The sequence below is a fragment of the Oreochromis aureus genome, unplaced genomic scaffold (assembly GCF_013358895.1).
Source record: "Oreochromis aureus strain Israel breed Guangdong unplaced genomic scaffold, ZZ_aureus HiC_scaffold_79, whole genome shotgun sequence".
Lineage (NCBI taxonomy): Eukaryota > Metazoa > Chordata > Actinopteri > Cichliformes > Cichlidae > Oreochromis > Oreochromis aureus.
Genome location: NW_024108977.1, coordinates 1,250 through 73,338, shown reverse-complemented (window position 1 = coordinate 73,338; position 72,089 = coordinate 1,250). Strand labels below are relative to the sequence as shown.

The following is a 72,089-nucleotide window of genomic DNA, read 5'->3' as shown; positions in this document are numbered from 1 at the left end:
GGCTCTAGCACTCTGAATAGTGGTTATAACACCCTGGGGGAGTCTAAAATTTAACCTCTCACGGGCCAAGCCCACAGGGTGAGGCACTGGGGGTGAGAGTGAAAAATCTCCTCCCTGGCTTGGGAGACTAGGTCTCGTCTGATAGGGAGAGGCCAAAGTTCGCTCCACAAAAGGGGCGTAATCTCCGCTAACCAATGGGACCTCATCCACCTTGGGGCAATCAATATCATTGTTAGCCCTCTCTCTCTCACTCTGGTTAGAGTGGGAGAAATTAAAGCCAGTGGAGGGAACGCATAAAGCAGAGCATGTGGCCATTGGCGAGCTAATGCATCTAGCCCTAGCGGAGCCTCCTAGTCCCTCAGGGAGAAATATGGAGGACACTGAGCGTTCTTCCTCAAGGCAAACAGGTCGACCTGTGGCTGGCCAAAGCTGGTCCAGATTTGGGTCACCACCCCTGGGTGCAGGGTCCAGTCCCGTGCTGCAGGTTCCCCTGGACATTAAATCTGCTCCCAAGTTCAGAGCTCCTGGAATGTGAGTAGCTCTCAGTGACAACAGATTGATGCTGCTCCACATGAACAGTTTGCGAGCCAGCATGTGAAAAGGACCTGTCTGTTGATGTACGCCACAACAGTGGTGTTGTCTGTGCTAATCAGAACGTGGTGGTTTCTTAACAGGGGAACAAAGTGTCTCAGTGCTAGAAATGCTGCTAGCAATTCTAGCCAGTTTATGTGAGCACCCTGTGTCATGAGTCCCAGTTGCTGCTCACTGCTCTGCCCTTGTGAGTGGCACCCCCGCCTGTGAGACTCGCATCTGTGGTCACCACCTTCCTGGCTGTGACAGCCCTCAGTGACAACCCCTGAGTGAGAAACGTGGGTTTTCTCCAACAGTGGAGTGCCGCAGTGCAGTCTGCTGTCAATGCTGTCACTTTGATATGGGGTGGTGGCGGTTTCGACTGAGTCTTAGTAATGCAACCCATCGCTTAAACTCCCTCATATGCAGTCTGCCTAGTGGGATGATTGCCAGTGAAGACGCCATTAATCTCAGCATCTGCAGGCATCTTCTGAATGGGAGATATCTTCCCACCTGAAAAATGTAGGCATGTGATAGCATTTTTTTTACTCTGTCCACAGAGAGACACGCTCTGTACGAGGTGGAGTTTAGAGCTGTTCCTATGAAAGAGATGGCCTGAGCTGGCTGCAGGACACTCTTTTCTTTCTCTGTTCGAAAGCCCCAACAAGTTCAGCCATCTTGCCCTCTCCTGCAGGACGAGGATGCTGAAAGCTCTGCCCGCCGCTTGTACTGCTGCTGTAGTGAGGTGGAGACAGTGGTCCGTGACAGCGCCCAGCTCTTGCCAGAGCTTGGTAGCATCGTTGTCCTGGAGCTCTGCCAAGTAGGCTACCAGGAGCGATGAGGTGTTCAATGCCCTCACAGTTTATACGCCTTGTCAGCCAGGGAGGACTGCAGGCGTTCGAGCTTGGAGGGCAGGGATGAACCAGATGACATGGAAAGCTTCTGGTTTGGGTGGAGATCAGAAGCCACCAGATTTTCCACTGTAGGAATTTGGTAGATGTACTTCTCCTTCATTTTAGTGCAGTCAAACGCGCCACTCCCTGTACGGGGTTGGGTAACGAAAATGGCTTTGCCCAGGAGCGTGTGACCTCAACAATGCATTCTGGGAAAAGCGGGACTGTGTGCCGGGATTATCACAATCAGGCCCCTTGTGTCGCAGAATTCCGACCAGAGGGGGCAAAGAAAACGTCGTCATCCTCGTTCTCCAAAACGAGATGTTAAGACACTCCCTCAGAGGATTCGCTGAGTAGCTCGTCCATAGCCTCGAGGGAATCAAACAACATAGCTTTGCAGCTGACCTTGGCATCATCCACCAGCGGGAGGACGATATCCATCTCGTTGTCCCAGCTGGTGTCTGGTGTGGTTGGCTCAGTGTGCTCCATCGGTGCGCCGACTGGAGACAGCATTGGGTCCTTCTTTGACAGGCTAGCCTGGCAGGCATGACAAGTGTCATGTGTATCTGAACCTTTCTTTTTTTTAAAAAATCAGTTGGGTAGCTATGGTGAGCTAGTATGACCCCTGGCTAGTGTTGTGGCTAGCACTTGTGCTACTTGGCTTGGTGATCGTGTGTAGCAAAAACAATTAGCTTGGTCAGCTAGCTGTTGTGCTAGGTGTGTGGTGGCAGCTAACACACTCTCCAACCTGGCTCTGTGCCATGCTAGCGCCCTGTGACCAAGGTGTTAGCTTGCTCACGTAGACCATTAAGCTAGAACTTATGTTAAGAGTCAGGAGAGATGAGAAGAAGAAATTGAATGACAGTTGACGCTGTGTCACACATGGTGGGAGGATAGTGGTCCTTCCCTGACGCAAGTGTCACGAATGCCCGTCAATGCTGGCTGGAGTAATGATATAGAGGCTTCTGAGGACAATGCTGAGAGAGCATTCCCCATAGTGTGACACCGAAACAAATGTTTGAAAGAGAACCTTTATTTTATTTTTTCAGATATTCAGGGATGGGCATGTTGCATGTGTTTAGGATCACTATCCTGCTGAATAATCTTCATGTGTTTGATCTTCAAGGCATGAACTGATGGCGGGATATTCTCCTTGAGGGTTTTCTCGTGCAGAATTCATGGTTCCATCAAGTCTTCAAGGTCCCTAAGCAGCAAAACAGCCCCAGACCATCACACTACCACCACTATATTAAACTGTTGGTATGGTATTCTTTTTTATGAAAAATTGTATTAGTTTTATGCCAAATGTAACGGGACACACAGCTTCCAATCAGTTCAGCTTTTGTCTTGTCAGTCAAGAGAATATTTTCCCAAAAATCTTAGGAATTATTAACATTTTTTTTTTTGGCAAATGTGAGATGAGCCTTTGTGTTCTTTTTGGTCAGTAGTGGTTTTCTCCTTAGAACTCTCCCCCATTAAAGACATTTTTGCCCAGTCTCTTTCTAATTTTTGAATCATAAACACTAATGAAAACTGAAACAAGTGAAGCCTGCAGTTCTTTAGATGTTGTTTTGAGGTCTTTTGTGACCTCCTGGATGAGTTGTTGATGCACTTTTGGAGTAAATTTGGTAGGCCAACAATTACTGGGAAGGGTCACCATTGTTCCAAGTTTTCTTAAAATTGTGGATTGTGGATGCTGGAGTCCCAAAGCCTTGTAAAAATGGCTTTGTAACCATTTCCAGTCCAACAGATAACTGATTTTGTTTCTTATATTCTTGAGGGTTTTTTTTTTAGGTGTTGCTTGCTGAACTCTTTTAGCTTACTTCACTTTTGTCAGTGTTTAGTGTTTAAATTAAAAACAAACAAAAACATCTTAACAACTAGAGCTCTTTTTTGATGTGAGGCTGTTTATTAGGTTCTATTTTTCTGTATTATTTCTTTTAGATAAAAATGTTTTGGAAATTTATGTTTTCTGAAAAAAAAAAAACTCTTATTGTCATTCAATGAATACCTTGGTATTTTCCCAGTTCTTCAGTCCAAATGCTCTCAGTCCCATAGCTTCTCTCATCATGGATAAATACCACTTCTGTAGCTCGAGCATCATCTGCATTTTGAATCAGCTCCTGATTGACAAATAAAACAACTATTAACAGAAAATAACCAATGCAAGCTAGTACTTATATAATTATATAAAACTGACACACTTTTTCTCAGCTATTTTGACTTATTGTAGCAGGAAAGGTGATGTGAATGATGGCTTTGTTCCAAGAAGTGCCCCATCTCTCCTGTGAACCAGCATACCAAACACTGAAAGTGGCTCATCTAAATGGGATCTAGCCCTGTTTTAATTAGCCATTTAGGTTTCCTGCTTTAACATAAAACTATCAACAGTGAGAAGATCAGTTTCAGTTTCCACTGTTAACATTCCTGTTGTGTCCTACACATTAACTTCACATTATTTGTTAATCCATTCCAATCCAATCCAACTTTATTTATAAAGCACTTTAACATACCCAGTACAGGACCAAAGTGCTGTACAGTAAATAAGTTAAGAACAATAGAATAGAATAAAACAGCAAAAAATAAAACACATAATACAAAAAAAAAATTCAATTAAAACAGCATAGAATCAACTAACACAACTAAAATAAAAATAAACTAAAACCAACATCTCACAAGGTGTCAAAGTCCAGGGTGAAGAGATGGATTTTCAGAAGTGATTTAAAAACAGGCAAAGAAGAGGCCTGTCTAATCTCTAAAGAGAGATCGTTCCACAGTTTGGGAGCTATTACAGCAAAAGCACGATCTCCTCTAAGTTTATGCTCAGTTCAGGGTACATTCAGGAACTGTGGATCAGCTGACCTGAGAGAGCGGGTGGGTGTATAAGCTGAGAAAGATAAGATGGGGCTAGGCCATGGAGGGCTTTAAAAGCAAATAAAAGAATTTTAAAATGATTCCTAAAAGAAATGGGCAGCCAGTGAAGTGAAGCTAAAATAGGGGAAATGTGCTCAAACTTTCGAGTGCCAGTTATTGGAACACCTTGTGTCTTCCTTTTATATTTTATTTTCCCTTGCTGTAAGAGCTCTGTAACACCGAAGTTTCTCATCCGTGGGATAATAAAGGTTTATTCTATCCTGTTTGACTCTCAGGTCTCAGTGGAGCTACCAAATACCACCACCTCAGCCTTTTTGTCATTGAATTTTAAAGTTAAGAGACATCCAAGCCTGAATGTCATCAAGAACCTGAAGAATGGCTGTATGGAATATGTGCCTTTTTTTTTCTTTAGAGGGACATAGATCTGACAGTTGTCAGCATAAAAGTGGAGCAGATACAAAGTGTGTGTGTGTGGGGGTAGACCTGAGCCCTGAGCCCTGTGGGACACCACACAAGAGAGGAGCGGAGGATGACACATGGTCACAGAGACTGACACAAAAAGTTTGCCCCGCCAAGTAACACCTGAACCACTTCAGTGCTGTGCTCCTAATGTTCACCCACTGCTCCAAACGAGAGAGTAAAATGGCATGATCCACTGTATCAAACACAGCTGTCAAATCTAAAAGCAAGAACAACCCAGCGTCAGTAGCTAAAAATATGTCATTAAAAACTTTTCAAAGGGCTGATTCAGTGCTATGTAAGGGTTTAAAACCACTTAAAAAACCTCTAAAACATTTTTTTTTCCAGGAATGTCATTAATTGGCTGTGAGCTATCTTTTCAAGAATTTTGGAAAGAAAAGGTAGTTTGGACATAGGCCTGTAATTTTCAAGAATTGTAGGATCAAAAGTAGGTTTTTAATCAGGGTATGACTACGGCATGTTTAAAATCTTTTGGGACTACACCTGATTTCAAACTGTGGTTTACCAGGTCAAGAACCAAAGGTCCAACTGTTGGTAAATCTCTTTAAGAGTCGAGGAGGGACAGCATCATTTGGAGACCCTGCAGGCTTAAAACGACCAACAGTGTCCTTTAAAGCAGACAGAGTCACCGGCTCAAACCTGTCAAAGACAGAAGTGCAGGAAGCAGAGACTGAGGGGTCATGAGCAAAAGGAGAGATCTGAGCCCTGGTGGAGGAGATCTCAATAAAAAAGCGTAAAAAATTTTCACAGGCTGCAGACGAGGGCTGATAGTATGTGGCACACTAAGAACAGAGATAATGGTTTTAAATAAAACACGTGGGTTGTGAGAGTTTGACAGAATAATGCCAGATAAGTGGGTGTTTTTTGGCATCTTTTACAGTTTTTTGATATTGACGCCAACAGTGCTTTAGCATCTGGAATGACACTTGTAGTGGTTATGTCGTTCAGCCAGGGCTCAGATTTAATTTTAGGCTGCCTGGTTTTTAATGGAGCCACAGTGTCCAAAGCATTCCGGAAGGTGGAATAAAACCATGAGCTCCTCAGTCTGGCTGCATGCAGGACGCATCTCCCTTCTAGAAATTTTGTGAAAGAGAAATAAGTGTTAAATGGTCTACTGAGCAGTGTTTTGTCCTCCATCGGATGCCTCTGAGGAATCAAAAGAACTCCGTGAAGTGCTGATATTTAACAGTGTCCACGTTCATGTGTGGGACTGGTCACACATTGCACCAGATTAAAAGAATCAATAGGTTTAAAAAGCCCTTTGCCATGGGCATATCAGGACAAAACACATGAATATTAAAATCCCCAACAATAAGAACACGATCATATTGCATGTATGTATTCAGCCAAGAAGTCAGCAAAGTCATTCACTAAGTCCTTATTGTATTTTGGAGGCTGATAAACACTGTTGTTGTGTTGTGTGCATTGGTTGTGTGCAGCCAGTTCAAAGCTGGTGAATTACAGTGTTGATAGCTGCTTACATTTAAAATGACTTTAAAAAATAGTAGCTATTCCTCCTCCTCGGCCCAACATCCGTGGGGAATTAAAATAGCAGCAGGTCAGGGCCAAGGGCTGGTTTCCTACAGATTTCTAAAGGACTGGAAATCTTTTTGCAACCCCATGAAGTACTTTATGAAGTAATTTATATAATGAGTTTTTGGCAGAGCATTACACCAACCTTCAGAATTTGTCCACCATCTGGATATCGACGTAGAATATCTTTCAGGTAGTCAATGAAGGGCGGGGCTGTGGCCCCGAAAGAAGTCCTGAACAAAGCAGCAGCAACAGTAAGAAATTAAGTCATTAAGTAAGAAATGAAAGAAACTCAAAAAAAAAACCCTCAAAACAAAGTGAATCCTCATGATACAATGATAATAGGAAAGAGCTATTGTTAGACAAGATTGTGTATTTGACTATTTGAAGCTGTAAGTTTTATTAAATTTAAAAGGGACACTTACTTGATGTAAATTGGAAGAACATGGCACTATGAATATGAATGAATATGAATTTTATATCTTATACTATTAGTTAGTATAAAATTTAGGGATCTGGTGACAAATGATTGAACTCATTCAATGAGACAACTAAAGATGTGCACTCAAAGACTATCATAACAAATCCTAAATCTCTGTGCTTATAATTTCCTTTTATCAGTTTTTTTCTGACACTTTTAAATCACCAAACAATTGTGTCAAAGTCATGGTAGTGCAGCCACACCGAGTTCACACTAAGTGGTGATAAAACATTTGGAATGTTGCAAAAGCATTAGGCCCTATTTTTTTTAAACAATGAAAACTAGTCAGTTGTCAGTAAGGGAATTAATACATAATTTGAAGCAAGCAAACTCAAAAATGGTATTAGTGCCAAAATCATTTTAATATCAATCAGTATTTTCTACAGTACTTCCTACAGAAGTCCAGAACAGCATATTCTATTGTTCTGTATACAGTAGGAAGTACTGTATACAGAACATTAAAGTAAAAACAAATCAGCTCACCGAGCTTTCTTCTTTGCTTTTACACTCATCATTCCAGGGTCGTTTTCTGTAAGAAATTCAGGGTATTGTGACACATTATACAAACTATATTTGCTCATAATAAACTAAAACTGAAAAAGGTTGCTGACATTAACTGTCATTTAGCATAAAACAAGCAAAACCCTTTAAACAGATGACTGTTTCTATAAAATGCAAAGAAAAACATAAAGCCCAAGAAACTTAACCGAACCTGAAGGGAAATTAAAACACGGATCCTATCACCTGTACAGATAAGGGAGTGTTGAGTGTATCATAAATTACCTGGTTTCTGCTAACAAACAATAAAAAATAGGTCCACATTTAAGCATATTTTTATTTATATGGAAATAGCTCAAAAAAATCACCTCATTTCCTTTCCTATTTTTCATAGGAACCAGTTTTTCCACTGTATGGGATGGATTCAGGCAAACATATCTGCACTATCCCTGATTAGCAGCCAACTTTCTGAAGCACACAAAAACAATAAATTATCAACCACTGTTTACACATTACTAAACCAACCCATTTGTGGTTAAATATTAGCCAGCATCTGACTAGGACAATTAAATATATGACTCATTATGTTAAAGAACAAGGTAAGGAACAAGGACAAAGGTTTTTTGTCCACACAGTGTCATGAAAGCCACACATTCAAGAGTTACCTATATGGTGAAATATATCGTTTTAGGATTACACAGAGTAAGTAACTGCAATACTTTACTGATGTCATTAAAATATTGTTTCCAATACTAGTAAAAATATAAAACAAAACAAAACTAATACACAAAAGTACATCTACTCCTCATTTAAGCCTTTTTCCATCAAGCAAGATACTTGGGCAAGATACTAACCCCAAGTTGCCCTCCGATGCGTTCATTCGCGTGTGAATGTAGATTAGTTTGCACTTGTGTTTAAAAGTGCTTCTGTGAATAAGGCATGTTGTATAGAGCTCTTTGGGTCTCTTAATTATCAGCCTTCCTCTGTACTTTAGAGTTTTGATTTGTGCATAAAGATGGTTTAAACTGATTATTTTCCTTAGAGTAGAAGTTTACAGGTGCGCCTAGCACGATCGTGTCTGTCATTAACATGGAATTACAGTTAACAATGTTTTCCTTTTCAGTGCCTTTCCCTTGATTTGAATTGTCATAACTGCGTGGACTGAATATAAATTAGCTGTCTCACCTGAGGCAGCTTATTTATAGGCAACTACAGTTTATTCTTACACAGAGTAGGTAACTGCAATACTTTACTGGTGAAATTAAGAGATTAAAATCATATTACCTCGGTCATCGCAGTGAAAGGTAGAGATGTTCCAAATAAATAGCGATACTGTATCCGTCAGCTTTATATAAAGGCTGCTGGTGGCCAGTGTCGCCCGTCGGTTCTAGTCAAGTTTCGTTTAGAAACGAAACTTAAAAGAAAGAAGAAGAAAAAAAGCGTCCATTTACACGTTGGCTCTCAGGTGTGTAAGGTTAACTCACTACTTCCCATTGAGGACATGTCCTGTCGCTCGCTAGATGATGCTGCAGCCCGTTTGCATCGCCTTCTTGAAGGAAAACGATTAAATGTTACTGTTATTTAGCTCTGGTTAATAGATTGTTTTTACCGCATTCGCACGAAAAGTACTTGTATTCAAGCACATTTCTTAGGAAGGGTATGGGAAAATCGTTGTTTGTATGCTGCGTACGTCCTCCGCATTGTTTAAAACGAAGCACGGCTTACTATAGTTGATAGGCTAGTGTACGCATCTTCCCACAGACAAACACTAGCTCATAACACAACTGACACGACAAGTGTGGTAAAGCTTAAATACTATGGGATGCATACAACATGCTGATTTAAAAAGGGGTTTCTATTCCCAGCAAACATGCCTGTGGAGGCCCGCAGTGCAAAGCTTTGACCCTTTTGATATAAAATGGCATCGCTTCATTTTACTCAGTTGTATCAATTTGTGTATACAGAGTAGTTTAATTAGTCTCGAGTTAAAACCAGAGCACTATAAAAGTCGGACAAAACAACCGTGACATCACTTATTGAAGTCGTTATGTACATGTATGATGGGGCCCTACATTTCAAACAGATGCTGAGGCCTACAGTGGGCTGTCCACTATGAGCTGTGTGGATCTGCCCGCAGTGCTCCCACATGGGGGCCAAGGGGTCATGTTTGCTATGTTTGCTGGGTAAACAGAAAACAATATAATATTCACATAAAACCATTTTCCAAATTGTTTACAACCTCCATTTATATGTACACACTCCCAAATACCACTCAATACCAGTAAATACGAAAAAATAAATGTAAATAGTAAAACCAAACACCCTTAAGAATCAGTTTACATACATACATGTGAATACCATACTGTAAACTGCAGTTGCAAACACGTACACAAAAGTTGTGCTAGATCTGACTTTCTATTAGTTACTTTTTGCTCTAACCCAAAACATGTTGGAAAAGAGTTTTTTTTTATAATCAGAGATTAGAGAACTCAGACACCTATTTAAAACCAGATATATTATATGTAGCAAATCAGCTTTCCACTGTAAAAAGTCAAGCAAAACTCAAACTGTATACAGAGTACCTTTTTAGGCTGAAAAGCAATTCTTAACATGGTTAATTTGTTTAGCGTTCAATTACATACTTTAAGAAGGCTGTAGTACTGATGTACTGAACTGCATTTAGAAGTGTTTTCTTATATTCTGCCTACCTTATATGCTGCTCCGAAAATTAAAGGAACAGATTTTAATCAGAGTATAGGATCAAGTCAGTTAAACGTCTGGGATATTGACCAAGTTAGTTAAGTAGCAGGGGGGGTTGTTAATCAGTTTTAGCTGCTGTAGTGTTGATAAAATAAACAACATGTGCACTAGAAAAAATGAGACGACCACCAAAACAGGAATGGTTTTAAGGGTGGAGGCCCCCAGGATTGTTTACCCTCATCTTATCTGACTTTTCGCAAGTTTTGTATTTTGCCAAGGTCAGTGTCAGTACTGGTAACATGAGGCAATACCTGGATGCTACAGAGGTTGTACAGGTAATCCAACTCCTCTAGCATGGCACTTCAACATATGCCTCCCAGCAAAGCCTGAAGAGCATGGAGGAGATTCCAGGAGACGGGCAGTTGTGCTGCCGAACTGTACAGGCCGTACAAGGTCCTTAACCCATCAACAGGACCAGTATCTGCTCCTTTGTGCAAGGAGGAACAAGATTAGCACTGGCTGAGCCCTACAAAATGACCTCCAGCAGCAGGCTACTGGTGTGAATGTTTTTGTGCACTCCTCCAGCTTTAATTGAATGGGGTATAAGTATTGCGTTAACTGTTTAGAAAATGGATATCGGTGTGTGTGTGTGTGTGTGTATATGAAAATGAACGTTAGAAATCTTATTATGTTAAGTTAAGTTAAGTTTTACAGCTTTTTGGCAATGATAAAAATGCTTGAACCTTAAAACCACCAGAAGCTAGGTGAGGCTAGATTCTGAGTAGGTAGGACTGGGGGGAGGGTTGGTAGAATTTTAGTTAATGGTTGACTTGACACAACACATTTTATTTTGCCTGTTTCTAGTTGTGCAGTGAAGGTGTTGTGTATTGGTTGCTGTCGGTGTCCCTTGAGTGGTTAGCTTGTGTGTTGCGGGCCGTTTTGTTTGCTGCTAGCTTCATGGCCACTTTTGATATTGCTGGGTTTACGGCAAAGCCATCGCTTGCCCTGCTGGATGTTTGTAGGAAGAGGGATCTGCATGAGGTGGCAACATTTTACGGTATCAGTGTCTCCACTGGTCTGCGTAAAGTGGAGCTGAAGGCCGCTCTGGTGTCTGGGCTGTTGGAGAAGGGGGTGGTTGAGATGCAAGAACCCCCGAGCACACCCGGTCCGGCTGGACCAAGTGTAGCGCCTCATGTTCCAAGCCAGGTCGTAGAACCGCCAGTGTCTTCACCTGTGGGCCAGGAGCTGCCCGAGGGCGGGCCAATGACGCTGCCCCATTTTGATCCGCTCTCCACCGAGTCATCGGAGGGTTCTAAGCAGGATGCTAGGCTCAGAGTCCATCTCCAGCTGGAAAAGAAGGAGCGTGAGAGAGAGTTCCAGCTGAAAAAGGAGTTAGAGCTTAGGCGTTTGGAGGCGGAGCTGGTAAGGGCTAGGGAGGTCGAGCTGAAGAAAGTGGAAGTGGAGGCGGAGACGAAGGTCAAGCTGCAACAGCTGGAACTCCAGCAAGCCTCCTTCCCTCCCGTGGCGGCCTCGCTGTCACAGACAGAGGTACAGTTTGATGTAGGCAAAAATAGGGTTGAAAAAGGTGCAGGGTCAATCCTTCCTGGAAAAGAGGGAAAAGAGTGTCCTCTTTGACCGATGGTGTATGGCCTGTAAAGCTGCAGACCTAGTTTCAGTACGGGAGTTAATGCTGATTGAGGAATTTAAAAACTGCATCTCTGAGTGAATGGCAGTATATCTGAATGAACAAAAAGTCTCCACGTTGCAGCAGACCGCGACACTGGCTGACGAGTTCGCACTCGTCCATAAAGCTAGTATCGTTAAGTATCGTTGAGCAACGCGACACCCTAGCAAAGGCTAGCGGTGCTACTGTTGAGCAAGACACAAGGGAGAGGTACTTGTGCCTCGTCCCAGGTCAGACCGGAAATGTTTTTACTGTTTTAAATCTGGCCATTTAATAGCAGACTGTGAGGCCTACAGGCGAAGACAGCCAGCCTCAACACCACATAAGCCAAAAGGCAGTAGCGGTTTTTGATACGGGCGACACGGGCGGTTGCCCGCGGCGGCATCGTGGTGGGGGGCGGCATCACGAGTATCGGCAAAAAATAAAAAATAAAAAATTGCTCGTACTCATGCTGCCCCGACGTCATGCCAGCGCATACTGGGAATGTCGTAGGCACCGATCGGTTTTCTATTGCCCGTTTGCTGGGAGTAAGGGCGCCCTCCATTTGAAGGGTGCGCCTGCTGCTTGCTGCACAGGGAGAAGAGGGCGGGGTGGCTGGGGATTCTCTGGCTGGCTGGAGCAACATCTAATAACCAACTCGCAAAATAAAACAAAATTAAAACAAACCAAGAAACACGAAAACACCAGACATTATGATACAGACTTATAATTTGCACCGATGTTTTTTCGAAATTCTATACGCGAAAAGTGAGCGCGAGAGCCCTCAGTGAGCCAGCTCGCTGCTGAAGTCAAAGTAACCTTTATTGTCATCTCTCCTACTTACAGTCCAGTATATAGAGAGACGAGACGGCGAGGCTCCAGTTACAGCAGTGCAAGTAAACAAACAATAAATATAAGGAGAGTAAGAAAATAAATATACACTTTAGGACTAGAGGTACAGTAAATGGATCAATAACAATTTAAAATTTATAATTTACAGTTTGATGATTTAAAGTCTCACACACAACCCGTCGAAAGGGGAGGGGGCCGGCTGCTTCCAAATAGAGCACATTTCATTCATAATGTTGTAAATCCAAGCTCATTATGGATTCATGATTTGAATCCTGGGTTGTGCGAAATCCCAGAAATAAACCCTAGACAAAGCGAATCTGTGAACTAAGGTGTAGGTCTATTGGGATATTTTGTGGTTATCCTCGGGTTGGGGGGTGGGTGTTCATACTGGAGTGCAAAATTAAAAGCAATGGAAGATGGACAAGGAAAGTTCAAAGCCATCAGGTGCTCAGTTTCGAAAAAAGAGAAAAGAAGAGGAGGAGAAACGAGCAAAAGATACAGGTAAGCAGATGTGTCATTGGATAATGGCAGGTCATCCTGAAACAATCAGAATCAGAATACTTTATTAATCCCTAAGGAAATTATGTGGGTTGCAGCAGTTTGTAGCCGTTTGCATGCTATGCATACTCTCTCTCTTCATATGTGTGTGTGTGTGTGTGTGTGTGTTTCTCTGGTGAAATTCAGTATGGTTCCGAAAACAGTTTTATGTTAACCCTTTAAGACCTACCACAGAACCAAGTCCGCCAGAGCTTACTTTATATTTTTACATGCTGTACTGCCATTTTTGGGAGCATTTGAAGTTGTTATACATCAACACAACTGTTATAGCCCAAATTTTAATAATATGTATGCATTAAGTCCATAGTAACTACATAAATTTCAAAAAAGTGCAATAAACTACAAAAAAAATCGTTTTTGTTTTGTTTTTTTTAACATATATTTCTACTTAGAGAAATTTAAGAGGTTTTTCCCTCAGAACTTTAAATACAAAAAAGTTGCAAAAAATAGTTTACAACAACAGGAAATTTATTTTGAGTGTCTTCATAGTTTTATTTTTGAGATACACCAATTTTTATATACTGCAAAAAAACAAAAAACAATCATATAATGCAAATTTGCAAAGAAAACAGCATGTGCATCAAAATTTAAAGCAGTGCAATTTGAGTTCTAAGCATCCCAGAAACTATTCAGAAAAGCATAACGTCAAACACCACTACAAGTAAAAAGGCCTACAAGTAAAAAACTACATTTTCCGCGAAAATGACAACACTTCCGGTTTCAGGCAGGTAATGGCGGACATGCGATCGTTCGCACTGACGTGTATTTCAATGTAGGAAGTGTTATGAACAGCTGATCGGATCGGCAAAGTGTGTTTCTAGAATATTATGTTTTTGTTCCTGCAGGTGCTTTTTATGCAATTTTTGCAAAGCTATATGTGGAAGGAAACCGTGACTTAGGACAAGCTGATGGCATAAGATGTAAGTACAACTCCTCTGGTTTCATATGCAAAAAAATGAGAGGGAGTGTTCGCCCAGGGCGCCAAACAGGGATGGGGCTGATTAAAATTGCTTCCCCTGTTAACAGACCCCTTAGCACTGAGACTCCTGATGAATGTTTTAAACGCTTCATTTTTAAAGGAGCTCTGTGAGAGGCATTGGAATGACTTATGTGCCTGCCCCCCTCCATCGAATTTGGATGCGGAGTGACCTAGTAAGTGGTATTTTTCCTGTGGCTGTGTGTCCTTGCTTCCCGATTGATGGCGTGGATTTCATAATAGGCAATGACATAGCAGGCGGGAAGGTTTATCCTACCCCAGAGGTCACAAAACTCCTGACCTAAGGCCTTTGTCAGATGCTTTAAGCCAGCAGCACCCGGATGTATTTCCTGTAGGTGTTCTTACCCGGTCACACGCCCATCGGCAGGGAGAAGTCGTTGACTTGTCAGAGTCAGTGGTTGGCTCTATTTTGGAAAAGGATGTGATGCCCTGCGAGGAGGAGGGAGCGGGTCCTCATGCCAAGGAACTGGCTCAAGAGGTAGCTGAGCCTGCTCCTGAACCCGCAGCCCCCCCTCTCCTCCTGCGGGAGGCCCTTATGATTGCTTAGAAAGGGGACCCATCATTAGCGAAATGTTTTGCCGCCATGGATGAGAGTGATGGTCTGACAGGAGACAGGAAGCAGACATTTTTTGTTTGTGATGGATTGTTAATGCGCAGGTGGACCGCAAAGCCTGGAGAGGACTGGAGTCTAGTCCAACAGATAGTGGTCCCGGCTAGTTTGCGTCAGCATGTGCTACAATTAGCCCATGATCATTCATGGTCAGGACATCTGGGGATAACTAAAACATATGACCATATTCTGCAGCACTTCTTCTGGCCGGCAATGAAGGCGGATGTGGTGCGGTATTACCTGTCACACGTGTCAGCTGGTGGGCAAACCAAACCAAAAAGTGCCCCCTGCCCCACTATGTCCGATACCTGCCGTTGGTGAGCCATTTGAACACGTTTTGGTGGATTGTGTTGGTCCGTTGCCAAGAACGCGGGAAGGTAATCAGTTTTTATTGACCATAATGTGCTTATCCACGAGGTTCCTCAAAGCAATTCCTCTGCGGAGGATCACCACGGCAAACATTACTAATGCGCTAATCAAATTTATTACCACCTTTGGTCTCCCAAAAACAGTGCAAACAGATCAGGGAACTAACTTCTTATCCCGAGCGTTTAAACTGACTTTAATCTCCTTCAGCCTGGTGACAAAGTCCTAGTGTTGCTACCGGTGCCCGGTTCTGCCCTTTCGACTCGTTTTGCAGGACCGTATGTTATAGTGAGGAAGGTGTCCGAGACAAATTATGTCCTCAGTACCCCGGAACGCAGGAGGAAAACTCGCCTGTGGCACATTAACATGTTGAAACCCTACCATGATAGGGAAACCCATGAGATTGTTGCCAGCACAGCAACCCCCAGTTCTGTCTCTGCCGCCGTGCTGAGCAGAGAGGCCAGTGCTGATGACGACCTGCGTGTACTCTCTGAGGGACAACAGTGTGGGCGGTTGGCGAATTTGGCTTATTTAGCAGAGGCAACGGCCCATTTGTCTCATCTGTCCCCTTCACAGTGCGGAGATGTGCTTGGGCTACTGCACTCTTACCCTTCTCTCTTTGGTGATGTGCCCTCGCGTACTAGTGTCTCCGAACATGATATCAATGTTGGTGATGCAACCCCAATTAAACAGCATGCGTACCGCTGCCCCATGGGAAAGCGCGAGGTGATGAAGAAGGAAGTCAGTTATTTAGTAGAGAACGGTTGGGCACAACCCAGCCACAGCCCTTGGAGCTCCCCGTGTTTGCTTATGCCCAAGTCTGATGGCACCCCCCGTTTCTGCACCGACTACCGAAAGGTAAATGCAGTGACAGTCTCTGATTCTTTTCCACTTCCTCGTATGGAGGATTGCATTGACAATATAGGTCCTGCCAAATACATTTCCAAACTGGACCTTCTTAAAGGGTATTGGCAGGTGCCTTTCACCCCCAGAGCCTCTGACGGTTCCGCATTTGTTACACCCAACCATTTCATGCAGTACACAGTGATGGTGTTTGGCATGAAAAACGCACTGGCCACATTCCAGCGTTTAATGCAGCTGGTCTTGGGGGATGTGCCTCGGTGTAATGTGTACTTGGATGATGTAGTGATATACACAGACATGTGGGAAGAGCATGTGGCTATCCCTCAATCAGTGTTTCAGCGACTGGCCGAAGCCTCATTAACTCTAAATCTCGCTAAGTGCGAGTTCGCCAAAGCGACAGTCACGTACCTGGGAAAGCAGGTGGGTTTCGGGCAGGTTTGCCCGGTGGAGGTGAAAGTCGAGGCTGTCCTCAGCTACCCGGCCCCAACCACTAGGCGGGAGCTAAAGCGGTTCCTGGGCATGACCGGATACTATCGCTGTTTTTGCAAGAACTTTGCGGTAGTTGTGGAAGCTATGTAGCCCCAAAATCCCGTTTGAGTGGTCAGGGGAATGCCAGCATGCATTTGAGTCTGCAAAATCCCTCCTTTCCAGCGCCCCGGTCTTGGCAGCTCCCAACTTCTCTCAGCCTTTCAAACTGGAAGTTGACGCCAGTGCTACCGGAGCTGTTGTGGTGCTGTTACAAGACGATGCAGAGGGTGTGTGTCACCTAGTCTGCTACTATTCTGTAAAGTTCAAGAGCCATCAGCTAAATTATTCCACCATAGAGAAAGAAGCTCTAGCACTGCTGATGGCCTTGCAGCATTTCACCGTGTATGTGGGCTCTAGCTCCTTTCCAGTAACAGTGTTTACAGATCACAATCCTCTTACGTTTCTCCAACGTATGTACAACCACAACCACGCTGGGCATTGCTGGTGGAAGATTATGATCTGGTTATCCAACACAAGAAAGGGACTGAGAATCTGGTGGCTGATGCACTCTCACGCAGCGCATAGTGATGCGTTTGTTCTGTGTTTTGTATAGTGTGAATGTAAGGGGGGGGGGGGGATGTCACATCCTCTGAGTGTGTGGGCGTGGTGCTGTCCTCTTCCTCTCCTCCTCCTTCTTTCTTGCCCCTCCCCTTGTCTCTCTCTGCCCCTGCCTTCTCCTTTAGGACACACCTACTGCTCATCTGCCCTCGTTTACCACCAATTACCCTCCAGAGGTGATATAAGCTGGAGGAGAGCAGTGCAGGTGTGGCAGAGGCTTCTAGTGGATTTCCTCTGTGCTGATCAGTGTGTGATTCTGGTCTAGGCGTGGAAAAGGCCTGCTGTGAGTGTGACCAGCCCCACCGTGCGTGGCTCTTTGTGAGTAACTCTCAACTGAGCAGTTGTTTTTCTTAAGTGACGGCGGCCTCTATTTCTTGGTTTTGCCTGTCTGGTTTATTGCTTATAGCTAGTGATAGGCAGATGAAGCTTCATGAAGCACTGAAGCTTTTCATCCAATTAGTTCACCCCAGCGCAAAGCGTCTTGAAGATTCATTTGCTCTAGTAGGACATCTACTGGACGTAAAAATATTAGTTGGCATGAATTTAAAGAGTGTGGCATTTTGCACACAGCCTGTAAATGTCAACAACAAAAGGAGTGTGTAAAACATGTATATTGTAGTGATGGCAGTATACTGTGTATATTTATACTGGCAGTATGGAAAATGATTATTTTGAAATGCTTAAAATGGAAACGATCATTTACTGTGAGGTGAGGTGTGGTTGGGGTATGGACAGTGGTTGTGCTTTTGTAACGTTGAGATATGGACAGCAACACACTGAGGCTTTGAGCCTAAGTCCTGCCTGTTCACATTTTATTCTGTAAAAACTAAATTTTCACTGCTTTTATGACCTTTTTAGTGGGGAGAACATGGCTAGGATTTAATGATTTAACAAATCTTTTAAATCCTTTGTCCTCCACAGTGCTAAATGGCTGGGAGTCCTCAATCACCATGCTAACCAGGTCTTCATGTATTTGAGATTGTTCTCCTGAGGAAAGACAATAAAAACAAAGCACAAATATAAATATCACACACGTAACTTATTACAGTTGTATAATATTGTTATATCATTTAGTAACATTACTGCATGCTATATTATCATGGCATTTGATGGCTCACCTGGTCTTGCTCCACAATCGGTGTTCCCCTTATTCGCATGCAAAGCTCTGTAGTGCCTAAGCATGGATGAGGTGTTGTTGTTATATCCCAGCTCCCCGGCACATAGCAAACACTTCACCTTGTACAAAAGTAAAGACAGCTTAACATAAATTGTATTGCACCATCAGTATTATGAAAATACATCTTCTGTAGAAATTTACATACCTTGTTGGGAGGAATAAGATCAAAATGTTCCCACACAGGGGAGGACATCCTCCTCTTCTTAGCTGGCTCCATTCTCTCCTGACTTTCTCTCCTCACTCTCCTAAACCTCCAAACTCTCTCCAAACTGTCTCCAAACTCTCACTAACCGCAACTCTGCATCAAACACCCACATTTTGAATGAAGTCTGATGGGTTTATATCGCTGTCATAGCTCGCGGCAAAGTTCGAACCACTTCTTGAACCAGTCACGTGGTACAGCCGGGCAGCGAGGCTTCAGACGTCATCATTTTCAGCTCCTCCCATAAATGAAGCAAGCCTCGTTACGCGTGTCATGGAAACGCCCCCTCCATTACTCGACACAAGCTTTGAAGCCTCGATACAGAACGTCACATCACTACTTATAGCAGCGTTGCTGTCTTTTTTTGTTGAATCCTTATAATTGTTTTCAGAGTTGAAGCGGCCACCATTTCTTTGGGTTGGCCTTTGATTTATTGTCGGAGCAGCGTTGCTGCCTCTTTGTGTTGATACTGTTTGTATGGTTATTGGTTCATTGGTTATAATACAGACTTATTTTGTGTTAAACACCTCTGCCTGGCGTCCTTTTCATTCCAACCCGGATCCAACTGTTACTGTCCCCCACCCTCTTCGCCTAGCTTTCATGTGGGGACGTAACACACATATTCACTTATTCCATAAATATTTTGATGTCTGTCACTATTGTCAGCTGTGTTTAATGCATGTTTTATAGCAAAAGATGGGAAGAAATAGGTATGTTGTTATACAATATCACAGACTCATTTTAAATACAGTGAGTTTGAATGACAGTTGAAAAACTTTGGGTTACATGTGTCATGAAGGAAAATGTCTAACTTGGATGACCCCACTTCGTAGTACATTGACTTAGTAAAAATTATTGCTCATATGCTTTTTGTGTTTACATTTAGACCTACCTGTGCTAGTCTCGGCTCAGATCCCTGCTTTTGTGGCTGCTTTAAAAGGAAATGCCCTCTCACTAATATACTTAGACCTCTGGGCCACAATTGACAGTGCCTCCTTTTCAGTTATTTTTCTGAAAATAACATCAAAATAAAAATAACAGTGACAAGTTAAAAGATAAAATAAACAAGTCTTTGGTGTAAAATGAAGTGAAATAACATCACACACAGAGACACTCTCAGTATTAAGTAGGAATTATTTATTTTGAAAAAGTCTTGCTTCATAATAGATAAAAAGGAGATTTCAAAAATAACTATAAAAAAGCTGGAAATCATTTATGAAAGTGTTTAAAAATATGACACAGATTGCTATTTTACCATTTCATTTACCACTTAAGTAAATAAAAAATTCAATAAAATCTTAACCATTACTTAGGTGTGAGAAGGCTCAACCAAATTATTTACCATATGTATTTTCTAACAAAACTTTACATTAAATATATTTTTATATCAAAGCTAAAAACTTTTTGCAAAACAAAAAAAAACCCCTTTTATAACAAATTCATATATTATTGTTTTGGTTCCTATGTCTGATAAACGATTAAAATGTAAAAATATATACTTGGGTCTCAGTAGAACTTGTTTAAACATGGGAAAATATCTAAACATACATTAGTTAAATTTTGCTTTGGCAAGTGGTCACAACTGTTTAAAACATCAAAATCTGAACATTTGCATTTCATTACAATAAGTATGTGGCTCTCAAGCAGGTGAGCCATGTGAGTCTGTATGTCAACAAATGTAGTAATAAAAAAAAAAACAACAACAATACTTGAGGAAATAAAAGAATATTTGATCTTTACATTTTCATAACAAAACGGTACACAGAATATTTCGTCAGTAAGTATTTGGAAATGTATGTAACAATAAACAAAACACTGATATTTCAATCTTTGTTAAAAGTTGGTTAGTCTTTAGTACTGAGACAATTTTTTTTAAAAACCATTAAATTTTGGTTGTGATGATAAATAATATTTCAGTTTTAGATTGTAGATATCATCCTTAGATATCCACTAGTGAGTAAATAGCATTGACACAAATAAAAAACATTTTTCATTTAATGTTTTCTGTGATTATTACTGTGAAAAATTAGACAACTTGAAATGATTTTGGTTGTGATGCTAAATAATATTTCAGCTTTAGATTGTTGATATCATCCGTTTAACATGTCAAAACACAGTCACACTAATTGATAGTCCATCTGTCTTGAGTCCTTAATTCACATATGCTTCTATTTTATTAAGGAGCTCAGATGCCTTGTTCAGTGCCAGCATTTCATTCTCTGATCTGAATTGTCCGTTCGGTATGTGGGGATATGGATGGCAGTTGGGATATTGAGTCCTTTTGGGATCCACCCCGAGTGTCTGCAGGTTTTTCACAATCTCAGGCAGATCTCTCAGTTGGGGGCTGTAGCGGGAAACTTGTGCAGCAGTGGTTGAAATTGAGCTGCTGTTGGGGTGTTGTCCATTTCTTTTATAGCATGCTGCTATGAGAGACTTTTCCACTGCTTGATGGACCTTAAACAGACACCACTCTGTGCTCCCTCCACCAGTGTCTTTGTGAGCTGCATTGAGATCACAGCGAGCCTGTCTACACCAGCGTCTGGCCTCTTCTCTGTCTGGCCTTGGGACATTTTCATTGTGGGTCCAGAAGTTGTAGGAATGGAAACCTCTATAACCTCTAGAGAACCTCTCTCGACTATTTCTGTGATACCTGGCCTCCTGATTCCACTGTTGATAAAAGCCTCTGAAATTTGTATTTCTGCTTGAAAAGGTCAAGCCTGCAGCTTTGGCTTTGCTGAGCTCATCAATTCGATTCTGTAGATATTTGAATGCCTCATTGGCGAGAGACTCACAATCCAGATTTTTGTCAGGGTGCCACCTGAGGTACAGTCTCTTGATGGCTTTGTGCCTCTCCTCCTCAGGAAGCTTCCAGATCTCTGCCAAACATTTATCAATTTCCCTTTTAGCTTCCTCAACAGATGCCGGTAAGGAACTTGTTGATGATTCAGAAGAATGCGGCACAGCTCCTGTCAGTGGTTCCAGCTCCATGCAAGTGTTTTCTTCTGGTTTTAGCATCTTCTTCTGTGGTTCTGGCTCCATGCATTTCCTCCTTTCTGTTTTTACCTTCTTTTCTCGTTTAAACTGAAACAGATCAACACAGCTGACTTCAATGGGCTCATCTTCTCCAATATCTACTTTGTATCTCCATGAATATCGTCCATTGTGACCAGGCAGTTCTTCAACAATAACTGCATAAATGTACTTGTCATCAATGCTGTAGCCAACATATTCCCCCTCTTCAATGTTGTTGAGGACATTCATGTCCAAACAATCATGCCATTCTCCTGGAATCTCTGTCCCAGGGGCTGCTGGACTAAAAGAGGAATTTTCAGTTTCAGCACTGTCACGGATCTGATTTTTAGCCAGAGTTTTCCGAACATCTTGCAGATCGTCACACATGAGGAGTTGTCCCAGCACTGGAAGGTGAACCGATGCAATTCTGTTTCCTAAAAGAGCATTAATCTCCTTTGTCAGTGTCATGATGACTTCATTTATTACCTTGAGAGCCATGTCATCATTGTGCTTTAAGTAAAAGGTGCATCCTTGTTGCCCTCGTTCCACAGATACATCAGTTTCTTCATCAGTTTTGGGAAGTGGCTGTTTATCGAGCCAGAGAGCTGTTTCCAAAGTTTTGCAGCACAAAATTTGTATACTACCAACAGTCTTCTCACACATTTTAGTGGCATCTTCTTGTGTTATTTTGCCTTGAGAATTCTCTCTAATAAGACAAATTAATCCATATTTAAAGGCTCCTGAGGAGAGATGTTTATCAAACCATCCACTAAATTCACAGCCAGTCCCAAGTTCACAAGGCTGCATCTTTGATTCCACAACTCTTTCCTCTGTGAACTCAGACAGCATCTTTGGCTGAAATTTCTGAGGCAGCAGTTGCAACAGCTGATGATGGTCATACTTGTCGTTGCCCAAATGACATTCACTGAGTTTCTCAAGAAGCAGGAACTTGTTCTCCAGTGCTTCTTCCAACCTTTTGGTCTCAAACACTGTGTCGTTGTAGCAGAGTGTGGATGATGGGTATAATTTACCATCTACTGCTGGAAGATACAGAGTCTCAACATTTTCAAGAAGCGTCTGGTTTCTGTGAGTTTTGATTAACTTAAACAACTGCTCAACAGCTCGTTTCACAGTTCTCAGCTGGTTCAAATGTAGGTTTTGTTTATCACAGGAATCAGCGTAAACTGCTGCCAAAACATTACAATACTGCTCTGCAGTAGCTTTTTTCTTCACACCAACTTTCTGAAAGAACGGTGCATACATTGCATCTTCTGGTGTAATCTTGTACAGATATGGTCTGAAGTCCAGATCATAGGAGAGCGACAGACACACGTCATCAGGCCTCATAAGTTTTGTGTCTTTTTCAACCAACACAACAGGAAGACCAGACAGCTGGTTTCCTTCAAATCTTTTTGTTTGCAGGTAAGCGTATGAACTTCTGAACACTTCAGCTCGTGTTTTGATCAGCTGGTCAGTTTCACATGGTGACTGACAGATGTTTCTTATGTTACTGGCTACACAGTTTGGAGGTGGTTCTTCATGAGCTCCTGCATTTTTTATCATTTTCTGAAGACTTTGTGACATAAATGGCAGGTCTATAATTGGCATGGAGGTCCAAATCAAATCTTGATGCTCAGGATTTTTGTCAATCAACGAGCCTCTAATTTTCACAGCAGTTCCTTCAGCAGCAAATGGTTGGTGGTAGTTGGACAGTTCTTTTCGAATCAATACTGGAAAAATGAATTCGATGTCAGCAATGCTTTCCAGCAACCTTTCCTTGTTGTCTTTGGAATCACATGCATTATTCAAGGCTTCACTGAAAAGTAATGATGATTTCAGTTTAAGGTCTTCAATTCTTCCTTTTCCTTTTGCTTCTGATTCCAGCTGGTACGCAAAATGTATTATCTCATCGTTTGACACAACATGCTTCATTCCAAATTCTCTGACCAGCTGCTTTGCTTTTTCTGTTGTGTAGTCATCTCCTTCACAAAGCTCAGTCCAAAATATCTCAGGAACAAATCTCTCCTGGGGCAACATGCGTTTGTACAGCTCCACACTTTCATCAAAGTAATATGATGCAGGCTCCAGTCTACCTTGAGAACTACGAATCAGTTTCACCATGTTCAGTGAGGAGATTATAGTTTTCTTGTCCTCTGAAGAGTAATGTAGTGACAGCAACAGCTTGAGGCTGTGAAGAATCTGTGTCTCTGTGAGTTGGTGTACAGCAGGCAGAATGAACTTCATGAAATACTCCAAATCATCCAGGACCTGAATGTTGAGCGTTTCTGACAGTGTGTAGTTCTCAGAGTTGAACTTGAGAAAAATACTGTTGCTTGTAGGTAGGTTGAACAAATCTGGAAATATGAATGTATATTTGATGTTAAGGATGAAAACCTTCTTAGGTCCATCAATCCTCACTCGTTCACCATGTGTTGTTTTAAATATTGGTAAGGATTTAAGTTTCCTCACATACTCTTGATTGTCTTTGGACTTGGATAATCCTGATTGCAGGAACATCTGAAACTCCTTCATATCATCATTTGAAAGGTGGGAAAACTCTGAGCAATTAATGTTGTACACTTGATCCAACACTGAGCTCTGATCATCTACATTAAGAAGTTCATGATGTAGACATGAATGTACCTGTCGGCCCATCTCAGAGAAGAAAACATGATCAGACGTCATAAAACCAAGTTTAAAGAGGATGCCTGATATGGCTTTGTGTTTCTGTGAGGCAAACACAACACTTGACATGTGTTTCATTGTTTGCAGCAAGTGCTTGTTCTTCAACCTTGGACACACAACAGGTAAAATGTAGCAGTCGCTGAAGGTTTTCCTCACATCACTTAGTGTCAGACTGGACTCGTCATCTCTAGATGTTGGTGCTTTAATTTCACTCATTATGAACCTCCAAAGTGATTTCAGCCACTTCAACATTTTCTCATTTGAGACATGAAGACCACTGTGTGGATCAACATAGCAGTTCTCAAGAAGAAGCTGAATTAATGGTTTCAGATATTTCTCTGAGCAGGGCAATGTCATTTTTTGGATGAGTTTTAAATTTTGAAGAAGTTCAATGTGGTCTTTGTTTGTCTGATAGTCTGCAAATTTGTTCTCGTAGTGAAAGAAGAGATCTTCATATCCTGATATCCACTTGGGTGACTGGGAGTTGAAAACTGTCAATACTTTATCTCTTGTGAGAAGAAGTGGAAGCCCATCAAGTAAATTTGAATTGTCCTGGGTGACCTTTTCTGAGGTGAAATCTTTTAAACAAAAACTCAAGAGCTCCGAACATCTTTTCTCATCTTTGATCAAAGTGGCACTTACAGGTAAAGGCAAATCCTCATCTGTTTGGGTTGGATCATTGAGAGGTTTTGCTCGTAGAAAAGTCTGCACAGTGGAGGGACTGACCTCTTTCACTTCAACCCCAGCATCTGTGAAACTTTTCCAAATCCTCTGCATGTATGTGGAATAAGGAATCAGCTTCATTTCAAGATCTTCCAAAATGTTGTTCAGATTGAAATTTCCCAAGGTTGTCAGATAAGGTGACTTAATAGAGTCTGTTTCGCTGACATTACACCAGTAAATTGAGTATTCTTTAATTTTTTTATCTGCAATTTTCCATGTATAGCTCTTCATCACAGGGATTACATCAAGGCCTTTTTCTTTCAATGATCTGTATACTCCATGTATCATTTCATGCCAGTCTGAGCAAACATCTTTGGACACAGTTGGCCAAAAACACAAGTATTCTGTACTGAAACATGAGTCAGTACTTGCAACTGAAACTTTCTTAACTGCAATGCTGCACCTAATATAATGCAGGAGATCTGCATACAGTGGTGCAATGACATTCTGTTTCAAAATCTCATTCCAGTTTGATTTCTTACTCTTCCCATCTTCTTTCCAAAGGCTTCTCCTGGCAGAATCAACCTCAAAGTTTACATTTACATGTACTGGCAGTCCAGTTTTCCCTGGCAAAGGAAGTGAACAAAAGGCTTCTCCTTTAAAATCCATGACACTGGATCCTTTTGTGTTCACACGTGCAGCTAATGATGCTTGGGGAAGTTTGTCTGATAGTTTTAATTCAAAGCTGTCTTTGAAGGAGCCAAACTGTTCTGCAACAATCCACTTACTTTGTCTTTTATCTGAGGTGGAAATCACAGTTTCATAGAAAGTCTTGTGTGGTGGTGTTTTGTCTGATTTCAGTGCATTTTGTAGATGTTTTACAAAAGCATCTTTCTCGTCCCGACTTCTTTGTGGCAGATTTTTTTCAACCTCAAAGATGGTTTTAAGTTCTTGTGAATCTTTATTGATTTCATGGACTTTGATTTTGCAGATGTTTTTCAGAAAGAGAATTAGTCCTTCAGGATCTTCAGACAGGGCAGAGCACAGTTCTTTCATGTCGCGGTCAGTGACTCCTTGCTGTGATATTTTGGAGGTGTTTGCATTTGTACCCATCCTCAGAGGTAATCTGAACATGGTGCCCTCTTTAAGAGAGAATTTGTCTGGAAGAAAGGATTTGTAGACATCTACGTACATTTCTTTGAAAGTGTCAGCGAGTTTATAGCCAATGCCATATCGTTGGTTATTTGAATGATTTTCAATGTATTTTTGATTGGGGTCAGAAATGCAAAGTACTTCATCTCCTGTAAGGATCGAAGGACAGTCAGTCAGATGGTAAACAGAGTTGAATCCAACTCCGTACTTCCCTATCGTCCCTGGGGTGTTGTGCTTTCCTCCCTCTCCCAGCTGTTGAATTCCCTTAATGTCAGCATCTGAAAACACTTTGTTGTTGAACACACAAAGTGCTGGACCCTGGAGATTGTTCCATTTCTCCCCAAATGTTTTTTCTTGTCCATGTTGTCTTTTGTCCCAGATGAAGTGAATTTCTGTTGCTTCTGCATCATCAGCATTTTGGATGAGCTCTTTAAGGATATCCTTCTTTGATGGATAGGCTGAAATTATGTTTTTAATACGAACAGTCAGGTGTTCCTGCTGTTCAAAGTCAAAAGCTAATGGTGACATGTCATCAAATGTGTGGGTTTCCAGAGAATGATGCCTTGTTGTTTTGATTCCAAGGTGGCGAGCCATAGCTCGTGGGATATTCTCGTGACATAATGTGACACCTGAAGTGAGTGGCATCCATGGGCTGTCATTGTAAAATAGCTCACTAGCAAACTGCAAAACTCCATGCTCATTGGGTATCAGACAGTCATGCATGATTTTGACTTTGGCCTCAAAAATCCCTTTGTTTAAAATTGTGAAGACAACTGAGAGATCACTCTTTGGTAGGGGCTGGTTTCCATGTTGAGCTTTTAATTCCTGCAACACAGTTAGAAACTGAGTGATCGTGAATTGATTTTCAACACCTATACATGTCCAGAGGTTCCTGAAGCTTGTGAAGGCAGCTGGAAGTACGTGGAGATAGGGCTTTGCTTCAGATTGCCCATTCTCAGCTACACGATCAACATTCACAAATGTATCGCCAATGAGGATGAATGGAAATGAACTTGCTTGTTGTGAAATGTAAGAGGTATTTCCAGAGTCACGGATCCACTTATCCAGAAACTTATAGCACTCGAATGCTATTTTGTAAAGCATGGATCTGTCAATGGAGTGTGCTTGTTTGCTTCCTTCATGCAGCTGCTGGAGCACCACCTCTGGCTTCGGAGTGCTGTTCACGCCCAAGATCTGTAGGACTGGATCACTGTGGTGTATTTTCAAATTACTATTATCCAGCACTGGTTGTGTCATGTTAACGAGAAGGGAGCATTTGTCACTAAAAACATCAGTGGGCCTTTTAAGTGTTACATTTCCTTCCATTTTTGCATCACCAGGTAAATATGCTGGAAGAAATGCAGTTGTCCTCAGTGTTTTCCAGTGGTGAGAGTCTTCATCATAAATGTGATTCTTCATCAGTTCAAAAAGGCACTTCAAGTCGACAAATGCTTTATTTTTGTCAATGCTCCAGGTTTTATTAATTGTGCCTGCTTTCTCTGTGATGTCTTCCAATGGGAGATGGTCATTTGCCATACCGAGTTCCAACAAACGCTGAATCCTTTTTGGAGATCTGAAGTCATTTTCGGATCCACCAATCAAGCGTCCCTCTTTTGGTTCAAACAGACAGGCCACTTTCCCTGATGGATTCACAAGTTTCCTGACCTGTTGGAGCTGTCCACCCTTTGTGGGTATGCATGCATAGCAGAGCAGCAGACTGTCAATTTCTTTGATATGAAGGTCAATAGCATGCAGCACAAGGATATCTCTACTCTTCGAGTCCATTGTAGTTAGGTTACTGAACACTGCTTCTCTGTAGAACTTCTCCCAGTTCCAGGTCCTGTTTTGTAAAACCTTTTCTAGGCCAGCCTGTTTGAAGCTATTTCTCAGCCACAGTGGAAGAGGAACAACATGGTTGGGTCCTTTGGCATATTCCTTGCAAACTTGAACTGCAAGGTCACCAATCTTTTCATCATTTTCAATGCTCTCATGTAGAAATATGGCATTGTTCATTGAGAACCATTGTTCTCCATCACTAAAGAGCTCTGGACCGACAGAGTCATCAACAATGGTTGAGTAAAGTGCATCCACTAAAGGCTTGAAAGTTTCAGTCACTTTCTCTCTCTCAGGCCAAAAGGTGTGATAACAGTAACTCACCAGCTGCTTATCTTCTGACATTTTCTTTAGTGCCTTGAGTACAGTAACATATGCTGTCACTAATGGATCCTGAAGGAGAGCTTTGTTCCAGTCATTTTCACTCCAGTTTCCCACAGACCTTTTCGGTTGCTTGTCACCGCAAATGTGCCATTACATTGACAGGAAGACCTGTGTGAATGGGAAGAGGAAGGAAGCAAAGGCCTGTCCAACAAGATCTGTTTGTAATGTGGTGAATTTTCCAGTTTCCGGATCATTTTGCAAAGGCACAGCAATCCCTCCAATGGGCAAAGAGAAACTGGCTTGCTTGTTTTTGTGAAGGGCCATTTTCAAGGACTCATCTGTCCCAAAGCAGTTGTACAGGAGCCAGAACTGAAGTTTAGTTTCATTAGACTGCTGACTGGATATTTGGATAATTCTGACTGTGCAAGATTCAATTAGTCCTTTGCATTTACCATCAAGTTTCATCAGTGATTTCTCAGCATGACGTTGCTTGGACACACCGGTGTCATCAGGAATCTCCATTGCACTCACAGTGGTTTTGGACACAGAGAAGATGGTCTCTATTTCATTTTCTCTTGGTGGAGTTGATCCATTGTGTGGGATATTTTGGAGGGATAATGTAATGATGTTCTTTAAAAAAAGCAGATGGGTTTGTGAATTCTTAGAAAAGAGATGTTGAAAATCAAGGATATTGTGTTTTTGATACACTTTTGGGTTTATTTCTGATTTGGCAGCCTCTTCTTCACTTCGGAAAGGTAGTTTGATCAGAGTTCCTGGATAGGGTTCAGGAGGACTTTTTTGGGTAAAATTACAGTCAAAAATGTTTTCATATGATCCAAACTGACCAGGAAAACAATGAAAGAGTCGCTGTTGAGAGAGATCGAGCTTCATTCCAGGGTTTGTTTTCTGTTTGATGTGCTTTGTGAGATGAGTAACATTTGGATCAAGTATGAGAAGACTGTTGCCACTAAGGATGGAGGGGACATCTGTCACATGATACACAGTGTTGAATCCAAGTCCAAACTTTCCAATTTTTTCTGCTTTGTTTTCCTTCGAGGCTGAGCCAACTCTGACAATATTTTTCCAATCCTCTGCTGTAAACTGCTCATTATTGAAAGCCCAAAGACAAGGTCCCTGACAAAGAGCCATGTCAGGGTCAATCAGGCTTTCAGGGGCATCTCTGTGTACTCTGAAATCCACCAAGAACTTGCAAACATCTGCCCCAGCATCCTCTGCATTCTGGATGAGCTCTTTGAAGATGTCACTGTCTTCATCATACTCTTTAAGAATGTTTTTTATCCTCATTGTTATTGGTTCAGATTGTCCACACTGCTCTATTCCTATCTCCTCTGGATCAAGGATGTGGGTACTGAGAAAACGAATTTCCAGCCATTCAGCGGCTGCTTTTGGGATTTCCTCATGTATGACAAAAATTTCCTCTTCTCTGCAGTTTAGTTCTTTTAGTCCATTTTGCTTACATCACAGAAAAGAGCTGTTGATCGTGGTTTAAGGGTAAATTTTCCTCCCTCAGCAATAACTGGCACTGGGATGTCATCCTGAACTGTTTTCTTCTCTTTCCAGAGCCAGTTGAGAATTTCTATTGACACTTTGACCTCTGAGGAACTTGCAAATGGCACTTGTCTTGCTTCAGTTGTTTCCTGGATGGAGTACAGAATGCCCAAAATGTCTTCATTTGAAAGTACTGTTCTCAGGCCAAACCTCTGGAATAATGTTCTGTATGGCAAAAATTCACTTGGCACCTTCCCAATGTAAGAACTCAGATCTAGATTATTTGGGTATTCAAGAACCAGATCCTGGGGTGCAACAAACTTGTTATGGGCCCATAACCAGCATGTCTCCTTGCTCATCATTGTAACAAATACAGAGACATTGTCTTGCATGTGTTTGTAAATGCTGTGCAGCTGTCTTTTGAAGTCTACATCTGTGTCAGGATTAACCATTTCCAGTGCTTTTGATTTCAAGACTGACAGATTCTCAATCACTTTTTCAGGTGGTGGTAGGTCTTTGAGACCAAGTCTGTTGCTAACTCTGTCACTGAGCTTCCCTGTTAGTGGCATTACATGTCCAACAATGTCCTTATACACAGAATGTCTTATTTCTTTTGGGCAAAACAAACAATACTTCTGAGATTTATCAGTGAATTGTTTCTCACTTCCAGGTTGTTCACATGGGATCCATTTAAGCATTTTGAGGCAATGAATTTGTTTGTGAGAAAACTTTGACAGTAGATCATTACTTTCCAACATTTCCAACAGAACCTGAGCTCTTCTTAGAGCCTCAGTTTGTGAGTTCACACATAGTTTGTCAGTCAGGGTGACAGCATGCACCAAATGTTCAGGTGAGACATCCATCTCTTTATTCAGTAATCCGATTTCTGTTAAGCTTTCCAGCATCTGCAGTGAATGAGTGTATGAAGGCGGTGGAAAGAAGTCTGACTCAAAGATGACTTTAAAAGTCTGAATTCTTGGATCAAAAAAGTCAGATGCCTTTTTCAGCTGTCCATTCATTTCAATGAAGCTCAAGTCCTTACAGCTACATTTCAGGGATTCGTTTTGTGAGAAAAGCACCTTACCATGCTGTAAAACCCAAGTCATTGTTTTTTTAGTTTCGTCATTGCTACAAGCGCCTTTCCTTATGCTGTCAACAAGAACATTGGCTGCTTCGGCAGTGTCCAAGAGATGAACTTTGAGCAGCTGTAACAGTCTGCGGTCAGTCTCAGTAGAACACTGGATTATGGAATCAGGCATAGGGAGCTCTGTTGGTACTGTTAGGCCTGAGATCAGAAGCACAGCTTGTTTTGATTGAGCTGCAACACTGAATCCTTTCATGGTTTGAAACAAAGGCAACTTCAAGAGAAAATCTTTCTCTGTTTTTGAGAGAGAATCCAGATAAGAAAGATAATCTTTTAGTTCATTGCGTGCTGTGTGAGAGGCAGATGTGAGTTCTGTGATAAGATGCTGGAAATCTAAATTCATCAGGACCTTCAAAACACTCCTTGGAGATGGGCACAGCACATACGAGTCAAGGTCTTCATGCTTGAGCCACTCATTTCCTCTCACCACTGTGCCACCAACTTTGTTCACCAACTGAGCTATTCGGTCTGGCAAATTCAGCTGTTTACTTTTCTGAAAGATCAGAGTTGTGCTCTGCTGTAGTTTTGCTACTGATGCAGTCTGACTGCCAGACAGAGGACTAACTGGTATTAGAGGTATGCCAGTGAAAGGACTTAACTCGTTAAAATGACTGTTGAGAAACCTCCAGAATTCTTGGAACCAGTCTGAAGGTGGATGCTGACTGTTGTTGTTGTCCCATGTAACAAGGTTCTTCCCTGTCTGCTTCCAGTCTGGTGGCAAATATCGTCTTGCATATTCAGCCAAATGGGATGCATCAATGTTGGTGATCTTGAAGAAATCTGAAGAGCAGATCAAAAAGATTTGTTTTTAAAAGATAAGAATAAATGTGTGTGCTAAAATGTGTAGCTGTGTACAAATGACTCTGCATTCTTTAAAATGACTTTGACTTACTTCTTCTGGCCAGTTCTTTCAGATGGGCACTGCAGGCTGGAGTCAGATCATGTGGGATGAAGAAGGGTTTACAGAATGGCAGCAAGACTCTATAAAAAAGTGTAATGGCTTATGTGGATCAAACTGTTAAGAGTTCATTCAGTATAGAAATATTCCTGAACCTTCCAAATATTCAGTTACAATCAATATGTGAATAACACATAAAAATGGCAACTTTAGTCATAATGAATATAACATTTATTTTAAATTTTGATAGATGTATGGAAACCCTACCTTGGAAATTCATGGCTGTCAATCAAAGCAGTGTCTTCCTCTTTGTATGTGAAAGATCTGAAAGAGCCATCACTGAGTGGAAGGAGGTGAAGATCCTCAAGTTCTTTGTATTGTTCATCCCCAAATGTACTCCAAAAGACTGAGTTTGTCATCTTTGGTGATGTTATCCACACCGGTCCTGTGGAGAATGGCCCTGAGGAATGCTGGAGTCACATGTTTTAGGGTAGAAGGGTTTGGGTAGAGCCTCATTTATAGCCTTTGCAACACTAGCTGGTAAAGTGACAAGATTTTCTCCACATGACACTAAAGTCCTTTTAATGGCAGACAATATGTTGGTGCTTGTTGGGCCATTGCAGGGGAAAACAGCTTCTGATGGAGAGATAAACTGTCTTTCATCTTTAGCAAGAGAGAGGATGGCCACGTTCTGTCTGAATAAGTGATGAAAAACATCCAGAGTGAGAGCATGCCATTTGTCTTTGTGTTGTATCTGAGTGAGATCTGGCCACAGATTGTACACAGAGGAAACAGGGAGGATAGAGTTTTGGGCAAGTTTAATGGCATCTTGAATGATCTTGATGTATGCTTGTGGAAACACCTTCTTCATCAGCATTTCATTCCACAATGCATGTTCATCATGTCTCTGGTCTTCCTCTTGCCATTTGATGTGTCTTCTATTGTCTGTGAGGCCAAAGCATGCATTGACATAAACTGGGAGTCCTGTCTTATTGGATTCATTGTTTGGAAGGGGAGAAAGCAGCTCAGTCTGCTCTGGCTACAGTCTCTCTTCTCACCACAGGGGAATGCCAGGTCAACTTGAGGTAAAAGCTCAACTTCTTTGTAAGCAAATCAAGATCTTCTGCAACGCCCTCTTTCATGGTACATGTTGTCAGAAGCCACTTTGTCTCTTTTGGTCTTCTGAACTCACAGTTATAACTTTGAACCTTGTTAGACCCTCAGTGACTGACTCCTCTTCTGGCTCCAAAACACCATCTGTGGGGACTGAGGATTTCACTTCAAGTCTGGTGTTAACAGCTCCATCTTCACTAATATGTAACAAGGACACGGAGGTGACATTTTTCAAGAAGAGGAGGCTCAAATCTGCATCTGCAATGAAGCTATCAAAAAGCTCAACCACTTTATCTGAGTCATACAGATTATCAGAAATCTCTGATGCTTCATTGCGTAAAGGAAATCTAAAAATTGTCCCATTGAAGTGCTGATCCTCCATGACAACTTTTGACCATCCATGTTCACATACATGTGAGACTATATCTCTAAATGGTTGGAACTGATCATGCATATTCAACAGAACTTCTTGGTCTTCAGCATCATCCAAAGACCACCGAAACCCTCCACTTCTCTCTCCAAATACTTTTTCTTGGGGGTCCATCATGCCAAGGTGGCCTGAACTGAATATACTTGGCACATCTATGAACAAAGTAAAGATATGCTACTTTCAATTGTTTATTTAAAAAAAAACTCTTATCAAGTGTGATAATTATACATAGTTTCACCTGTTATGTGGTAAACAGAGTTGAAGCCGATTCCAAACCTCCCGACTTTGTTTGGGTCGTCACGCTTCACACTCCTTCCAGCCATCTGAATTCCTCCCCAGTCGTCCTCAGTGAATGCGGCATTGTTGTAGGCATAGAGAGCAGGACCTTCGTAAAAATAAAACATTGTCATGGCTTGGTGATAATACATAAAAAAAGAAAAAGAAAGGCTGAAAAAAGACCCCCTCCCCCCCAACAATCTATTTTCCTTATTGTCTATTTTTTTTCTTTTTAACAGTTTTTTCATGTAAAAAGTAAAAGAAACGTTAGAAATATATGGTTTTGAAAAAAGGTTGTTTATTTATTGTTATTCAATAAATACCTTGATATTTTCCCAGTTCTTCAGTCCAAAGGCTCTCAGTCCCATAGCTTCGCTCATCATGGATGAAAACCACTTTTGTGGCTTGAGCATCATCTGCATTTTGAATCAGTTCCTGGTTGACCAACAAAAACAACCATTAACAGAAGACAGCCAATGGAAGCTAGTAGGGCTGCAAAAATTCATCAAGTAATTTAATTCTAAAAAACATTCTCGAAACAAATTCTTCTATGCTGTGTTTAACGCACAGCTCTGTAGCGCGCTCATTTGTCAAACAACGTAAATGCTAGCTTTTCAAAAACACTGATAACACAATAGCAGCAGTGATGCTGATGCTGGCACAGTTTAATGTGGAGCCAGAGTCTGTTTACACAGAGCAAAGAGTCAGAGCCGTGAGTGAGAACGGTGAGGTCAGGATGAGTGAAAGAAAACGCTTTTCTAGCGTCCAAAACAGCAGGGCTGTTCCTGTAATTAACATTAAAACCTTTACTGGAAAAAAGCTCCTGGGAGTTTAGTCTGACACCAGACTGGTAAAATCATCATTTAATTTCATAAAAGCGATACCTTCAGCAAACAGGGTGAGGCTAAAGGGGAGATGGGTGTGTACCTGACCTGAGGGTTTTTAAACTTACCTTTTAATAATGTCAGAAAATCTTCCAACAAGACAGAGTAAAGGTACATTTTTATTCCTTAGTTTAGTTTGTGATTGAGATTTTTATATATCTTTTGCATTTAAGAAACTGTTTTCTTTAAAAGCTAAAATTTCAATATAGATTTTATTTTATTTATTTTTTTACAGATCTTGTATGCAGTTAAACTTTAAAACATTGCAGTATGTAAAATGGAAACCAATGCACTGCTGGTTCTTTCTCTTTTGATTATTTATTGTCAAGAGAATATTGTATATATGTGATCAGCTGCATGAAATGTAACCTTTCATTATTTGTCATTAAGCAGATTTCTACATGACTTTTTACCTAATAACTTTTGACATGAACTCTTCTGTGATAAACAACTTACAGCTTCCTCTTTCTCTTCTGGACCAACAGACTTAGAAAAGGGGAACCTCAGCTCTGAGTTCTGAGAATAACTTTGTTATCTTTACAGACACACACACACACACACACACACACACACATACAGACACAGAAAAGTATAAATAAAAAACGCAGACAGAGATGAGACGCAGATCCTGCGTTTCATGGCTGCCCTCGTGAGTTAAAGAAAATCTGCAGTGTTTGTGTGTTTTCTAACTCAGGTGTCTCAGCTGAACAAAGAACGGCAGGGTGATTTAAAGAAATCCCCTGTCATTTATTATTGCTCATTAATAAGACAAAAGTATTTCCTATCAATTACTCGAATAATCAATTGAATAATCAATAGATTACTTGATCCCTAAAATAATTGATAGCCGCACCCCTACAAGCAATTTTGCCTTACTTTAGCAGGAAAGGTGATGTGAACAATGGTTTTGTTCCAAGAAGTGTCCCATCTCTCCTGTGAACCAGCATACCAAACCCTGAAAGCGACTCGTTTAAATGGGATCTAGCCCTGCTTTAATTAGCCATTTGGGTTTCCTACTGTAACATCAAAATGTGTACAGTGAAAAGATCCGTCTCAGTTTCTACTGTTAACATTTATTTGCTTCATCCATTTGCACATTGTTAATCAACTTTTTAATTATAATTCTTTGCTCGCCAACATACAATGAAAAACAAAAATCTTTTAAGCTTTATGACATAATTATTATTTGTGTCAGTTTAACTCAGCGGAAATACTGAAAACTAAACAGTTGTGGTTGAAAGTTTACATACTCTCATCATGGTCGTGAATGCCATGGTAATTTGGGACTTTCCTGATTTCTTTGAACTGTTCTTTTTCCTCGGTGGAATAATTGTACAGCATATACTTTGAATTATTTAAAAAACAAGAATTGGATGCACAAGGTTGAATTTATTTTAGATTTTCTCTAATCCACAGAAGGCCAAAATATAATATAATGTAATATAATATATATATATATATATATATATATATTTTATACATACAGTCACTTAAATCTTTTAAGTGCTACTGAAGGTTCTACAGTGTCTTTTACAATGCCAAGGCCTATTAAATTCTTATCATCATTATTAAATCATGACTGACTACAACTGAAAGTTTACAGGATTTACATTTATTTCTTACAGACCTTGGTCTGTAAGAAGACCCAAAGACCCATTTTTGCCTCGCCCTGAACTTAGAGGGTGCCAACCAAGAAAAAAGCCCCTGCTCCAAAATTGGCACCTTCTGCTCAACTAAAATTTGCAGCTTCCCACAAGGACAAGCCAAATACATTCAGGAGAAAAGTTTTATTGTCAGACAAAACAAAGATTCTGGTATCTGGCCACAATGAAAAGCAGTGAAGGTGAGTCTTTCAAACCTAAGAACAGTGTGCCAGTTTGTCAACCATGATGGTGAGAGCATCATGCTTTGGGGCTGTTGTGCTGTGGTACTGGTACATTACACAAAGGGGATGGAATATTGAAAATTGACTACTTTAAAAATTCTTCAACTTTATGTCCAATCAACAGTCAGACAGTTGAAATTTAAACACAATTGAGTGTTCTAACATGACAATGATCCTAAACGCACATCAAAACCGGTTTTGAGATGGATAAAGAAGGCTAACTTAATGTATATCTCTGACCCTGTGGTGGATTAGGGAAAATCCAAATTAAATCCAAACCTGTGCATACAATTCTTAGTTTTCCAAAAATCACTGAAAGTCCAAAGTTATCATGACATTCATGCCCCTGTGTATGTAAACTTCTGAACACAACTGTATACTATTAGTGTTGAATTGTACTGTATTATATTTTCACATTTTCTTCCAACATTAAAGCACACAAAAAAGGCAACTCAGTACGGTCAAATGCAGAAGAACACTAATGTACATGGTGCTTATGTGGTGCAAGTGGTGCAAAACCTCAGAAAAAAACAGAATTATAGTAATGCTTGCAGTCAACTTGCAGTTTACATCCATGTTCCCAATAATCCACTAATTTGATCCCTATCCAAGTCAAGTATCTGGGATAGAGAATGTTGTTTATGGTACAGATCTTGAAGCTCAAAAACATGTTACATGTGCTCATGTTCGACTTGTAAAGTTGATTCCACACACAGGTTTATAGCTATGATAGCCAAAAGAGTTTTAAATATATTTGTTACTACAAAGAAACTGCATCCAAGCAGCAAAAAAGATCAAATAGTCACACAATTTTCACAAGGTACACATCTAGGATTAGTGTTGCAGTATTAAACAATGGCCAGAAGAGTGTTTTTTTAAATATCATGTTACTGTAAACCAGAAATTTGACCCTTTGGATATAAAATATCATCATTTCCTAAAACGTATCCATTTGTGTGAAATTTGGTCAAAATTAGTTTATGAGTTCTTCACACTATGAAAGTTGGACAGAACCACGGTGATATTAGTCACTGAAGTCTGTTATGAGGCCACAATCTTCGTGTTTTTTTGCTGTCATTATCTTGTTATTTTTTTGGGAAACTGGGTGTACAATGGTGTATCTTACTGTGAAAACAGTGTTTTTTAATAACAAGGAGTTAGCCCGTTAGCACAGACTAGATAACCCTCCTTTGTGACAGTTTAAATGATCAGATTATGATTTATTTAAAAATGATTTACAAAATGGACTTAATGGTTTTTTATCAGCAAGGTACAAAATGCCAAAATGAGTAACTGAGACCATTTATTCATTAGGAAAGCATTTACTGATCAGAGCCAAGGGACAGTTTCGAAACCGGATTTCTAAAGGACTGAAAATCCTTTTGCAACCCCATGAAGTACTTTAAGAAGTAACTGATAAAATGGGCTTTTGGCAAAACATTACACCAACCTTCAAAATTTGTCCGCCATCTGGATATCGACGTAGAATATCTTTCAAGTAGTCAATGAAGGGCGGTGCTGTGGCCCCGAAAGAAGTCCTATAAAAAAGCAACAGTATCAGCAGAGAAATTAAAAAGCACTGAGTTTGAATTTAAATTAAACCAAAGTGAGTCCTCCTGATACACTGATTATAGGAAAGAGCTAATATTAAACAAGCTTGTGTATTTTACTCGTATTCTTAGCCATAAAGTTCTCAACTTTCAATCAGATAACAGCTTGTGATGAAATCAGAAAATACTTTATGGGACAATAAATTTAAAAGGGGCAGGTACTTGATGTAATTTGGATGATAAAACGTTGAATACGAACTTTGCATTTAGTATGTAATTGTAGGGAACTGGTTACAAATGTTTGAACTCATTCATAGAAATGACTGAAGATGTGCACTCAAAGACTAATAAAAACATTTCATATAGTGATTCAAATAATTACACACTGAGCAGTAATTCAATTCAATAAATAATTTGACCTACAAGTAAAATGAAAAAAATCACATTAGCGCCAAAAATATTAATATGCATCAGCACTTCCTACAGTACTATAGAGCCACATATTTTTTGCGTACAGTACTTCCTACAGAAGTACTGTTCTGTAGGATGTGCATAACAGTATTTCCTATTGTTTTATATACAGTAGGAAGAACTGTATACATTACATTAAAGGAAAAGCAAAGCAACTCACCGAGCTTTCGTCTTTGCTTTCAGACTCATTGTTCCAGGGTTGGTTCCTGTAGGAAATTCAGGGTATTGTGACACACTGGAAAGCAGAACAAAGTCATACAACATATCCTCCTGAGAACCAGTCTATTCGTTTATGTCCTTTGTAATAGACATTTGTTTTTTGGTCTATATCTTTTGACTTATTTGAGATATTCCACTAAGTCCTGATGTACTAAATAGAGGATATTCTAGGCTTTCTATTGATATCTCATGTGTTTGGGTGGCCTCTATTACCCCCAAAGAGGAAGGAAATATACACTATTGCTGAATAGCGGCCAACTTCCTCTTAATCAGTTTGAATTAAAAAAATCAAATATCAGCTACCTACACGCTGCATTGTTTTTAGATACAATGCAATGCTATGCAAACTAAACTATGAAGAGCCACACTTTGTACATACAGGGAGTGCAGAATTATTAGGCAAGTTGTATTTTTGAGGAATAATTTTATTATTGAACAACAACCATGTTCTCAATGAACCCAAAAAACTCATTAATATCAAAGCTGAATGTTTTTGGAAGTAGTTTTTTAGTTTGTTTTTAGTTTTAGCTATTTTAGGGGATATCTGTGTGTGCAGGTGACTATTACTGTGCATGATTATTAGGCAACTTAACAAAAAACAAATATATACCCATTTCAATTATTTATTTTTACCAGTGAAACCAATATAACATCTCCACATTCACAAATATACATTTCTGACATTCAAAAACAAAATCAAAAACAAATCAGCGACCAATATAGCCACCTTTCTTTGCAAGGACACTCAAAAGCCTGCCATCCATGGATTCTGTCAGTGTTTTGATCTGTTCACCATCAACATTGCGTGCAGCAGCAACCACAGCCTCCCAGACACTGTTCAGAGAGGTGTACTGTTTTTTTTTTTTTTTTTTTTTTTTGTCTGTCCCATTTGGTTCTTTAGCCGTCAGAATTGTTGTCTGAAGACCAACAAGGATACCAAATGGATTTATTTTGCCAAATGGATCATCATGGCATTGCCGTATTGGTCCATTTGATCAAACTTTGTTGTTATTATTTATTTTATTTTCAGTTGTTACAGATGGGACAGACATGACTGGGGGATAGGAAAGGGAGAAAGAAAGAGAGGAAGGAAAAGAAAACAGAAGGAAAAGGGACAGTGAGAAAGGGCACTTACAAAGACAAAGAAAAAAAAATCTCCTGGATCACCTGTTGAGAGAAAAGAAGAGAAGACAAGCAAAAAAACCAAACAAAAACAAAGCAACATACTAAACACAACACCATCACGTTAATCTAGCTAAGTGTGAACAGCAGTAAATACTAAATATTGAAAGTTGTTGTGCAGCACGCAGGGACAGACAGCGCACAATGTGCTTTGAAGTAGCAGCTAAGAAAGGTGTAGTTTATGTCTCACGAACAGTGAACACCCGTGTGCACACCTGTGTGGATCAACGCTTGTATACAAAAGGTTTCCCCATGTAACGGTCTGCTAGAGGGTGTGGAGGCCCATAGCCCCCGTCCCCAGGGCATGAAGCAGGCATGGAGGAGATCCAGGCTCCAGACATCCAGAGGCCCCAGAGTGCGAGAGCCCAAGGAGTACCACCGGAGGGGCATCCGTGCCACCCTCCTGGGAAGGGCTGAGGAGATCCCCAGGCGAGGGGTCACCCAGTAGCCACGGGCAGAAGCCAGAGGGGCTGCACTGGCGTGCCCGCCCGGCTCTGCCGGCAGCCAGCGGTGCCAGAGTGAACCGAGTTGCAGGCCCCAAGGCCGGGGCCCGAGGGCCCCTTTGCCCCGGAAGAGGCCTGACTGAGCGACAGGCACCAGGCCCGCCAAGTAGCCACCGGGAGTGAGCTGGTGCATACCTGAGCGCCCAGCCCGGACACCAAGAACCACCAATGCACCAACCCCTGAGGGCATCAGTTACCAGCAGGGAGTGTGGTGAGGGGAGATGAGCCTCCACACTTGGAGGGCCTGGGAGTACCAGGGAGGTGGAGTCTAAGACCCGACCTGACATATAGACACAGACAAACAGGCACACACAGACATAAACATGCTTTCCCACCCTCATGCACACATATACAAACACTCAGCACTCACCCAACGTAGGGATAGACATACATAGACATGTACACACAATCATACTCCCCAAACATACTCTATGCCCCGGGTCCAGGTACCCTCGCCCCCAGAGGGGAAACGGCACCAGACCCAAGAGATGTGACCCTTTCCCCGGGGTGGAGGCAAGCAGACCGCCCAGGCTCCGCAGCAGCAGGGAGGTCAATCGGACGGCCAACACCTCCTCCCAGCCCCCGCCCGATGGCTAGTAGAGAACGGGGTGTGTGAAGACCCCATACCACCCTCCTCCCGCTCATGTGTGTAGTGTTGCTGCGTGTTGTTCTAAAGTGCATTTAAAATATGGGAGGGCATGGTGCTGCTGCCAGAGAGCAGCAGGTGTTAGCACGGCCCCTCCTGAGAACCCTCAATGTCTACATGGATTTAAAATTGAGAGGTGGGCACGGCGCCAGAGGTAGGGTTGAATACACAGACCGTCCTCTGGGCGCCGTTAACGTGGTCACCCTCAAGGCCCTATATATATATGTGTGTGTGTGTGTCATGAGAGTGTGAATAATGTGGATGTCTAAGTTGTGAAATAAAATTGAGGCACAGGTGGCCAGAAGGGGACAGAGGGGGGGAATGCCTCCCCTGCACCCTGGTGACACACCCGCACCCCAAGGCCCTACCTGTGTGGGTGGGTGTGGTGGAGCGGGAAGAGGAGGCAGCCGGGGATGGGGAGGAAAAGAAGGGAGGGCAAGATGCCCCTCCTCAGGGCCAACTCCCGGCTGACCCCAGTAGGCACCCCCGTCCTCTAGTACCCACCAAGGCAAGGGGCCCAGGCCCATCCAGACCGGGGCCTATGGCAGCAGCACCGCTAAGCCCCACAGGACCTGGGGAAGCCCACCCCCACCCCACCGCAGAGGAAACTATACCCACCCCAACATTCAATCATCTCCAGACTACACAAGACAACAGACACCCAGGTTAGGTTTATTCTCCACCTCTCCTGTGTCTCTCCCCACCTGCAGAGTGGACTTCTGCAAGGATGGAACAACCTCCCTGCCAGTTGAAGAGCCCCCAGTTAGGCCGATGCACCAGAGGCCCCTGCGCCAGGGCTGAGCCCCGTGCACCCACCCGCCCACAACCTCGGCGACACACCGGCGGGGACCGAAGCCCCAAGGCCCAGCCAGAGCCCCATCACGGAGACGAAGCACCCCAGACCCCAAGCCCCCCGCCTGCCCCGGATCCACTCAGGGGCAGCCAGGCCACCAGGCCAGTAACCTCGTCCGCCAGTACAGACCATCCCCAGCCCTGCTGCACGCAGCCACGAGGAGAACACCCTCTAAGAGCGACCAGAGCCACTAACCAGGTTATGACCACAACCCCGGGTTGAGCCCTCCAGGATAACGTCTCTAGGGGTTCTCCTGGCGCCCTAAGCCCATCCCAACCTCCACATCAACCACAATAGCGAAGGAAGGACCAAACCATGACCCCCACCCCACTAGGTGACGAAGCCGATCAAAGGAGCCCAAAGGGATTGATCAAATGTGGTGGCAGAGGCTGTATCAAGACTAATGTGATCTATTAGATCGTTTTTATATTGATTAGAATTAAGATTATTTTTATTTTTCCAGTTAAGGAGGACCGTTTTCTTGGCAATGCATAGGGCTGTGCATACAATTCTTAGTTTTCAAAGAAATCACTATAAGTCCAAAATTATCATGACATTCATGCCCCTGTGTATGTAAACTTCTGAACACAACTGTATATTATTAGTGTTGAATTGTACTGTATTATATTTTCACATTTTCTTCCAACATTAAAGCACACAAAAAAGGCAACTCAGTACGGTCAAATGCAGAAGAACACTAATGTGCAAAACCTCAGAAAAAAACAGAATTATAGTAATGCTTGCAGTCAACTTGCAGTTTACATCCATGTTCCCAATAATCCACTAATTTGATCCCTATCCAAGTCAAGTATCTGGGATAGAGAATGTTGTTTGCGGTACAGATCTTGAAGCTCAAAAAACATGTTACATGTGCTCATGTTCGACTTGTAAAGTTGATTCCACACACAGGTTTATAGCTATGATAGCCAAAAGAGTTTTAAATATATTTGTTACTACAAAGAAACTGCATCCAAGCAGCAAAAAGATCAAATAGTCACACAATTTTCACAAGGTACACATCTAGGATTAGTGTTGCCGTATTAAACAATAGCCAGAAGAGTGTTTTTTAAATATCATGTTACTGTAAACCAGAAATTTGACCCTTTGGATATAAAATATCATCATTTCCTAAAACGTATCCATTTGTGTGAAATTTGGTCAAAATTAGTTTATGAGTTCTTCACACTATGAAAGTTGGACAGAACCACGGTGATATTAGTCACTGAAGTCTGTTATGAGGCCACAATCTTCGTGTTTTTTGCTGTCATTATCTTGTTATTTTTTGGGAAACTGGGTGTACAATGGTGTATCTTACTGTGAAAACAGTGTTTTTAATAACAAGGAGTTAGCCCGTTAGCACAGACTAGATAACCCTCCTTTGTGATACAGTTTAAATGATCAGATTATGATTTATTTAAAATGATTTACAAAATGGACTTAATGGTTTTTTATCAGCAAGGTACAAAATGCCAAAATGAGTAACTGAGACCATTCATTCATTAGGAAAGCATTTACTGATCAGAGCCAAGGGACAGTTTCGAAAGCGGATTTCTAAAGGACTGAAAATCCTTTTGCAACCCCATGAAGTACTTTAAGAAGTAACTGATAAAATGGGCTTTTGGCAAAACATTACACCAACCTTCAAAATTTGTCCGCCATCTGGATATCGACGTAGAATATCTTTCAAGTAGTCAATGAAGGGCGGTGCTGTGGCCCCGAAAGAAGTCCTATAAAAAGCAACAGTATCAGCAGAGAAATTAAAAAGCACTGAGTTTGAATTTAAATTAAACCAAAGTGAGTCCTCCTGATACACTGATTATAGGAAAGAGCTAATATTAAACAAGCTTGTGTATTTTACTTGTATTCTTAGCCATAAAGTTCTCAACTTTCAATCAGATAACAGCTTATGATGAAATCAGAAGATACTTTATGGGACAATAAATTTAAAAGGGCAGGTACTTGATGTAATTTGGATGATAAAACGTTGAATACTGAACTTTGCATTTAGTATGTAATTGTAGGGAACTAGTTACAAATGTTTGAACTCATTCATGGAAATGACTGAAGATGTGCACTCAAAGACTAATAAAAACATTTCATATAGTGATTCAAATAATTACACACTGAGCAGTAATTCAATTCAATAAATAATTTGACCTACAAGTAAAATGAAAAAAAAATCACATTAGCGCCAAAAAATATTAATATGCATCAGCACTTCCTACAGTACTATAGAGCCACATATTTTTTGCGTACAGTACTTCCTACAGAAGTACTTCCTACACAAGTACTGTTCTGTAGGATGTGCATAACAGTATTTCCTATTGTTTTATATACAGTAGGAAGAACTGTATACATTACATTAAAGGAAAAGCAAAGCAACTCACCGAGCTTTCTTCTTTGCTTTCAGACTCATTGTTCCAGGGTGGGTTCCTGTAAGAAATTCAAGGTATTGTGACACACTGGAAAGCAGAACAAAGTCATACAACATATCCTCCTGAGAACCAGCCTATTCGTTTATGTCCTCTGTAATAGACATTTGTTTTTTGGTCTATATCTTTTGACTTATTTGAGACATCCCACTAAGTCCTGATGTACTAAATAGAGGACATTCTAGGCTTTCCATTGATATCTCATGTGTTTGGGTGGCCTCTATTACCCCCAAAGAGGAAGAAAATATACACTATCGCTGAATAGCAGCCAACTTCCTGTTAATCAGTTTGAATTCAAAAAATCAAATATCAGCTACCTACACGCTGCACTGTTTTTAGATACAATGCAATGCTATGCAAACTAAACTATGAAGAGCCACACTTTGTACATACAGGGAGTGCAGAATTATTAGGCAAGTTGTATTTTTGAGGAATAATTTTATTATTGAACAACAACCATGTTCTCAATGAACCCAAAAAACTCATCAATATCAAAGCTGAATGTTTTTGGAAGTAGTTTTTAATTTGTTTTTTAGTTTTAGCTATTTTAGGGGATATCTGTGTGTGCAGGTGACTATTACTGTGCATAATTATTAGGCAACTTAACAAAAACAAATATATACCCATTTCAATTATTTATTTTTACCAGTGAAACCAATATAACATCTCCACATTCACAAATATACATTTCTGACATTCAAAACCAAAACCAAAACAAATCAGCGACCAATATAGCCACCTTTCTTTGCAAGGACACTCAAAAGCCTGCCATCCATGGATCCTGTCAGTGTTTTGATCTGTTCACCATCAACATTGCGTGCAGCAGCAACCACAGCCTCCCAGACACTGTTCAGAGAGGTGTACTGTTTTCCCTCCTTGTAAATCTCACATTTGATGATGGACCACAGGTTCTCAATGGGGTTCAGATCAGGTGAACAAGGAGGCCATGTCATTAGTTTTTCTTCTTCTATACCCTTTCTTGCCAGCCACGCTGTGGAGTACTTGGACGCGCAGATGGAGCATTGTCCTGCATGAAAATCATGTTTTTCTTGAAGGATGCAGACTTCTTCCTGTACCACTGCTTGAAGAAGGTGTCTTCCAGAAACTGGCAGTAGGACTGGGAGTTGAGCTTGACTCCATCCTCAACCCGAAAAGGCCCCACAAGCTCATCTTTGATGATACCAGCCCAAACCAGTACTCCACCTCCACCTTGCTGGCGTCTGAGTCGGACTGGAGCTCTCTGCCCTTTACCAATCCAGCCACGGGCCCATCCATCTGGCCCATCAAGACTCACTCTCATTTCATCAGTCCATAAAACCTTAGAAAAATCAGTCTTGAGATATTTCTTGGCCCAGTCTTGACGTTTCAGCTTGTGTGTCTTGTTCAGTGGTGGTCGTCTTTCAGCCTTTCTTACCTTGGCCATGTCTCTGAGTATTGCACACCTTGTGCTTTTGGGGCACTCCAGTGATGTTGCAGCTCTGAAATATGGCCAAACTGGTGGCAAGTGGCATCTTGGCAGCTGCACGCTTGACTTTTCTCAGTTCATGGGCAGTTATTTTGTGCCTTGGTTTTCCACACACGCTTCTTGCGACCCTGTTGACTATTTTGAATGAACGCTTGATTGTTCGATGATCATGCTTCAGAAGCTTTGCAATTTTAAGACTGCTGCATCCCTCTGCAAGATATCTCACTATTTTTGACTTTTCTGAGCCTGTCAAGTCCTTCTTTTGACCCATTTTGCCAAAGGAAAGGAAGTTGCCTAATAATTATGCACACCTGATATAGGGTGTTGATGTCATTAGACCACACCCCTTCTCATTACAGAGATGCACATCACCTAATATGCTTAACTGGTAGTAGGCTTTCGAGCCTATACAGCTTGGAGTAAGACAACATGCATGAAGAGGATGATGTGGACAAAATACTCATTTGCCTAATAATTCTGCACTCCCTGTATTATGATCAAGTTGCAACATGACTGAATATAAGAAACCTGAGATCCACTACCTCAGAGGTTCCCAAAGTGTGGGGCCCGCCCCCTAGGGGGCCATTGCAGGGGGGGCGCAGTATGAAAAGAAAAAAAAAAAAAAGAGCGCTTGGACACTGTGGACAGGTTTTGACACGGGCTCCCACACAAGCGCAAAAGCAGGAGATGAAGCATCGCCAAATATGTTTCCAAACCAACTTCCTTCAAGCCAAAGACTAGAAAATATGGTGAAGCATATCTTCCTTTGGCTTCACCTGCACAAGTGCCAAGGTAGGTCTCCCCTGCAAAATTAGTTTCCCTGCGTCGGGAGCACGCTGGCTGGGCTCTCAAATCACGGACAAACAGTATCCCACATTCTTGATTTTTAGTTCACAAACACTTCTTGTAATAACTACTCCTGACATTTTGGAGATGTTAGCTCTTTATGCAGTAAAGTTACAGTGGGATACAAATAATATCAGGCTGATCCTGCCGTCATTTGTTCCCCCGGTTCAAATCACGGACAAACAGTATCCCACAGCTGTTTATGTGTTTAAACCCATTTTGCACAGAGAGGCATTTTTTGAAAAATGTATTGATAGCAATGTTGAATATTATTACACAGGAAAAAAAAACAACTACACGTAAAATAATTACACCATGACGCCTCTGCCTTTATAAATGGAGGGACAGTAACTGCGTGTGTATATGTAAGCGTGTAAAACCTGAAGATAGTCAGATTAACAGTAACAGTATTTTGTCTCTATCTGCCATTCTGCAATTCATCTCATGTAAACAATAACGTGGCGCACAGCGTGACGTGAAAAGAGGGCGCGAACATTTTTCTTGTAAAAAAAGGGGGGCCTGGCAAAAAAAAGTTTGGGAACCACTGCACTACCTAATAACCTAATAAGCATGCATCAACCTTTGAACTTGAAGATAGGGTGCCTGAAAAGAACCCACACAGACATGGAGAAATACAAAAGCTTCACAAGGAAGGGCCCCAGGCCAGATTCAAACCCAAGACCTCTTGTTTTTGAAAGGACATGAAAAATAAATGAGGACAGTGGTCTACAAACCAATGTGTGGCACCACATCTTTTATATTTTCTACCATCAGACTCTAATAACAAGCTTGTTGATCTTCCCAAAAAAACTCCCTCTAACATATTTATGATAATCTGGAAATCAAGAAAAAGAAAGTCCAACAGAGGCAAGCAGACAGGTCACCAGGCTATCCGGTCTTTAAGTGATGACGTGATTTAATCCTGCTTCTGGGCCTAAAGTAGTCTGCGTTTAATATGGCTTTTGTGTTGTTAACATGTTTAATGTTTTGTATTTTTTCTATTTAATCTCAAAAAGCTCCTAAAACAGTCAGTGATCACTGTTGACCTTCCTCGGCTTTTATTACCGCTAATCATTTACTTAAGCTCAGTTTTTAAAACCTTATGATGTAACTACTAGAGATGGCACGATACCACTTTTTCATGTCCGATACCGATATCATAAATTTGGATATCTGCCGATACCGATATGAATCCGATATAGTGTGTTTTTTAATCAATAAAACTGTTTTTTTAATATCTTGCTGCATTTTGTATAAGTTCATACTCAAGTTTAAATGAATAACAACACTAAAGCTATTCTGTTATACCTGTATGTAAAAAATACACTGCACCCAAAATATTTCATAGTTCAGCAACACTGATCAATCTAATAAACTTAAACCTACTCCATCCTCCCTATTCTGGTATTTTAAAGAGTACTTAGCAGAAATATTAAGCAACCTAACTAATAGGGTTGCAAACTCCCAGCAAAAAAAAAAATAGGAACCACCCCCACCCTCCACCTCATGATGCTTAATCGATGTAATCAACTTTAATTTGATGCAGGGTGAAAAAAAATGCACAGAAATAAATTATTTTCAAGAATAATTAAATAGATTCAACATCTTTCTTCAACAGAATTGCAGAATTCACAGATGGTACTTTCCCAAAGGAAAAAGTACTATAGCTTACTAGGGTGTATTAGACTTAACAGTTACTATATACAGTAGAGATGGCACGATACCACTTTTTTATGTCCGATACCGATACCGATATCATAAATTTGGATATCTGCCGATACCGATATGAATCCGATATAGTGTTTTTTTAATCAATAAAACTGTTTTTTAAATATCTTGCTGCATTTTGTATAAGTTCATCCTCAAGTTTAAATAAACAACAACACTAAAGCTATTCTGTTATACCTGTATGTAAAAAATACACTGCACCCAAAATATTTCGTAGTTCAGCAACACTGATCAATCTAATAAACTTAAACCTACTCCATCCTCCCTATTCTGGTATTTTAAAGAGTACTTAGCAGAAATATTAAGCAACTAATAGGGTTGCAAACTCCCCCCCAAAAAAATAGGGAACCACCCCCCACCCTCCACCTCATGATGCTTAATCGATGTAATCAACTTAAATTTGATGCAGGGTGAAAAAAAAATGCACAGAAATAAATTATTTTTCAAGAATAATTAAATAGATTCAAAATCTTTCTTCAACAGAATTGCAGAATTCAGAAATGGTACTTTCCCAAAGGAAAAAGTACTATAGCTTACTAGGTTAGATTAGACTTAACAGTTACTATATACAGTAATGGACTTCTATACATTTTACATCAGATTAAAACTTTGGGTGTAAGATTCCGATAATTATTTATTAAAAGCTAGACATTTTAAATGAGAATAAGAAAGAAAAGTATGTCTTTGTGCCCCCTTTTCCTGTTCATGCCCTATCGGCCCCTGGCTAAACTTTGCTAGATCCGCCCCTGCACAGTTATCAGCCGTCAGCTACGTAGAAAAGGATCCTGGTGTAGAAAGTAATATTAAATAAATTCTAACAACAGATTATCAAGGTTAAACGTGCTGCTGTTGTTCCGCCGCTGGTTTCCTCTTTCAGGTGCAAAGTGGGCCAAAAACAAAGAAGAGAGACGGACTCGCGACAGAAAAGCCGATCAGCTGATCATTAAGCAGTTTCACGATTGAAGTAGCAGCAAGAAGAGGGAGAGAGGCAGTCGCTCCATATATCGGTTGTTAAGCTTAACATGGGAACGCTTTACAAACATTCAGAGATGAACTTGCACATTTGCTTTACTTCTCTCTGGGATAACTTCCTCGGAGATGAAATGCTCATTTGTTAGCCAGGCTCCAAATACACACAGCCGCTCTATCACGTGACGCATACTGCTCCAACGTGCTACGGTTATGAGCCGAGTTACGCCGTGTGGCAAGTTTTGTGAGGTGCTTTTTTGATATTTAATGGATCGGATTACATTTTTTATTTCTCGCCGATATTCGATCCAGTAATTTAGGTCAGTATCGGACCGATACCGATACCTAATATCGGATCGGTCCATCTCTAATATACAGTAATGGACTTCTATACATTTTACATCAGATTAAAACTTTGGGTGTGAGATTCAGATAATTATTTATTAAAAGCTAGATATTTTAAATGAGAATAAGAAAGAAAAGTATGTCTTTGTGCCCCTTTTTCCTTTCATGCCCTATCGGCCCCCTGGCTAAACTTTGCTAGATCCGCCCTGCACAGTTACCAGCCGTCAGCTACGTGAAAAGGATCCTGGTGTAGAAAGTAATATTAAATAAATTCTAACAACAGCTTATCAAGGTTAAACGTGCTGCTGTTGTTCCGCCGCTGGTTTCCTCTTTCTGGTGCAATGTGGACCAAAAACAAAGAAGAGAGACGGACTCGCAACAGAAAAGCCGATCAGCTGATCATTAAGCAGTTTCACGATTGAAGTAGCAGCAGGAGAGGGAGAGAGAGAGGCAGTCGCTCCATATATCGGTTGTTAAGCTTAACATGGGAATGCTTTACAAACATTCAGAGATGAACTTACACACTTGCTTTACTTCTCTCTGGGATAACTTTCTCGGAGATGAAATGCTGGTTTGGTAGTGAGGCTACAAATACACACAGCCGCTCTATCACGTGAGCACACTGCTCCGACGTGCTACGGTTATGAGCCGAGTTACGCCGTGTCGCAAGTTTTGTGAGGTGTTTTTTTTTATATTTAATGGATTGGATTACATTTTTTTTATTTCTCACCGATATCCGATCCAGTAATTTAGGTCAGTATCTGACCGATACCGATACGTAATATCGGATCGGTCCATCTGTAGTAACTACAGCCCAGCCCATGCAGCAGTATATTAATGACCAACTTTGTATTGTGGATGGATTACCTCAGTTGTTCTCTTGGCTGAAGTTTGGTCCGTTTACAGCATCCTGCCATGCGATTACATTTTTTCCTGACCACCGAGAATCCTCATGTTAACTTTTATCGAGTGGAAAAAAGTTAGCGTGTTTATATTACATAGCTGTGTCGCTAGCGGTCACGTAGCACATCGTTATATACCAGCTAGCCAAACTTCAGTAACCCTACAAACGTCACTGCTGTTTAGTTTTCTGTCTTCATTTATGTTGGAAGTGATAGCAGAGCCGTGACGTTTGAATTTGTTTCCAAAATCCCTCAGTCAGGACATGCTATATTTTATTTAGATGGAAGCTAGCGAGCTAACTTCCTGCTAATTTCTAACTCCGTTAAGACAAGAAGCTATTACAAAGTGCTTCACATGGGAATATAAAAGCATGTCAAACAAAACAATATAACAACATAAAGGAAGTGTAAAAGCATGTCAAACAAAACAACATATTACACATGAACCAAAAGGATAAGCGGAAGCGAATGGATGGATGGATGGATGATCTGTCTAAACAGATGTGTTTTAAGCTGTATTCGTTATACAGCCACTGTACATATATAAATTTTGCTTCAAAACTGTGAGAGATTACAAAAACTTGTTAACATTAACAAACGTGTAAATAAAAAGTTAATTTGAGTGTTTATGCAATGCACATACACTGTTAAAAAGTGCTTTAGGCACTTGCTTTTGCGCTTGTGAGTGTCTGCTGTTGACTGCTGCAGAAACCAGCAGTAGTCACCCATCATGTGGGGGTTGAAGTGGCCTTGATATCTTGTTTCCATGGTGGCAATATCCTGGTGGAATCATTCTCCATGTTCATCACTCACATCACCCAAATTTTGCATGACAATCACGAAAGTGTGAAGTTGTAGTGCCTTTCTGTAGTAAATTCCATTCCTGTAATCTGGAGGCTAACAATTCAGACTTCTCTTTTGATAAAGACAAGTCTCTCATCAGATCATCTGAATCAGATTGGCTCAGCAAGTGGGGCTTACCCTGATCAGATTCTGTTTCATAACATGCGTCAACAGCAGCATCATCCTCATGATTCACATCAGAACTATCACTTTCAGAAGCAAAAGATGCAGGCGGAATTGGTACTGTATTTTCAGCGTCATATGGCACTGGCTTCAGAGTAGACTTCAGGATAAACAATTTTTGACTTGTTCTTTTTTGAAAATCCAGCAACATTAGTCATGCAGAAATAGCAGTCCACGTGATGATCTCTTGGTTCACGCCAAATCATAGGCACAGCAAACGACGTTCCCTTCCTCTTGCCATTGAGCTACTGTGTGAGGCCAGAGTAGCACACAGTGCAGCAGCTTTAAAGTGCCCAGCTTTTGTCTTGATCTCCAACTTTACACTCGAAATAATACTTGTAAGCAACTGTCACTCTCTTCGTCAGGTTTTTGCGCTGATTGCATGGGGTGTATTTACCACAAATATAGCATAAATTGTATGGATGGTTTACACAGCTCTGCCTACTCATCTTTAGGATAAAACAGACTAGCAAAATATGAAAAACAGTACTGTCAACTATAAACTTGCGCTTGGCCCATCTCGCAATATATATAGGCTTAGCGACAGCTGACATCAGCTCACCAACCTGCTCAGATGTGCCCAGATGCTGCAGGAACATGCTGCTGCCATGATGTGTTACAAACCAGGCAGTGGAAACCATGATGCAGGTAATGGTGCAGCAATTATAATGTTGCCATGCATCAGTACGCAGGCTGATGCAAACTGTCCTGAGGGAGAGGGAGTGTTCGCCCAGGGCGCCAAATAGGCTAGGACCGCCACTGTATATATGTGAATTTCTCCCTTACAAAAAAAGTTTTTACAAAAGATTTTGATGTAGAAACACTGGAAACAGACGTGAAAAACCTTGTAAACATTTTTATAGTATGAAAGAACAACTAAAACGACCACCTCCAGGATGAAATGAAGTACACTCCAAGCACAAACAGAAGGCAGTTATGCTATAGCCTCCAAAGCAAACCTTTTTTGTTAACATATATGGAAACATGTATTTGCCTGATATGTTGTTAAGTTGTCATTATATTCATAACATGGCTTCATAATGAATAAAAAAATGCTTTTAACTTTAACTTGTGTTTCTCTTCACTGAAAACTGAACATCCAAGTGGGGTCCAATGACATTAATTAGATTTAGGTTCATCTTATCTGCTTAGACCCAATTAGAATTTCCTTTGTGAAAACAAGATTCTGGTGACCATGCAGACATGTTTGGTAGTCAGGTTGATTACACCACTGGTCAGCTTGAAGGTGGGTGGAGGTACAGTGGAATTATATGTCAACAAACTCCATTTGCTAATATGGGTGATTAAGGTTCACACAAACAATTTTTGAGAAACTTAAGTACATTTAATGATCATGTACAATCTTTTCTTATTCTTTCTAACAGATCTTGCCACTAATTATGTTTTTTTGAGTTCAGTGTATGTAAAAGTAATTTTTAAGTGAGCATCACTGGCTTTAAACTGCTCAAAACACTTTGATTCAATGATTTGTCTAATCTTGTGCAGGGCTGATCTCAGCTTAGCATAGATGTCTTTTGTATGTTCATCTCAGCCACAGCTCATGAATTGTCGAAGTTTAACTTCAGGGAGGGAGTCAAAGTCAGCAAACTTCAGAGATTTTTTTCTGTCAGATTTTACTGGTAATACTGGATACAGTTTTTATGTCACACTGGCCATTGACATGTTAACATTAAATGATGCAGTGATAAAGTGAAATCACATTACAGACACTGTTAGTGTAAAGTAGGTAATCTTTATTCCTTTAAGAATTCCTGAATATAAATGAACAAGGAATGAAACAAAGTAATAATCCATACTTATTATATACTTAATTATAGTAATATTAGCTAACCCTTCACCCCTATTTAGAAATATGACAGGCATTGTCATTTCTTTTATTTCATAAGAAAACTTTTATTAAATAATAATAATAAGTTGTGACAGATTTCCGCCAATTTCTTTTGCATTTGCACTTAACATGACAAAATTACATGCTCAGTATCTTCTGTCACCAAAAGTTATGAATGTTTCTGAAAAAAGAAAAAAAAAAATTGTATAGCAAATTCATAAAGTATTATACAGTCATTATTAATGTTTTAAACATAAAAATTATACCTGATTCTCAATAGTAATAAGTGTCTAAAATGTAAGAACAACTAAGAATATCTCCAAATACATTAGACAGAACTTGTACAGTAGTTGTAGCGTCACTCAGGAAGTAGTCATAGCTGTTTAAAACATCAAAACCTTCATATTTGCCTTATATAAATGTTACATTACAGTAAGTATATTGTTCCCCAGGAGGTATTTAACAAACAATAATGAAGTGGTCCAGTGACCCCACAATCCTAAGAGTAGTCAAAATATTCTTTGTATGCAATATTTGATATATGCATTTTCAAAACAAAACAAATCAAAACAAAACACAGAATATATCAATATCACAAATGAGCAGCTATAAATGATAGCAATGTCATACAGTGATTACAACTTTTCTCAGTGATTATTCATGAATGTGCACAAAAAACCTTTGATGTTTATACTTCATACTAACATCATTCGGTGATCATTACTGAGAAAAATAATACAACTTAAATTCAGTTTGGTTGTGATGTTAAATAATATTTCAGTTTTACACTGTGGATATCATCCTTTTTAACATGTAGGAAAACAGTTACACAGACCAATGCCTTGTCTGTCTTAAGTCCTTAATTCACATATGCTTCTATTTTATTAAGGAGCTCAGATGCCTTGTTCAGTGCCAGCATTTCATTCTCTGATCTGAATTGTCCGTTCGGTATGTGGGGATATGGATGGCAGTTGGGATATTGAGTCCTTTTGGGATCCACCCCGAGTGTCTGCAGGTTTTTCACAATCTCAGGCAGATCTCTCAGTTGGGGGCTGTAGCGGGAAACTTGTGCAGCAGTGGCTGAAATTGAGCTGCTGTTGGGGTGTTGTCCATTTCTTTTATAGCATGCTGCTATGAGAGACTTTTCCACTGCTTGATGAACCTTAAAAAGACACCACTCTGTGCTCCCTCCACCAGTGTCTTTGTGAGCTGCATTGAGATCGCAGCGAGCCTGTCTACACCAGCGTCTGACCTCTTCTCTGTCTGGCCTTGGGACATTTTCATTGTGGGTCCAGAAGTTGTAGGAATGGAAACCTCTATAGCCTCTAGAGAACCTCTCTCGACTATTTCTGTGATACCTGGCCTCCTGATTCCACTGTTAATAGAAATTTGTATTTCTGCTTGAAAAGGTCAAGCCTGCAGCTTTGGCTTTGCTGAGCTCATCAATTCGATTCTGTAAATATTTGAATGCCTCATTGGTGAAAGACTGGCAATTTTTGTCAGGGTGCCACCTGAGGTACAGTCTCTTGATGGCTTTGTGCCTCTCCTCCTCAGAAAGCCTCCAGATCTCTGCCAAACATTTATCAATTTCCCTTTTAGCTTCCTCAACAGATGCCGGTAAGGAATTTAGTGATGGTTTAGAATAATGTGGCACAGCTCCTGCCAGTGGTTCCAGCTTCATGCAAGTGTTTTCTTCTGTTTTTACCTTCTTTTCTCGTTTAAACTGAAACAGATCAACACAGCTGACTTCAATGGGCTCATCTTCTCCAATATCTACTTTGTATCTCCATGAATATCGTCCATTGTGACCAGGCAGTTCTTCAACAATAACTGTATAAATGTATTTGTCATCAATGCTGTAGCCAACATATTCCCCCTCTTCAAAGTTGTTGAGGACATTCATGTCCAAACAATCATGCCATTCTCCTGGAATCTCTGTCCCAGGGGCTGGTAGGCTAAAAGAGGAACTTTCAGTTTCAGCACTGTCACGGATCTGATTTTTAGCCAGAGTTTTCCGAATATCTTGCAGATCATCACACATGAGGAGTTGTGCCAGCACTGGAAGATGAACCAATGCAATTCTGTTTCCTAAAAGAACATTAATCTCCTTTGTCAGTGTCATGATGACTTCATTTATCACTTTGAGAGCCATCTCATCATTGTGCTTCAAGTAAAAGGTGCATCCTTGTTGCCCTCGTTTCACAAAAACATCTGTTTCTTCATCAGTTTTGGGAAGTGGCTGTTTATCAAGCCAGAGAGCTGTTTCCAAAGTTTTGCAGCACAAAATTTGTATACTGCCAAAAGTCTTCTCACACATTTTAGTGGCATCTTCTTGTGTTATTTTGCCTTGAGAATTCTCTCTAATAAAACAAATTAATCCATATTTAAAGGCTCCTGAGGAGAGATGTTTATCAAACCATCCACTAAATTCACAGCCAGTCCCAAGTTCACAAGGCTGCATCTTTGATTCCACAACTCTTTCCTCTGTGAACTCAGACAGCATCTTTGGCTGAAATTTCTGAGGCAGCAGTTCCAACAGCTGATGATGCTTGTATTTGTCGTTGCCCAAATAACATTCACTGAGTTTCTCAAGCAGCAGGAACTTGTTCTCCAGTGCTTCTTCCAACCTTTTGGTCTCAAACACTGTGTCGTTGTAGCAGAGTGTGGATGATGGGTATAATGTACCATCTACTGCAGGAAGATACAGAGTCTCCACATTTTCAAGAAGCTTCTGGTTTCCCTGAATTCTGATTAACTTAAACAACTGCTCAACAGCTCGTTTCACAGTTCTCAGCTGGTTCAAATGTAGTTTCTTTTTATCACAGGAGTCAGCGTAAACTGCTGCCAAAACATTACAGTATTGCTCTGCAGTAGCTTCGTTCTTCACACCAATTTTCTGAAAGAACGGTGCATACATTGCATCTTCTGGAGTAATCTTGTACAGATATGGTCTGAAGTCCAGATCATAGGAGAGCGACAGACACACGTCATCAGGCCTCATAAGTTTTGTGTCTTTTTCAACCAACACAACAGGAAGACCAGCCAGCTGGTTTCCTTCAAATCTTTTTGCTTGCAGGTAAGCGTAGGAACTTCTGAACACTTCAGCTCGTGTTTTTATCAGCTGGTCAGTTTCACATGATGACTGACAGATGTTTCTTATGTTACTGGTTACACAGTTTGGAGGTGGTTCCTCATGAGCTCCTGCATTTTTTATCATTTTCTGAAGACTTTGTGACATAAATGGTAGGTCTATAATTGGCATGGAGGTCCAAATCAAATCTTGATGCTCAGTTTTTTTGTCAATCAACGAGCCTCTAATTTTAACAGTAGTTCCTTCAGCAGCAAATGGTCGGTGGTAGTTGGACAGTTCTTTTCGAATCAATACTGGAAAAATGAATTTGATGTCAGCAATGCTTTCCAGCAACCTTTCCTTGTTGTCTTTGGCATCACATGCTTTATACAAGGCTTTCCTGAAAAGTAATGATGATTTCAGTTTCAGGTCTTCAATTCTTCCTTTTCCTTTTGCTTTTGATTCCAGCTGGTGTGCAAAATGTATTATCTCATCGTTTGACACAACATGCTTCATTCCAAATTCTCTGACTAGCCGCTTTGCTTTTTCTGTTGTGTAGTAATCTCCGTCACACAACTCAGTCCAAAATCTGTCAGGTACAAATTTCTCTTGAGGCAGCATTTGTTTGTACAGCTCCACACTCTCATCAAAGTAGTATGATGCAGGCTCCAGTCTACCTTGAGAACTGCGAATCAGTTTCACCGTCTTCAGTGAGGAGATGATAGTTTTCTTGTCCTCTGAAGAGTAATGTAGTGACAGCAACAGTTTGAAGCTGTGAAGAATCTGTGTCTCTGTGAGTTGGTGTACAGCAGGCAGAATGAACTTCATGAAATACTGCAAATCATCCAGGACCTGAATGTTGAGTGTTTCTGACAGCTTGTAGTTCTCGAGGTTGTACTTGAGAAAAATGCTGTTGCTGTTGGGCAGGTTGAACAAATCTGGAAATCGCACTGAATATTTGATGTCGAGAACATAAACCTGTTTAGTTCCATCAATCCTCACTCGTTCACCATGTGTTGTTTCAAATATTGGTAAGGATTTTAGCTTCCTCACATACTCTTGGTTGTATTCGGGTTTGGATAATCCCGACTGGAGGAAGATCTGAAACTCTTTCATATCATCATTTGAAAGGTGGGAAAATTCTGAGTGATTAATGTTGTACACTTGATCCAACACTGAGCTTTGATCATCTACATCGAGAAGCTCATGCTGTAGATATGAATGTCCGTCCATCTCAAAAAAGAAAGCACGATCAAACCTCATAAAACCAAGTTTAAAGAGGATGCCTGATATGTCTTTGTGTTTCTGTGAGGCAAACACAACACTTGACATGTGTTTCATTGTTTGCAGCAAGTGCTTGTTGTTCAACCTTGGACACACAACAGGTAAAATGTAGCAGTCGCTGAAGGTTTTCTTCACTTCACTTAGTGTCAGACTTGACTCGTCATCTCTAGATGTTGGTAGTTTAATTTCACTCATTATGAACCTCCAAAGTGATTTCAGCCACTTCAACATTTTCTCATTTGGGACATGAAGACCACTGTGTGGATCAACATAGCAGTTCTCAAGAAGAAGCTGAATTAATGGTTTCAGATATTTCTCTGAGCAGGGCAATGTCATTTTTTGGATGAGTTTTAAACTTTGAAGAAGTTCAATGTGCTCTTTGTTTGTCTGATAGTCTGCAAATTCGTTCTCGTAGTGAAAGAAGAGATCTTCATATCTTGATATCAACTTGGGTGACTGGGAGTTGAAAACTGTCAATATTTTCCCTTTTGTGAGAAGAAGTGGAAGCCCATCAAGTAAATTTGAATTGTCCTGGGTGACCATTTCTGAGGAGAAATCTTTTAAACAAAAACTCAAGAGCTCCGAACATCTTTTCTCATCTTTGATCAAAGTGGCACTTATGGGTAAAGGCAAATCCTCATCTGTTTGGGTTGGATCATTGAGAGGTTTTGCTCGTAGAAAAGTCTGCACAGTGGAGGGACTGACCTCTTTCACTTCAACACCAGCATCTGTGAAACTTGTCCAAATCTTCTGCATGTTTGTGGAATAAGGAACCAGCTTCATTCCAAGATCTTCCAAAATGTTGTTCAGCTTGAAATTTCCTGAGGTTGTCAGAAAAAGTGACTTAATAGAGTCTGTTTCGCTGACATTACACCAGTCAAATGAGTATTCTTTAATTTTTTTATCTGCAATTTTCAGTGTTGAGCTCTTCATCACAGGGATTACATCAAGGCCTTTTTCTTTCAGTGATCTGTATACTTCATGTATCATTTCATGCCAGTCTGGGCAAACATCCTTGGACACAGTTGGCCAAAAACACAAGTATTCTGCACTGAAACATGAGTCACTTGCAACTGAAACTTTCTTAGCTGCAATGCTGCACCTGATGTAATGCAGGAGATCTGCATAAAGCGGAGCAATGACGTGCTGTTTCAAAGACTCATTCCAGTTTGATTTCTTACTCTTCCCATCTTCTTTCCAAAGGCTTCTCCTGGCAGAATCAACCTCAAAGTTTCCATTGACATGTACTGGCAGTCCAGTTTTCCCTGGCAAAGGAAGTGAACAAAAGGCTTCTCCTTTAGAATCCATGACACTGGACCCTTTTGTGTTCACACGTGCAGCTAATGATGCTTGGGGAAGTTTTTCTGATAGTTTTAATTCAAAGCTGTCTTTGAAGGAGCCAAACTGTTCTGCAACAATCCACTTACTTTGTCTTTTATCTGAGGTGGAAATCGCAGTTTCATAGAAAGTCTTGTGCGGTGATGCTGTTTTGTCTGATTGCAGTGCATTTTGTAGATGTTTTACAAAAGCATCTTTTTCTTCCCGACTTTTCTGTGGTAGATGTTTTTCAACCTCAAAGATGGTTTTAAGTTCTTGTGAATCTTTATTGATTTCATGGACTTTGATTTTGCAGATGTTTTTCAGAAAGAGAATTAGTCCTTCAGGATCTTCAGACAGGGCAGAGCACAGTTCTTTCATGTCGCGGTCAGTGACTCCTTGCTGTGATATTTTGGAGGTATTTGCATTTGTACCCATCCTCAGAGGTAATCTGAACATGGTGCCGTCTTTAAGAGAAAATTTGTCTGGAAGAAAGGATTTGTAGACATCTACGTACATTTCTTTGAAAGTATCTGCTAGTTTATAGCCAATGCCATATCGTTCGTTATTTGAATGATTTTCAATGTATTTTTGATTGGGGTCAGAAATGCAAAGTACTTCATCTCCTGTAAGGATCGAAGGACAGTCAGTCAGATGGTAAACAGACTTGAATCCAACTCCGTACTTCCCTATCTTCCCTGGGGTGTTGTGCTTTCCTCCCTCTCCCAGCTGTTGAATTCCCTTAATGTCAGCATCTGAAAACACTTTGTTGTTGAACACACAAAGTGCTGGACCCTGGAGATTGTTCCATTTCTTCCCAAATGTTTTTACTTTCCCATGTTGTCTTTTGTCCCAGATGAAGTGAATTTCTGTTGCTTCTGCATCATCAGCATTTTGGATGAGCTCTTTAAGGATATCCTTCTTTGATGGATAGGCTGAAATTATGTTTTTAATACGAACAGTGAGTTCTTCCCTCTGTTCAAACTCAAAAGCTAATGGTGAAGGGTCATCAACTATGTGGGTTTCCAGAGAATGATGCCTTGTTGTTTTGATTCCAAGGTGGCGAGCCATAACACGTGGGATGTTCTCGTGACATAATGTGACACCTGCAGTGAGTGGCTTCCACGGGCTGTCATTGTAAAATAGCTCACTAGCAAACTGCAAAACTCCACGCTCATTGGGTATCAGACAGTCATGCATGATTTTGACTTCGGCCTCAAAAATCCCTTTGTTTAAAATTGTGAAGACAACTGAGAGATCACTCTTTGGTAGGGGTTTGTTTCCATGTTGAGCTTTTAATTCCTGCAACACAGTTAGAAACTGAGTGATCGTGAATTGTTTTTCAACACCTATACATTTCCAGAGGTTCCTGAAGCTTGTGAAGGCAGCTGGAAGTACGTGGAGATAGGGCTTTGCTTCAAATTGCCCGTTCTCAGCTACACGATAAACATTCACAAATGTATCGCCAATGAGGATGAATGGAAATGAACTCGCTTGTTGTGAAATGTAAGTGGCATTTCCAGAGTCACAGATCCACTTGTCCAGACACTTATAGCACTCAAATGCTATTTTGTAAAGCATGGCTCTGTCAATGGAGTGTGCTTGTTTGCTTCCTTCATGCAGCTGCTGGCGCACCACCTCTGGCTTCGGAGTGCTGTTCACGCCCAAGATCTGTAGGACTGGATCACTGTGGTGTATTTTCAAATTACTATTATCCAGCACTGGTTGTGTCATGTTAACGAGAAGGGAGCATTTGTCACTAAAAACATCAGTGGGCCTTTTAAGTGTTACATTTCCTTCCATTTTTGCATCACCAGGTGAATATGCTGGAAGAAATGCAGTTGTCCTGAGTGTTTTCCAGTGGTGAGAGTCTTTATCATAAATGTGATTCTTCATCAGTTCAAAAAGGCACTTCAAGTGGACAAATGCTTTATTTTTGTCAATGCTCCAGGTTTTATTAATTGTGCCTGCTTTCTCTGTGATGTCTTCCAATGGGAGATGATCATTTGCCATACCGAGTTCCAACAAACGCTGAATCCTTTTTGGAGATCTGAAGTCATTTTCGGATCCATCAAGCAAGCGTCCCTCTTTGAGTTCAAAAAGACAGGCCACTTTCCCTGATGGATTTACAAGTTTCCTGACATGTTGGAGCTGTCCACCCTTTGTGGGTATGCATGGATGGCAGAGCAGCAGATTGTCAATTTCTTTGATATGAAGGTCAATAGCATGCAGCACAAGGGTATCTCTACTCTTCGAGTCCATTGTAGTTAGGTTACTGAACACTGCTTCTCTGTAGAACTTCTCCCAGTTCCAGGTCCTGTTTTGTAAAACCTTTTCTAGGCCAGCCTGTTTGAAAGTATTTCTCAGCCACAGTGGAAGAGGAACAACATGATTGGGTCCTTTTGCATATTTCTGGCAAACTTGCACTGCAAGGTCACCAATCTTTTCATCATTTTCAATGCTCTCATGTAGAAATATGGCATTGTTCATTGAGAACCATTGTTCTCCATCACTAAAGAGCTCTGGACCAACAGAGTCATCAACAATGGTTGAGTAAAATGCATCCACTAAAGGCTTGAAAGTTTCAGTCACTTTCTCTCTCTCAGGCCAAAAGTTGTAATAACAGTAACTCACCAGCTGCTTAGTTTCTGACATTTTCTTTAGTGCCTTGAGTACAGTAACATATGCTGTCACTACTGGATCCTGAAGGAGAGCTTTGTTCCAGTCATTTTTCACTCCAGTTTCCCACAGAGCTTTTCGGTTGCTTGTCACCGCAAATGTGCCATTTACATTGACAGGAAGACCTGTGTGAATGGGAAGAGGAAGGAAGCAAAAGGCCTGTCCAACAAGATCTGTTTGTAATGTGGTGAATTTTCCAGTTTCCGGATCATTTTGCAAAGGCACAGCAATCCCTCCAATTGGCAAAGAGAAACTGGTCTGCTTGTTTTTGTGAAGGGCCATTTTCAAGGACTCATCTGTCCCAAAGCAGTTGTACAGGAGCCAGAACTGAAGTTTAGTTTCATTAAACTGCTGACTGGATATTTGGATAATTCTGACTGTGCAAGATTCAATTAGTCCTTTGCATTTACCATCAAGTTTCATCAGTGATTTCTCAGCATGACGTTGCTTGGACACACTGGTGTCATCAGGAATCTCCATTGCACTCACAGTGGTTTTGGACACAGAGAAGATGGTCTCTATTTCATTATCTCTTGGTGGAGTTGATCCATTGTGTGGGATATTTTGGAGGGATAATGTAATGATGTTCTTCAAAAAAAGCAGATGGGTTTGTGAATTCTTAGAAAAGAGATGATGAAAATCAAGGATATTGTGTTTTTGATACACTTTTGGGTTTATTTCTGATTTGACAGCTTCTTCTGCACTTCGGAAAGGTAGTTTGATCAGAGTTCCTGGATAGGGTTCAGGAGGACTTTTTCGGGTAAAATTACAGTCAAAAATGTTTTCATATGATCCAAACTGACCAGGAAAACAATGAAAGAGTCGCTGTTGAGAGAGATCCAGCTTGATTCCAGGATTTGTTTTGTGTTTGATATGTTTTGTGAGATGAGTAACATTTGGATCAAGTATGAGGAGAGTGTTGCCACTAAGGATGGAGGGGACATCTGTCACATGATACACAGTGTTGAATCCAAGTCCAAACTTTCCAATTTTTTCCACTTTGTTTTCCTTTGAGGCTGAGCCAACTCTGACAATATTTTTCCAATCCTCTGGTGTAAACTGCTCATTATTAAAAGCCCAAAGACAAGGTCCCTGACAAAGAGCCATGTCAGGGTCAATCAGGCTTTCAGGGGCATCTCTGTGTACTCTGAAATCCACCAAGAACTTGCAAACATCTGCCCCAGCATCCTCTGCATTCTGGATGAGCTCTTTGAAGATGTCACTGTCTTCATCATACTCTTTAAGAATGTTTTTATCCTCATTGTTATTGGTTCAGATTGTCCACACTGTTCTATTCCTATCTCCTCTGGATCAAGGATGTGGGTACTGAGAAAACGAATTTCCAGCCATTCAGCCGCTGCTTTTGGGATTTCCTCATGTATGACATAAATTTCCTCTTCTCTGCAGTTTAGTTCTTTTAGTCCAGTTTTGCTTACATCACAGAAAAGAGCTGTTGATCGTGGTTTAAGGGTAAATTTTCCTCCCTCAGCAATAACTGGCACTGGGATGTCATCCTGAACTGTTTTCTTCTCTTTCCAGAGCCAGTTGAGAATTTCTATTGACACTTTGACCTCTGAGGAACTTGCAAATGGCACTTGTCTTGCTTCAACAGTTTCCTGGATGGAGTACAGAATGCCCAAAATGTCTTCATTGGAAAGAACTTTTCTCAGGCCAAACTTCTGAAGCAGCTTTTTGTATGGCAAAAATTCCTTCGGCATCTTCCCAATGTAAGAACTCAGATCTAGATTATTTGGGTATTCAAGAACCAGATCCTGGGGTGCAACAAACTGGTTGTGAGTCCATAGCCAACATGTCTCCTTGCTCATCATTGTAACAAATACAGAGACATTGTCTTGCATGTGTTTGTAAATGCTGTGCAGCTGTCTTTTGAAGTCTACATCTGTGTCAGGATTAACCATTTCCAGTGCTTTTGATTTCAAGACTGACAGATTTTCAATCACTTTTTCAGGTGGTGGTAGGTCTTTGAGACTAAGGCTGTTGCTAACTCTGTCACTGAGCTTCCCTGTTAGTGGCATTACATGTCCAACAATGTCCTTATACACAGAATGTCTTATTTCATTTGGGCAAAACAAATAATACTTCTGAGATTTATCACTGAATTGTTGGTTACTTCCAGGTTGTTCACATGGGATCCATTTAAGCATTTTGAGGCAATGAATTTGTCTGTGAGAAAACTTTGACAGTAAATCATTACTTTCCAACATTCCCAACAGAACCTGAGCTCTTCTTAGAGCCTCGGTTTGTGAGTTCACACACAGTTTGTCAGTCAGGGTGGCAGCATGTAGCAAATGTTCAGGTGAGACATCTATCTCTTTATTCAGTAATCCGATTTCTGTTAAGCTTTCCAGCATCTGCAGTGAATGAGTGTATGAAGGCGGTGGAAAGAAGTCTGACTCAAAGATGACTTTAAAAGTCTGAACTCTTGGATCAAAAAAGTCAGAGGCTTTTTTCAGCTGTCCATTCACCTCAATGAAGCTCAAGTCCTTACAGCTACATTTCAGGGATTCGTTTTGTGAGAAAAGCACCTTACCATGCTGTAAAACCCAAGTCATTGTTTTGTTAGTGTCTTCACTGCTACAATTCCCTTTCCTTATGCTGTCAACAAGAACATTGGCTGCTTCGGCGGTGTCCAACAGATGAATTTTGAGCATCTGTAACAGTCTGCGGTCAGTCTCAGTAGAACACTGGATTATGGAATCAGGCATAGGGAGCTCTGTTGGTACTGTTAGGCCTGAGATCAGAAGCACAGCTTGTTTTGATTGAGCTGCAACACTGAATCCTTTCATGGTTTGAAACAAAGGCAACTTCAACAGAAAACCTTTCTCTGTTTTTGAGAGAGAATCCAGATAAGAAAGATAATGTTTTAGTTCATTGCATGCTGTGTGAGAGGCAGATGTGAGTTCTGTGCTAAGATACTGGAAATCTAAATTCATCAGGACCTTCAAAACACTCCTTGGAGATGGGCACAGCACGTACGAGTCAAGGTCTTCATGCTTGAGCCACTCATTTCCTCTCACCACTGTCCCACCAACTTTGTTCATCAGCTGAGCTATTCGGTCTGGCAAACTCAAATGCTTGTTTTTCTGAAAGATCAGAGTTGTGTCCTGCTGTAGTTTTGCTACTGATACAGTTTGACTGTGAGACAGATGACAGACTGGTATTAGAGGTATGTCAGTGAAAGGACTTAACTCATTAAAATGACTGTTGAGAAACCTCCAGAATTCTTGAAACCAATCTAAAGGTGGATGCTGACTGTTGCTGTTTTCCCATGCAACAAGGTTCTTCCCTGTCTGTTTCCAGTCCGGTGGCAAATACCTCCTTGTATATTCAGCTACATGGGATGCATCAATACTGATGACCCTGAAGAAACCTAAAGAACAGATTATAAAATAAAGAGAGATTTTAATTTCTGTGCTGTGATAAAATGTGTAGATGGCACATGGAAATGATTCTGAGGTTACTGCGTTCTATCAAATTACTTTGACTTACTTCTTCTGGCTAGTTGTATTAGATGGGTACTGCAGACTGGAGTGAGACTGTGTGGGATAAAGAGGTGATTGCAGAATGGCAGCAAGATTCTGCAAAAGAAGATAAGTTTGTTAATGCAATGTAACAAAAAGTCTAAAGAGCTTGGAAAGAAAAGCGTCTGGACTTCTTTAAGTTTCTTGAAGATGTTTCACCTCTCATCTGAGAAGCTTCTTCAGTTCTAAGAGCATTTGGTGAAGAGCTCCCGAGTAAAGCCCTATGGGAGTGTCCGCAAGAGGGTCATAGACCCGCTATTGATCCTCTGCCTAATCACACGAGCCAAGGTGTGAAAACAGGTTTGGGTCACAACCAGCCAAGGTTTTGGGTGAACCCATTGTGAAAACTAGCCCCACCCTATCATATGATTTACTGAGGTCAAATGGCCAAGTGGGCGTTAAGGCATCTGAGAAGGGATCTCGAAACTGGATTATAGATGGCAGACGGCTGCCAGATAGACAGTTGCAGATTAAAAGCTAAGTCTTGTCCACTCAGTTGTTCATCTGAGTCTAAAGGACAAGGGTCAGTCCTTCGAGGATGCCAATTGTTAGAGCCAATCCATAGAAAAATATTTTTGGTACTGTTTCAGTTATTATGTTACATGTTTGATTTGTATAAAATGTTATCAGGGAATATATGCAGTGTGTTTACATTTTGTCGGCTAAGATGAACATTGTACGGCGCATGTGTGGTAGCAGGTTAGAATGGAAGTGGACGTGGAAATGTGTGCTGTAGCAGCAAATAGTTTTTTGACCGTGACATCGTGATTTGTTTCTATGTACAAGTCAGAAAATAAACTTGAATAGCTCACATTAAGAAGTGGAAGAATTATTTTTTCAAGGTTTGACACAGAAATTCGCCACTACACCAATGTTCACATTTTGGACCGAGAAGACAGATGGTTTGAAAGAGGCGTAAAAGAAGCCATCTATGTCCACTGTGAACGACTGTGTAGGTCTCATTTATCTTTGAACAGAGGCAGTGGCTTGCGACACCAACTGTCTATCAACAGGGGGTCCATGACCCTCTTGGGGACACCCCCATAGGGCTTAAAATCTTAGACTCTCCAGTAATTTCTCTTAGAACTGAAGAAGCTTCTTAGATAAGAGGTGAAACTGTCAGGGTGCTGGGTCTGTGACCTAGCATTTTGAGTTATTTTGTATTTTTTATTACTTATGAGATAATGTTAAGTTCTGGTGTTATTATTAGTTCGTCTTAGTTGAAGTTTAGTCGAGTTTATGTTATCGTCCATGTCTCCTTGTTTATGAGTTTTTTTCTGTTTGTCATGTGTTATCTCCTTGTCTATGTAGGTTCCCCTTGTTTCTCTCTCCTCTGTGTCCCTCTCCCTTTCTTGCCCCCTCTTTGTCTCTTGTGTCAAGCTTGCATGTCCCTTCATAGTTTAGTTTCGCCCTTGCCTTGTTTTTCTGTTTTGGTATTCAGCCCAAATAAACAACCAGCTTTTTGTCAAACTTCAGTTCTTCTCTCCCATGTCTGCTTTTGGGTCCACACCTCAAACACACCGGCTGCTCAGCCTTGACAGAAATGTCTTCAAGAAACTTACGTCCAGATGCTTTTCTTTCCAAGCTCTTTAGACTATGATGACCTAGATGACCAAGAACTTTCACAGACAATATAACAAAAACAAAAGTAATGACATATGTTGAGCAACTTTGTAAGGAGCCATTTGGTATAGGAACATTCTTGGAAATCTGATAAGCCCAGTGCATCTTTCTACCATCTAATGGTGGTAGTACAACACTCACTGTCATGAACTGGCTGTTTACAGGCAGGAAAAGGACCCAAATGCAAACTCTCGGAGACAGGATGTAAACGAAAAAAAAAAAACAGCTTTATTTGCTGAATGGATAAGCGATACAAAACTAAACTGGGAAATGCTAAGGATAACACATGATGGAATAAAACACAAGGAGGAAACAAGACACAAGAACTCACACAACTAAATAAACACAGATGCACAGAGGGAGACAGAGGGCAAAGACACAAGGGAAATCTAATAAACCATAGTGAACAAAATAACCTAGGAACCATAGATTGCAAGTGAACTCAAACATAAGACAGAATAATCAAAAATGTACGAAAACTCAAACCACTGGGTCAGAAGGTAAATCAGATCTTTTGGGATGTTGATAAATTGACAGCCACTTTCTAAATATTCAGTCACAAATCAAATGTGACAGTATTCTCTGTAGTGACAGTAAGAGTGCTTAGTTTTTCCTGTATGCAACAAAATTTAAAGCAACAGCAATCAAACCAAATAAAACATAAGATGACAACATTAGTCATAATTAATATAACATTTATTTGAAATATTGATACATTTATGGAAACCCTACCTCTGAAATTCATGGCTGTCAATCAAAGCAGTGTCTTCCTCTCTATATGAAATATCTGAAAGAGCCATCACTGAGTGGAAGGAGGTGAAGACCCTCAAGTTCTTTGTATTGTTCATCACCCAAAATGTACTCAAAAGACTGAGTTTGTCATCTTTGGTGATGTTATCCACACCGGTCCTGTGGAGAATGGCCCTAAGGAATGCTGGAGTCACATGTTTTAGGGTAGAAGGGTTTGGGTGGCCTCATTTATAGCCTTTGCAACACTAGCTGGTAAAGTGACAAGATTTTCTCCACATGACACTAAAGCCCTTTTAATGGCAGACAATATGTTGGTGCTTGTTGGGCCATTGCAGGGAAAACAGCCTCTGATGGAGAGATAAACTGTCTTTCATCTTTAGCAAGAGAGAGGATGGCCACGTTCTGTCTGAATAAGTGATGAAAAACATCCAGAGTGAGAGCATGCCATTTTTCTTTGTGTTGCATCTGAGTGAGATCTGGCCACAGATTGTACACAGAGGAAACAGGGAGGATAGAGTTTTGGGCAAGTTTAATGGCATCTTGAATGATCTTGATGTATGCTTGTGGAAACACCTTCTTCATCAGCATTTCATTCCACAATGCATGTTCATCATGTCTCTGGTCTTCCTCTTGCCATTTGATGTGTCTTCTATTGTCTGTGAGGCCAAAGCATGCATTGACATAAACCGGGAGTCCTGTCTTATTGGATTCATTGTTTGGAAGGGGGAGAAAGCAGCTCAGTCTGCTCTGGCTACAGTCTCTCTTCTCACCACAGGGGAATGCCAGGTCAACTTGAGGTAAAAAGCTCAACTTCTTTGTAAGCAAATCGAGATCTTCTGCAACTCCCTCTTTCATGGTACATGTTGTCAGAAGCCACTTTGTCTCTTTTTGGTCTTCTGAACTCACAGTTATAACTTTGAACCTTGTTAGACCCTCAATGACTGACTCCTCTTCTGACTCTAAAACACCACCTGTGGGGACTGAAGATTTCACTTCAAGTCTGGTGTTAACAGCTCCATCTTCACTAATATGTAACAAGAACACAGAGGTGACATTTTTCAAGAAGAGGAGGCTCAAATCTGCATCTGCAATGAAGCTATCAAAAAGCTCAACCACTTTATCTGAGTCATACAGATTATCAGAAATTTCTGATGCTTCATTGCGTAAAGGAAATCTAAAAATTGTCCCATTGAAGTGCTGATCCTCCATGACAACTTTTGACCATCCATGTTCACATACAAGTGAGACTATATCTCTAAATGGTTGAAACTGATGATGCATATTCAGCAGAACTTCTTGGTCTTCAGAATCATCCAAAGACCACCGAAACCCTCCATTTCTCTCTCCAAATATTTTTTCTTGGGGATCCATCATGCCAAGATGCTCTGAACTCAATATACTTGGCACATCTGTGAACAAAGAAAGGACATGTTCCAGTTCATGTTGTTATAAAATACTTCTCATACTAACTGTGATAATTATAGATAATTTCACCTGTTATGTGGTAAACAGAGTTGAAGCCGATTCCAAACCTCCCAACTTTGCTTGGGTCATCACGCTTCACACTCCTTCCAGCCATCTGAATTCCTTGCCAGTCTTCAACAGTAAATGCAGCATTGTTGTAGGCATAGAGAGCAGGACCTTTGCAAAAACACAACATGCTCATGGCTCATGCTTAAGGCTGATACATCCTCTTCATATGATATTTTGATCTCTAACTGAGAATATTCTAACAGAAAGGCTGGTGTCAATGCAATGCTGTTGGGAATGTTTGAATTTCTGTTGAACATCGTGGCCACCGTCTGGTGTAAATGCAACTAGTTGTAATGCTAACGTGGACTTGCATCTGCTGTCTTAGTCTGCATATTATGATCAAGTTGCAACATGACTGAATATAAGAAACCTGAGATCCACTACCTAATAACCTAATAAGCATGCATCAACCTTTGAACTTGAAGATAGGGTGCCTGAAAAGAACCCACACAGACATGGAGAAATATAAAAGCTTCACAAGGAAGGGCCCCAGGCCAGATTCAAACCCAAGACCTCTTGTTTTTGAAAGGACATGAAAAATAAATGAGGACAGTGGTCTACAAACCAATGTGTGGCACCACATCTTTTATATTTTCTACCATCAGACTCTAATAACAAGCTTGTTGATCTTCCCAAAAAAACTCCCTCTAACATATTTATGATAATCTGGAAATCAAGAAAAAGAAAGTCCAACAGAGGCAAGCAGACAGGTCACCAGGCTATCCGGTCTTTAAGTGATGACATGACGAATCCTGCTTCTGGGCCTAAAGTAGTCTGCGTTTAATATGGCTTTTGTGTTGTTAACATGTTTAATGTTTTGTATTTTTTTCTATTTAATCTCAAAAAGCTCCTAAAAACAGTCAGTGATCACTGTTGACCTTCCTCGGCTTTTATTACCGCTAATCATTTATTTAAGCTCAGTTTTTAAAACCTTATGATGTAACTACTAGAGATGGCACGATACCACTTTTTCATGTCCGATACTGATATCATAAATTTGGATATCTGCCGATACCGATATGAATCCGATATAGTGTGTTTTTTAATCAATAAAACTGTTTTTTAATATCTTGCTGCATTTTGTATAAGTTCATACTCAAGTTTAAATGAATAACAACACTAAAGCTATTCTGTTATACCTGTATGTAAAAAAAAATACACTGCACCCAAAATATTTCATAGTTCAGCAACACTGATCAATCTAATAAACTTAAACCTACTCCATCCTCCCTATTCTGGTATTTTAAAGAGTACTTAGCAGAAATATTAAGCAACCTAACTAATAGGGTTGCAAACTCCCAACAAAAAAAAAAAAATAGGGAACCACCCCCACCCTCCACTTCATGATGCTTAATCGATGTAATCAACTTTAATTTGATGCAGGGTGAAAAAAAATGCACAGAAATAAATTATTTTCAAGAATAATTAAATAGATTCAACATCTTTTTTCAACAGAATTGCAGAATTCACAGATGGTACTTTCCCAAAGTACTATAGTACTATAGCTTACTAGGGTATATTAGACTTAACAGTTACTATATACAGTAATGGACTTCTATACATTTTACATCAGATTAAAACTTTGGGTGTAAGATTCAGATAATTATTTATTAAAAGCTAGATATTTTAAATGAGAATAAGAAAGAAAAGTATGTCTTTGTGCCCCTTTTCCCTGTTCATGCCCTATCGCCCCCTGGCTAAACTTTGCTAGATCCGCCCCTGCACAGTTACCAGCCGTCAGCTACGTGAAAAGGATCCTGGTGTAGAAAGTAATATTAAATAAATTCTAACAACTGCTTATCAAGCTTAAAGGTGCTGCTGTTGTTCCGCCGCTGGTTTCCTCTTTCTGGTGCAATGTGGACCAAAAACAAAGAAGAGAGACGGACTCTCGACAGAAAAGCCGATCAGCTGATCATTAAGCAGTTTCATGATTGAAGTAGCAGCAGGAGAGGGAGAGAGAGAGGCAGTCGCTCCATATATCGGTTGTTAAGCTTAACATGGGAACGCTTTACAAACATTCAGAGATGAACTTACACACTTGCTTTACTTCTCTCTGGGATAACTTTCTCGGAGATGAAATGCTGGTTTGGTAGAGAGGCTACAAATACACACAGCCGCTCTATCACGTGAGCACACTGCTCCGACATGCTACGGTTATGAGCCAAGTTACGCCGTGTTGCAAGTTTTGTGAGGTGTTTTTTTGATATTTAATGGATTGGATTACATTTTTTTATTCCTCGCCGATCCAGTAATTTAGGTCAGTATCTGACCGATACCGATACGTAATATCGGATCGGTCCATCTGTAGTAACTACAGCCCAGCCCATGCAGCAGTATATTAATGACCAACTTCATATTGTGGATGGATTACCTCAGTTGTTCTCTTGGCTGAAGTTTGGTCCGTTTACAGCATCCTGCCATGCGATTACATTTTTTCCTGACCACCGAGAATCCTCATGTTAACTTTTATCGAGTGGAAAAAAGTTAGCGTGTTTGTATTACATAGCTGTGTCGCTAGCGGTCACGTAGCACATCATTATATACCAGCTAGCCAAACTTCAGTAACCCTACAAACGTCACTGCTGTTTAGTTTTCTGTCTTCATTTATGTTGGAAGTGATAGCAGAGCCGTACGTTTGAATTTGTTTCCAAAATCCCTCAGTCAGGACATGCTATATTTTATTTAGATGGAAGCTAGCGAGCTAACTTCCTGCTAATTTCTAACTCCGTTAAATATCATAAATTCCGTTTTCATGGATGCCTGGATGTTAAACTCAATTGTTACACCTAGTAGAGCAGAATGCTGATCATTTTATTACAGATGAAAGACTTTAGACAGTGATGCCAGTGATTGTTTGACTGGACCTGCAGCGGAGTTTGAGTCCAGACACGGATAGTGACGTCAGACTTAAAGACCGGATTGCAGGGCTACAGGGCACAGGACCATTCAGATTCACACCTACAGCAAATCTAGAACTGCCCTATATTTCTGGCATGTTGTGTAGAAGTATTTGCCCCCTTCCTGATTTCTTAGGTTTTTTTTCATATTAGTCACAAATACATGCTACAGATCATCAAATTAATTTAACATTAG

General features: G+C 40.7%; 2 protein-coding genes and 1 long non-coding RNA gene across 3 annotated transcripts; all 3 read right to left on the bottom strand.

Moving 5' to 3' along the window:
- Positions 1 to 3,472: 3,472 nt before the first annotated feature.
- LOC116332603 lies at positions 3,473 to 8,788 on the bottom strand. Its single transcript, XR_005611015.1, has 5 exons — positions 8,614 to 8,788; positions 7,698 to 7,797; positions 7,315 to 7,360; positions 6,496 to 6,583; positions 3,473 to 3,586 (listed from the first exon to the last, which is right to left on the bottom strand). It is a non-coding gene; the product is annotated as an uncharacterized LOC116332603 (long non-coding RNA).
- An 11,499-nt stretch (positions 8,789 to 20,287) lies between these two features.
- On the bottom strand, positions 20,288 to 57,384 carry LOC120437319 (sacsin-like). The gene is made up of 2 exons (XM_039607870.1): positions 54,904 to 57,384; positions 20,288 to 21,467 (listed from the first exon to the last, which is right to left on the bottom strand). The coding sequence occupies exons 1-2, from the start codon at positions 57,382 to 57,384 to the stop codon at positions 20,556 to 20,558; spliced, it is 3,393 nt and encodes a 1,130-aa protein (XP_039463804.1). The 3' UTR covers positions 20,288 to 20,555.
- Positions 57,385 to 59,204: 1,820 nt separating this feature from the next.
- Positions 59,205 to 63,154, bottom strand: LOC120437318 (sacsin-like). The gene is made up of 2 exons (XM_039607869.1): positions 59,488 to 63,154; positions 59,205 to 59,219 (listed from the first exon to the last, which is right to left on the bottom strand). Exons 1-2 carry the CDS (start codon positions 62,653 to 62,655, stop codon positions 59,205 to 59,207), a joined length of 3,183 nt encoding a protein of 1,060 aa, XP_039463803.1. The 5' UTR covers positions 62,656 to 63,154.
- Between the last annotated feature and the right edge of the window lie 8,935 nt (positions 63,155 to 72,089).

What these genes read in the sequence shown, in the direction of transcription:
- LOC120437319 (XM_039607870.1), bottom strand. Translation starts at nt 57,384, where the DNA reads ATGAAAGAGTTTCAGATCTTCCTCCAGTCGGGATTATCCAAACCCGAA. An exon ending in AGTTTAAACGAGAAAAGAAG is followed by an intron (nt 21,468 to 54,903) that starts GTAAAAACAGAA and finishes CGAGAAAAGAAG; the next exon opens with GTAAAAACAGAAAGGAGGAA.
- LOC120437318 (XM_039607869.1), bottom strand. Translation starts at nt 62,655, where the DNA reads ATGGCTCTTTGTCAGGGACCTTGTCTTTGGGCTTTTAATAATGAGCAG.